At 37.8% G+C, this 72,089-nt stretch overlaps 1 protein-coding gene and 1 pseudogene across 1 annotated transcript; both read right to left on the bottom strand.

Annotated features, from left to right (window-relative positions):
- Positions 1-16,544: 16,544 nt before the first annotated feature.
- LOC149160412 (L-type lectin-domain containing receptor kinase IV.2 pseudogene) lies at positions 16,545-45,112 on the bottom strand (annotated as a pseudogene).
- Positions 45,113-52,583: 7,471 nt separating this feature from the next.
- LOC149160411 (uncharacterized) lies at positions 52,584-53,273 on the bottom strand. Its single transcript, XM_089434611.1, has one exon. The coding sequence runs from the start codon at positions 53,271-53,273 to the stop codon at positions 52,584-52,586; it is 690 nt and encodes a 229-aa protein (XP_089290737.1).
- Between the last annotated feature and the right edge of the window lie 18,816 nt (positions 53,274-72,089).

The raw sequence follows: 72,089 nt of genomic DNA, 5'->3' as shown, positions 1-72,089 counted from the left end.
AGGATATACTCCAGGAACAAACCCTAGATAAAGAAGAAATGAATCCAACCATATCTTGTAATGCATTGGCTAGAATTACCACTCCTCAAATTTCAAGACAGAAAGACATATCAAGAAGAAAAAGGTAATAATGTTGATTGACTCAAGAAGTACCCACAATTTTATTCATTGTAAGATAGCTAAAGAATTGAATTGCTTCCTATATCCAGCACCAGAGTGTCAAGTGATAGTTGCAAGTGGAGGAACCATAAATTGCTCTGGAAAGTGCCATAATATCAAGCTATCCATGGGAGAATATGTATTGAATAGCCAAATTCTTTCCATTCCAATGGGTGGTGTTGATGTTGTACTAGGAGTCCAATGGCTACAATCCTTGGGTACAATAGCTTTTAATTTTCAATAACTTTTCATGAAATTTTCTGTGGAAGGAAAGGAAGTTGAATTAAGGGGTATTGTAGGGAAATTGGGAAAGATAATCAGCTCTAATGGTATGACAAAGCTTCTAAAGAAGGAACAACGAGGTGTAATTGCACAATTATGTTCACTAGATGTTTCCACAGTGAAATCATCTATTTCTCCAGACCTCCAAAAAGTCTTGGACAATCATTCCAAGGTATTTGAGACTCCCAAAGGTCTCCCACTTATTCGTGATCATGATCACACTATTCATTTGATTCCAGGAAGTGTTCCTCCAAACATCAGGCCGTACAGATATCCCTATGCCCAAAAGAGTGAAATTGAACGTATGGTTGCAGAAATGCTAGAGGCTGGTATAATGTTAGGGTCCCACCCCAACCCCCTTATTTATGTCATGGGATCACGTCATAGTCAAGAGTCAATAAAGCCCATATTAATATCTGTAAGTGGTTAACCCGCAATTAATGACAGGACCACAGTTAGTTGCAAATGGGCCGTAGTATTAGATAGATGGTATTAATAAAACCCACGGTATTGGCCCGTGGTATTGCATGTATGAGTCATATATAAAGGATAGAGACTCCCTGCGAGGAGTATCGTGTCTTTTTTGTAATCGAGCTCTGCTCTATTGGAGGTTTCCCCCTCGAAGAGGCAAGTGAACATTACTCTATGAATAATAAAATCATTGCTATTCTGTGTTCTGGGTATCTTTTCTTCGCATATTCTGTATTGGGTATCATTTTGCAAGTTAAGAGCATAACAAGTGGTATTAGAGCACTTTCCAGGGCCGGTGGGATCTCCAATTCTTAGCAATTTTTTTTTGGCTAGAGACGTGTTCCGGCGTCTTTAAACCACGGGATCTGTCGTTGAGCGCATAAACTTGCGGATTTGGGGAGGCATGCACGCAGGAAATACAAGAGGTGGTCACATCTGTTGGACTCCCTTGTAACCCCTGTGGGTACCCCTTCGAGTAGTAGCACATTAGATAGAACCGCGCACGGACTGTCTTCCACGTACCCTCTGGGTATATCGGAAGCCCCCCACTCAACTCCTAAAGAAAAATTCCTTCTTCTGGAATGAGGAAGCACAACAGGCATTTACCGCTCTCAAAAACACCATGTGTTCCACTCTAGTCTTAGCACTACCTGACTTTACCAAATCCTTTGTCATTGAATGTGATGGTTCGGGGACCAGTATTGGGGCGGTCTTAATGCAGGAAGGGCGCCCTTTGGCCTTCACAAGCCAACAACTAAGTGGGAGGAATCTGGGCCAATCTACCTACGAAAAAGAAATGATGGCCATCTTACATGCCGTCGAGACCTGGCGACCTTACTTATTGGGGCGACGTTTCCAAATCCGCACAGATCATCACAGTCTTAAACATTTTTTGGAGCAACGCCTATCCTCCCCACAACAAAATAAATGGCTCGCCAAAATGCTGGGATATGATTATGAGATCATTTACAAGAAAGGGAAAGACAATAGTGTAGCAGATGCATTATCTCGCCAATTTGAGGAAGAAAGTACTCTGCTAGCAATTTCCCTCCCCATTCCAGAATGGATTGAAGAGGCTCGCAAGGAATGGTTTTCACACCCCGGGCTATCCCAACTCATTTCTCAATTGCAGGTAGATCCAAATTCCACCAAGGGCTACTCGTGGCAGGATGATATTCTTCGCTACAAGGACAGAGTCGTAATATCCCCAACATCCACCCTCAAAGGTCGCATTTTGGCAGAATTGCACTCATCGCCCATTGCAAGACATTCAGGCTTTCAAAAGACGTATGCTCGCACCAGAAGATCATTTTTTTGGACAGGCATGAAAAAGGACATCCTTACTTTTGTAGCAGAATGCGATGTCTGTCAACGCCACAAAGGGGAAACCGTCAACACACCAGGCACATTACAACCATTGCCCATTCCGACATCAATTTGGACGGAAGTTTCTATGGATTTCATTAATGGTCTTCCAAAGTTCGGGAACAAGTCAGTCATCATGGTGGTGGTGGACCGACTATCGAAGTATGCTCATTTCTATGCCCTACCCCACCCATTTACACCAACTTTGGTCGCTCAATATTTCATGGATCAGATTTTCAAATTGCATGGCATGCCCACTTCTATTGTGTCCGATCGCGACCCGATCTTCACCAGTAATTTTTGGCAGGAACTCTTCAGGATATAAGGCACTCAACTAAAACTCAGTACTTCCTATCATCCGCAAACGGATGGTCAAATTGAAGCCATCAACAAATGTCTAGAAACCTACCTTAGGTGTTTCACTTCAGAAAAGCAACACCTTTGGGTACAGTGGTTACCTCTGGTTGAATGGTGGTATAACACCAACTATCATGCCACCACCAAAATGACTCCCTATGAAGCAGTATATGGTCAACTTCTACCTTCCCCTACCTCTTATCTCAAGGGGTGCTCCAAAGTACAAGTAGTGGATCAACTCCTACAACACCGTGCAACCATGCTCGCCCATCTTAGAGAGAATCTTCATCAAGCTCAGAACCGCATGAAGCAACAGGTAGACCAGCATCACTCAGAGCGCCAATTTCAAGAAGGGGATCAGGTCTTTTTGAGGCTGCAACCATATAAGCAAACATCACTCAAAGACAAGGGTTGTCAGAAGCTATCTACAAAATTCTACGGACCATACCAAGTACTTCAACGCATTGGAGAAGTGGCTTACAAGTTGGCTTTGCCACCTATTGCAAAAATCCATCCAGTTTTCCATGTATCGTGCCTCAAGAAAGTGATCGGGAACAATTGCCGAGTTCAAACTAGTCTACCTGAATTGGATGAAGAAGGGTCAATCTGGCTTCAACCCGAACAGGTTCTAGACACAAGAGACAAACACCTGTGCGGCCGCATGATTAAGGAAGTCCTCGTCAAATGGAAAGACACCTCTCCGGAAGATGCAACTTGGGAACCAGCCACTATTCTTCAGCAGTTTCCGCAGCTTCAGCCTTGAGGACAAGGCTAGTCTTAAGGGGGAGGGCATGTTAGGGTCCCACCCTAACTCCCTTATTTATGTCATGGGATCACGTCATAGTCAAGAGTCAATAAAGCCCATATTAATATTTGTAAGTGGTTAACCCGCAATTAATGACGGGACCACAGTTAGTTGCAAATGGGTCGTAGTATTAGATAGATGGTATTAATAAAACCCGCGGTATTGGCCCGTGGTATTGCATGTATGAGTCATATATAAAGGATAGAGACTCCCTGCGAGGAGTATAATGTCTTATTTTGTAATCGAGCTCTGCTCTATTGGAGGTTGCCCCCTCGAAGAGGCAAGTGAACATTACTCTCTGAATAATAAAATCATTGCTATTCTGTGTTCTGGGTATCTTTTCTTCGCATATTCTGTATTGGGTATCATTTTGCAGGTTAAGAGCATAACATATAATTCAACCTAGTCAATGTTCTTTCTCTACTCCAGTAGTATTCGTGCACAAGAAGAATGGATCTTGGCACATGTGTCGAGATTATAGGGAACCCAACAAACTCAATATTGTATATAAATTTATCATTCCTGTCATTGATGAATTATTGGATGAATTGCATGGATCAATTTACTTCACCAAGTTGGATCTTCGTTCAGGATATCATCAAATCAGAATGAAGACTGAAGACATTCTGAAAACAACATTTAGAACTCATGAGGATCATTATGAATTTTTGGTCATGCCTTTTGGCCTTACCAATGCACCTTCTACATTTCAAGGTTTGATGAATTCCATTTTCAAACCCTTCCTTAGAAAATTTGTGTTAGTATTTTTTTATGATATACTAATCTACAACAAGTCTTGGAAGGATCATGTTGAACATGTTAACAGCGTGCTCAAACTATTGAAGGAGAAACAATTATATGCAAAAAGCTCCAAATGTTTCTTTGGATTACAAGAGGTGGAATATCTGGGTCATATTGTATCTCATGAAGGTGTTAAGGTAGACCCTAGCAAAATTAAAGCCATTAAGGAATGGAAAATCCCCACATCCATAAAGCATCTGCGAGGGTTTCTCAGGTTGACATGGCATTATCGCAAGTTTGTTAAGAGTTATGGGAGAATAGCAGCACCTTTAACAACATTACTGAAGAAATATGCATTTTCATGGACTCCAAAAGAAACAAAGGCCTTCGAACATCTTAAAGAGGCAATGTGCCAAGCAACGGTCTTAGCTACACCAGACTTCAAAAAAACCTTTATTGTGGAATGTGATGCTTCAGGAAATGGAATTGGTGCTGTTTTAATGTAAGATGAAAGACCAATTGCTTTCGAAAGTCATCCAATCAAGGGAAAGTATTTACACAAAGCTATTTATGAGAAGGAAATGTTGGCAATACTACATGCACTTAAGAAATGGCAACCCTACCTAATGGGAAGACACTTCAAGGTAAAAATGGATCATGATAGTCTTAAACACTTTTTAGAACAAAGATTATCCTATGAAGAGCAACAAAAATGGGTCACAAAGATGTTGGGTTATGACTTTGAGATCATCTACAAAAAAGGGAAGCAAAATGTTGTGGAAGATGCACTCTCAAGAAAGGATGAGGATGTGGAAGCATTATTGTGCGCTATTTCTATTATCCAACCAGATTGGATAAACGAAGCAAGGGAGAAATCGAATAATGATGAATAAGTGTAGGCACTTATTCGAAAGTTACAACAAGATTCCAGTACATCTGATACATTTCATTGGAAAAATGATTCATTATGGTACAAAGATTGCTTATACCTCTGTAAGAATTCCCAGCTCAAACAAAACATTCTTATGGAATTGCACACTTCTCCCTTAGGAGGGAACTTAGGATTTTTAAAAACTTACCACAGGGTTAAGAAGGAATTTTTTTGGGATGGCCTTAAATCGGATATTCAAAAGTTTGTGGCAGAATGTTTGGTTTTCCAACAAAATGAAGTTGCAACAATTAAGACCCCAGGTCTATTACAACCTTTATCCATTCCAAGCCAATGTTGGGAGGAGGTTTCAATGGATTTTATCACAGGTTTACCCAAGTCTGAAGGAAAGAGTGTCATCATGGTGGTAGTTGACAGACTTACCAAGTATGCACAGTTTTGTGTGTTATAACATCCATTTAAAGCCAATACAGTTTCTACTACATTTATGGAAACAATTCAAAAGCTACATGGAAACCCAAAGATTATTGTAAGTGACAGAGATCCCATTTTCACTGGAAATTTTTGGATATAATTATTTTCTTGTCTTGGTACTCAGTTAGCTCATAGCTCATCTTATCATCCTCAATCTGATGGGTAAACTGAGATAGTAAACAAATGTTTGGAAGGATATCTTTGTTGCTTTGTATCTGATAAATAGACACAATGGGTCAAATGGTTGCCTCTGGCTAAATGGTGGTATAACAATTCCTTCCATACTGGAGCAAAAATGACCCCATTTATGGTACTTTATGGATATCAACCACCATCCATCACATCATATTTAAGAGAAAGGTTGAAGCAGTGGAACATCACATCGAGCATCAACAACAAGTTCCCCAACTCTTAAAGGATAACCTCACGTTGGCACAGAATAGAATGAAACAATAGGCAGATCAACATTGTAGTGAAAGAAGTTTTGATGTAGGTGACTGGGTATTCCTACGGTTACAACCATATAAACAAATGTTCCTCAAGCAAGCTAAGAAGGATAATAAATTATCACCAAAGTATTATGGACCATACAATGTGTTGCAAAGGATTGGTACTATGGCATACAAATTGGAGCTTCCTGCAGCTTCTCGAGTGCACCCAGTTTTCCATGTTTCATGTTTAAAGAAGGTTATAGGCGATAAGCTCCCATTTCAAACAATATTGCCGCAACTTGACAAGGTAGGAAAAATTATATTAGAACCGAAAGCAGTCACAGAAACAAGAACTCAACAACTACAAAATCGATCAATTTCATAGTATCTCATAAAGTGGAAGAACTTATCTGTTGAAGATTCCACATGGGAGGATGAGAATTTTACACAGAAGCATCTAGAACTACTCAAGCGTTGAGTACAACACTTTTTTGAAGGAGAGGGGGAATGTTAGGTCCCAATAATACTAGTGATTCCCCCATTACTATTGTCGTTGTATACCTTATTAATATTGTTGTGCCCCTATTGTCCCCATATTGTTATTATTGTGCCCCATAGAATCCCTCTATTGTTATTTTTGTGCCTTTATATTATTATTGTTAGGTTGGCTTGGTTATATTGTGACCCCTTAGATTCCTATATATATAAAGGATGTTTTTTCATTTGAATCATCCAAGAATTGTTCATTTGTGTAATGTAAAGGCACTTGCCCCCTTGAAGAGGCTGAATTATAACGCGTTGATCTATATTTTCTATCTTTTTGTGAGCTAGTTTCATAACAGCGCATAGCGCGAAGATTGTAAATGAGTCATAGGGTTGTCCGCCCTCATTTTTGTAATGTAATGTCGGCTTTAGAAATCTACCCATGGTCCGCGGACCATGGGATTGAATAAATACAACAAGGCTCTAAGTTGTAAATAAGTAAGAGAAGTGTAAGCAATAGAGATGAATAATTGAATCTTATCGAAGTGTAGGGTCGAGTCTTGGGTAATAGAGTAGGAGAAGGCTCAACAGCTGAGTGCGTAGAGGCCTAGTAGTCCACAGCTGATTGCACGGTCCCCTGCAGTTGAGTGCGCAGGGCGAGTCGAGTCTGTAACCTTTGGAGAAGTAATAAAGAGAAGTTTCATATCATTTTTGTGTATCTTTTCCTGTTTTATGCATTCAGTATATTGGGTATGAATTGCATTTGTACTGTTTATATGCGCAAACTTATATGATTATGTTAACTAAGAGAATATAAGACAAAGTATTTGTTTACGTGAATTTAACTAACAAGTATAAGAAGATAAGTAAGATCCATTGTGTAACTTGGGGAATTAGCACAAATCGCTGCATTAGCAGCGCAAAAGCATCCCAGTCCCTAGTTATCGCTGCACGAAGGTGATTATAACAGATCGTGAAGGCCTTGCAGGCCAAGGCAGTGTGCAAAGTAACCTGCGTGAAGGTATTCACAGTTGGACTAAACCGACTCCTCAGACATCTCAAGGGTGCGAAAACTTGGTTCCAGCATCCCTCGATACTGCTTCGGGTGAGACCTCAGTCCGCGCTCTACGGGATGTTTCCGAAAGGGCTAGTAGTACAGGGATTCGTTTGGCTAATTAACTCCGAACCTGGGTCAAGCCTCCTCAAGCCAACATAGAAATTTTGGAGAGGTTTAAGATGCAGAACAGCAAGCCCGCACCTTGGTTGTCATTTACATTCATTGTGGATCCTTTTACCAATGGAATGGATATAAGTATGTAGGTATCTATGCTAATGAAATTCTAAATTTAACAAATTTTCATCCATTCAAGATTTTTGAAATACGAAAACATTGCCAAATATATTAGATTAAATAGTTTTTGTGTATCCACATGATTGTTAAATACGCATAGTTAACTTAGCATATTAGAAGTTAGCTACAAAAGAATTATTGTTATATGTACAAAATATTAAAAGATGATTCTTCATTGGTTAGATTTGGAGTTTTGAATGATTTGATATACATTAATGAAATCACATCAAAGCATGAAGAAGAATCTATGAAACTTTTTATTTCCCAAAAATTGTTAGAAAATTTTCCGGGGCAAAGGAGTGAATTCTAGATCAAAATTCAGTTGTCTTATGTTGCGGCAAAGAAATTGCAAGTACACAGAGGCTTAATAAAACACAAAACACAGAATTCATTCACCGCAAAATAGAGTAAAACAAAAAAGGTTGTGGTAAATCTACTTGTGAAAGATTAATACCATAGTGCAACAAGCCACACTTTAGATTATATGTTAAAACAAAAGAAAATACATTCACGTGATAAATGGAGGCTGCAGCTCCAAGTAAAAAAAACACAAAAGACTTACTGCCATTTATGCATCACTGGGGTTGCGGAGTAACCCCAGTGAGGAAATGTCTGCCCACCAATATTTCCTCCACGATTTTCTCCTCACTACCTCACAGACTTTCACCCTCTCTCGCTCTCTAACTTGCCCAATGTTACAAATGACTTTTACATCCATATTTATCTCAACATACAAATTTGACATTAATACATGATAGAGAAAATAATTAATACCCAACATGGGCAATTTTACATAGTAAATGGTTTTCTGAACTTGCAGGTGTTGTGGAGTGTGGACAACAGTTGCGGAGTGAATGTTTGCCCATATTTATTTACCAACTTTATTAAGTGCCTTAACTTGTTTGCTATGTTGTGGAATGGTCAGCGCTGTACTTTTGTCTGACTTCAGTCCTTTTAGGTGCAAACAAAATTGAAACCGTGTAGTAGCTGACCGGGAAAGCATTGTGTTTGTTAGTGTGTTTAATATAGTGGTCGGGATTATTATTTCCAACACTCCCCCTTAATCACAACTATCACCATTAACAATTCCCAAACAGTCTCTAAGATAAAAAAAACTTTCACATGCCAATGACTTTGTGAAAATATCAACAAATTGTTCCTGTGACCTGTAGTGCAGCAACACAATTTCATCATTGTTAATCAATTCTATGATAACATGATATTTAGCATCAATATGCTTGGTCCTCTTGGGAAAAACAGAATTCTTTGATAATGCAATTGCTAAGGTGTTGTCACAGAAAATAGTTGTTGTTCCCCCTTAGTCGTGACGAAGATCCCTCAACATTCTTCTCATCCAAACTGCTTGACTTGTTGCTGCTATTGCGGCGACATATTCAGCTTCTTCTGTTGACAGTGACACTATTGGCTGCTTCTTGGAAGCCCATGAAATGGCTCTGGAACCCAAATGAAAAACATATCCTGATGTTCTCTTTCTGTCATCGACACTTCCAGCCCAATCATTGTCAGTATAACCAACCAACCTAAAATCATCTATTGCGACATACTGAGTACCATACTGCTTTGTCCCATTGACAAACCTTAGAATCCTCTTCGCTGCTTCCCAATGTGTTTCCTTGGGTGTCTCCATGAACCTTGACACCAAACTCATTACAAGAGGTGGAATATCTAGGTCATATCGTATCTCATGAAGGTGTTAAGGTAGACCCTAGCAAAATTAAAGCCATTAAGGAATGGAAAATCCCCACATCCATAAAGCATCTGCGAGGATTTCTCAGGCTGACAGGGCATTATCGCAAGTTTGTTAAGAATTATGGGAGAATAGCAGCACCTCTAACAACATTATTAAAGAAAGATGCATTTTCATGGACTCCAGAAGCAACAAAGGCCTTCGAAAATCTCAAAGAGGCAATGTGCCAAGCACCGGTCTTAGCTACACTAGACTTCACAAAATCCTTTATTGTGGAATGTGATGCTTCAAGAAATGGAATTGGTGTTGTTTTAATACAAGATGAAAGACCCATTGCATTTGAAAGTCGTCCAATCAAGGGAAAGTATTTACACAAAGCTATTTATGAGAAGGAAATGTTGGCAATACTACATGCACTTAAGAAATGGCAACCCTACCTAATGGGAAGACACTTCAAGGTAAAAATGGATCATGATAGTCTTAAACACTTTTTAGAACAAATATTATCCTCTGAAGAGCAACAAAAATGGGTCACAAAGATGTTGGGTTATGACTTTGAAATCATCTACAAAAAAGGGAAGCAAAATGTTGTGGCGGATGCACTCTCAAGAAAGGATGAGGATGTGGAAGCATTATTGTGCACTATTTCTATTATCCAACCAGAATGGATAAACGAAGCAAGGGAGGAATGGAATAATGACAAAGAAGTGTGGGCACTTATTCGAAAGTTACAACAAGATTCTAGTACATCTCAAACATTTAGCTGGAAAAATGATTCGTTATGGTACAAAGATTGCTTATACCTCTGTAAGAATTCCCAACTCAAACAAAATATTCTTATGGAATTGCACACTTCTCCCTTAGGAGGGCACTCAGGATTTTTAAAAACTTACCACAGGGTTAAGAAGGAATTTTTTTGGGATGGCCTTAAATCGGATATTCAAAAGTTTGTGGCAGAATGTTTGGTTTTCCAACAAAATGAAGTTGAAACGATTAAGACCCCAGCTCTATTACAACCTTTATCCATTCCAAGCCAACATTGGGAGGAGGTTTCAATGGATTTTATCATAGGCTTACCCAAGTCTGAAGGAAAGAGTGTCATCATGGTGGTAGTTGACAGACTTACCAAGTATGCACACTTTTGTGCATTATCACATCCATTTAAAGCCAGTACAACTTCTACTGCATTTATAGAAACAATTCAAAAGCTACATGGAAACCCAAAGATTATTGTAAGTGACAGAGATCCCATTTTCACTGGAATTTTTGGACTGAATTATTTTCTTATCTTGGTACTCAGTTAGCTCATAGCTCATCTTATCATCTTCAATCTGATGGGCAAACTAAGATAGTAAACAAATATTTGGAAGGATATCTTTGTTGCTTTGTATTTGATAAACAAAGACAATGGGTCAAATGGTTGCCTCTGGCTGAATGGTGGTATAACACTTCCTTCCATACTTGAGCAAAAATGACCCCATTTATGGCACTTTATGGATATCAGCCACCATCCATCACATCATATTTAAGAGAAAATTCTAAGGTTCAAGCAGTGGAACATCACATTGAGCATCAACAACAAGTTCTCAAACTCTTAAAGGATAACCTCACATTGGCACAGAATAGAATGAAACAACAGGCAGATCAACATCGTAGCAAAAGAAGTTTTGATGTAGGTGATTGGGTATTCCTACGGTTACAACCATATAAACAAATGTCCCTCAAGAAAGCTAAGAAGGATAATAAATTATCACCAAAGTATTATGGTCCATACAAGGTGTTACAAAAGATTGGTCCTATGGCATACAAATTGGAGCTTCCTGCAGCTTCTCGAGTGCACCCAGTTTTCCATGTTTCATGTTTAAAGAAGGTTATAGGCGACAAGCTCCCAGTTCAAACAATATTGCCACAACTTGACGAGGAAGGAAAAATTATATTGGAGCTGGAAGCAGTCACAGAAACAAGAACTTGACAGCTACGAAATCGATCAATTTCAGAGTATCTCATAAAGTGGGAGAACTTATCTGTCGAAGATTCCACATGGGAGGATGAGAATTTTATACAGAAGCATCCAGAACTACTCAAGCGTTGAGTATAACACTTTTTTGAAGGAGAGAGGGAATGTTAGGTCCCTATAATACTAGCGATTCCCCCATTACTATTGTCATTGTATCCCTTATTAATATTTTTGCGCCCTATTGTTATTATTGTGCCCCACAGAATCCCTCTTTTGTTATTTTTGTGCCTTTATATTATTATTGTTAGGCCAGCTTGGTTATATTGTGACCCCTTAGGCTCCTATATATATAAAGGAGGTTTTGTCATTTCAATCATCCAAGAATTGTTCATTTGCGTAATGAAAAGGAGGTTGCCCCCTCGAAGAGGCTGAATTATAACGCATTGATCTATCTTTTCTATTTTTTTGTGAGATAGTTTCATAACAGCGCATAGCGCGAAGATTGTAAATGAGTCATAGGGTTTTCCACCCTCATTTTTGTAATGTAATGTCGGCTTTAGAAATCTACCCATGGTCCGCAGACCATGGGATTGTATAAATACAACGAGGCTCTAAGTTGTAAATAAGTAAGAGAAGTGTAAGAAATAGAGATGAATAATTGAATCTTATCGAAGTATAGGGTCGAGTGTTATGTCATAGAGTACGAGAAGGCTCAGCAGTTGAGTGCGTAGAAGCCTAGTAGTCCGTAGCTGATTGCACGGTCCCTAACAGTTGAGTTCGTAGGGCGAGTTGAGTTTGTAACCTTTGGAGAAGTAATAAAGAGAAGTGTCGTATCATTTATGTGTATCTTTTCCTGTTTTATGCATTGAGTCTATTGGGTATGAATTACACTTGTACTGTTTATATGTGCAAACTTATATGATTATGTTAACTAAGATAATATAAGACAAATGGTCTGTTACGCGAATTTAACTAACAAGTATAAGAAGATAAGTAAGATCTGTTGTGTAACTTGGGGAATTAGTGCATATCACTACCTTAGCAGCGTGAAAGCATCCCAGTCCCTAGTTAGGGCTACACCAAGGTGATTATAATAGATTGTGAAGGCCTTGCAAGCCAAGGCAGTGCGCGAAGTAACCTACGTGAAGGTATTCACAGTTGGACTAAACCAACCCCTCAGACATCTCAAGGGTGCGAAAACTTGGTTCCATCATCCCCCCGATACTGCGTCAGGTGAGACCTTAGTCCGTGCTCTGTGGGATGTTGCCGAAAGGGTCAGTAGTACAGGGATTCGTTTGGCTAATTAACTCCGAACCTGGGTCAGGCATCCTCAAGCCAATACAAAAATTTTGGAGATGTTTAAGATGCAAAACAGCAATCCCACACCAACTCCAATTGTCATGGGGTTGAGGTTGAGCAAAGAATATTGCAGCAGCAATGTCAATCCAACATTGTACAAAAGCATGATAGGCAGCTTGATGTATTTGATGCCAATAAGCCAGATATAATGTATGCAATGAGTTTGGTGTCAAGGTTCATGGAGACACCCAAGGAAGCACATTGGTAAGCAGCGAAGAGGATTCTAAGGTTTATCAATGGGACAAAGGAGTATGGTATTCAGTATGTCGCAACAGATGATTTCAGGTTGGTTGGTTACACTGACAGTGATTTGGTTGGAAGTGTCGATGATAGAAAGAGCACATCGGGATATGTTTTTCATTTGGGTTCCGGAACCATTTCATGGGCTTCCAAGAAGCAGCCAATAGTGTCACTGTCAACAGCAGAAGCTGAATATGTCGCCGCAACAACAGCAACAAGTCAAGCAGTTTGGATGAGAAGAATGTTGAGGGATCTTCATCACAACTAAGGGGGAACAACAACTGTTTTCTGCGACAACACCTTAGCGATTACATTATCAAAGAATTATGTTTTTCACAAGAGGACCAAGCATATTGATGCTAAATATCATGTTATCAGAGAATTGATTAACGATGATGAAATTGTGTTACTGCAGTACAGGTCACAGGAGCATTTTGCAGATATTTTCACAAAGTCATTAGCACGTGAAAGTATTTTTTTATCTCAGAGACTGTTTGGGAATTGTTAATGGTGATAGTTGTGATTAAGGGGGAGTGTTGGAAATAATAATCCCGGCCACTGTATTAAACACACTAATAAGCACAATGCTTTCCCGGTCAGCTACTACACGGTTGCAATTTTGTTTGCACCCGAAAGGACTGAAGTCAGACAGAAGTCAAGTGCTGAACATTCCACAACAAAGCAAATAAGTTAAGGCACTTAATGAAGTTGGTAAATAAATATGGGCAAACATTCACAAGTTGGTAAATAAATATGGGCAAACATTCACTCCGCAATTGTTGCCCACGCTCCACAACACCTGCAAGTTCAGAAAACCATTTACTATGTAAAATCACCCATGTTGGGTATTAATTATTTTTTCTATCATGTATTAATGTCAAATTTGTATGTTGAGATAAATATCGATGTAAAAGTTATTTGTAACGTTGGGTAAGTTAGAGGGCGAGAGAGGGTGAAAGTCTGCCAGGTAGTGAGGAGAAGATTGTGGAGCAAAATTGTGGAGGAAATATTGCTGGGCGTGTGAAAACTGTTTTACGGAGTTTTACAGACATTTACTCACTGGGGTTACTCCGCAACCCCAGTGATGTGTAAATGGCAGTAAGTTTTACTTGGAGTTGCAGCCTCTATTTATCATGTGAATGTATTTTCTTGTGTTGTAACATATAATATAAAGTGTGGCTTGTTGCATTATGGTACTAATCTTTCACAAGTAGATTTACCACAACCTTTTTTGTTTTACTTTGGTACTTGCGATTTCTTTGTCGCAACATAAGACAACCGAATTTTGAGCTAGACTCCACTCCTTTGCCCCACAAAATTTTCTAACAATTTTTGGAAAATAAAAAGTTTCATTGGGAAATAAAAAGTTTCATAGATTCTTCTTCATGCTTTGATGTGATTTCATTAATGGATATCAAATCATTCGAAACTCAAAATATAACCAATGAAGAAGCATCTTTTAATATTTTGTACATATAACAATAATTCTTTTGTAGCTAACTTCTAATATGCTAAGTTAACTATGAGTATTTAACAATCATGTGGATACACAAAAACTATTTAATCGGCAATGTTTTCGTATTTCAAAAATCTTGAATGGATGAAAATTTGTTAAATTTAGAATTTCATTACCATAGATACCTACATACATATATCCATTCCATATGTAAAAAGATCCACAATGAATCTAAATGACAACCAAGCCAATTTTTCTTCTCTTTGAAATGTTCTAAAGTCTTGTTTTAAATTACTCAATTATTATTATAAAATGAATATATTAATTCAAGATATTATTATATTTATATATATATATTTATATATATATATATATATTCAAAAAAACCCTAGTCCAAGCTCACTCTTTTCTCGCACAAAGAAAGACAAAGAATACATGTAATATGAACCCTATAATTAATTTGTAATAATGTAACATCATAAATACCTAAGTTTATGATTCCTAGGTGTGAGGAGCTCCAATAGAACATGTCATAACACCCATTGCATCAACGCTGGGAGAAGAACAATTTTATTACATGAAGTGAGGTAGGTCATCTCTCAAGAGCCATACATGCCCAGAAAAAAAGAAACGAGACAACTATAAATACTTTAAAATTATGTTTATTGGATATTTTTCAAAATAAAATTTAATAAATGAGAAAATGAAAATATAAAAAATATGGTGTACTGCTCTTTTCCAAGAAACTATTTCAAAGAAGATTCTTTGTTAGGCCATTATAAATATCTTTGCAATAACTTGCATCAATGTGAAACAATTTCACTGGAACCAAATGGATAGCCTTACTGGAAGGCCCTACGTATACATAGTGGAACTGTATAATAAATTGGACTACATGTCATGGATGATATAATCCTATCTTCGAGCTAAGGTGGCTTAAGAGTCAAGGGGTTTAAATTTAAATAATTAACTGGGAGTTGGTGAACCTATTAATGCCAATTGGCAATTACTCAATCTTGATAAGAGCTATGACCTACCCCAAGAATTCTCCATCGTCAAAATAATTGACATGGAAATAAAAAATGAACTTAACCCATAATTTCCAAAAGGGAACCTCCTAATTGTGGCAAGGACGTTTACCAAATAACATAAAGCATTGATCCATCTAGTTGTTTCTTCATGTTGGGAGTGTCCCCTAGTCCACAGAAACTATACTTTTTCCTCGAATCAGGGGATTGGTTGGCTCGAAAGTCAATGAATAGCTCAACAATATTCTCTTTACCAATATTAGTTTTTTCACCTTTCTTACTAATGTTAGTTTAGTAGTACTCCCTCATCCTAGCCATAATTGAAGATGGGCATGGCTAACAAAAACAATGATGATGTCAAATGAAGTGGTTAATGGAATATAAAATGACTCTCTTGTGTCCTAAAGTCCCCAATTAAATTTTAAAATTCATTTAAACATTAATTAATTAATTTCTATAAGTTTTGAATAGAGTTAAGATTTAAATTTTCACAAATATTTTATTTTATAATAACAAGTAAATAATAACAACGTTTTAACCAAATGTACACATTTATAAAATTAAATAATAACAACGTTTTAACAAAATATACATAGAAATAATATTTAAAATCAAATATACATGAAAATGAAAATGAAAAATTCTAAGTGATAATGATGATGTCATCTAGCATTTATGTGATTATGATGATGTTGTCGAGGCATTACTTTTATTGTAGAATTTTTGGGATATATGATAAGAAAAAATCATGAATTTTGAATTTAATTGATAAGCATGTACATATTAATAGAGGAGAAATCACCATAAATCAATGGAGGAATGAAAGGGAAAAAAGTTAATAATTTTTCAATATGCATGTTTTTAAAGTAATTAAATGTTTATGTTATAATGAAAAAGGAAACCTTGAAACAATCTTTAAACGCCCAAATCACCATAAATCAATGGAGGAATGAAAGGGAAAAAAGTTAATAATTTTTCAATATGCATGTTTTTAAAGTAATTAAATGTTTATGTTATAATGAAAAAGGAAACCTTGAAACAATCTTTAAACGCCCACTCTACTATACACTGTATTCTGCAGATTGTCCCAACATTTATAGTAATAAACGTAAAACAATAATATATCCCACGCCTTTCTCTGAAATTGTGTAGAATAATTCTGTAGACCGCAGAATATAGTATTCAACCTTCGGAACATTTTGCAATTTGAATTAGCGGAGGCAGGATCGAGCCCATTCTTTTTGACCGCCTTTATTTCTTAGTAATATAACGGTGAAAGACCAGCTGTGGGTTAAGAACCCATAAAACTGACGTTTAACGAAGATATGCAGATGTCCGGAAGAGGAGCTTCGCCTTCCAGTATTTGGCAGGCATGGCGCATGCGCAGCCTTTTATCCGGCTCTGGGTGACAGCACAACAACCCCAATTTTAGCACCTTCTCCATCTCGCCCACATCATATCCGTCCTTCCCCAGCTTTGGATCCGATGCCTCCAGCAGCCTGTCCTCGCTGTACAGCTCCCATGCCCACTCCACTAAAATCGTTTGCTCGGCGTCCTTCGACAGATCCACGGGCCTCCTTCCGCATGCCACTTCCAACAGCAGAACCCCAAAACTGAATACATCCGAGCTGGGAGTGGCCTTCCCCGTGTATATGAGTTCCGGCGCTATGTACCCCAATGTTCCGACCACATGAGTCGTCCGAGGATTCTCGCTCTGATCATGCAGTCGAGCGAGGCCAAAATCTCCTAGCCGCCCGTTGAGCTCGGAATCCAGAAGTACGTTGCTTGCCTTGATGTCTCTGTGGATGACCGTTTTCTCCCATCCCTCGTGCAGATACAGCAGTCCCGCCGCCACGCCTTTCAGGATCGCGTATCGCCGAGACCACGGCAGGACTAGGGTTGGGTTTCCGAATATCAGATTATCCAAGCTGCCGTTAGGCATATAGTCGTAAACTATGAATAAGTGTTTTTCCCTCCGGCACCAGCCCCGGAGATGGACCAGATTCCGGTGCTGTAGACGCCCCATGCTCGAGATCTCTGCGACGAACCCTTTCATTCCCTCCGTGAACTCCTTCGTTATGCACTTCACTGCGACCTCTTGGCCGCTGCTCGGGAGGACGCCCTTGTAAACTTTGCCAAAACCCCCTTGTCCCAAAATGTTATCACCACGGAATCTGCTGGTGGCCATGCTGAGCTCCTTGTAAGGGAATCTATGGGGCCAGTACTCTTCCTCCCATTCTTCGATCGTTTCCCTGTTTTTCGCTCTTTTGAGAAACCAGACCGCCCAAATCCCAAGCGTGAAGAGAACCAAGGTGGCCACGGTGACGCCGGCTATGAATCCCGGGTCCAGATGTTTGGAATACATGTTAGCAAGTGAAGGGAGACGCGACACATTGACGGGCGGCGCCGTCCCTTCGTTGGTGAAGCTCCACGCCATAACGTAATGGTCTTCCACTAACATCCCTGTGGATGCTGAAAATCCAACAAACATCTTCTCTTTCAGAACACTGTGCAGATCAATTTTCATAGATATCAATGGCCTGTGCGGTCTCGGCAAGCCGGCTAACGTGATGGTAATGTTGAGGCGGCGTTGAGGATGATTGTAATCGATCCAGGCCTGTATGTTCTGTCCACTCTTGAGGCTCAGTCCATGGAAGCTGTCCACCCCATCCCAATAACCGGCACGCACGGTCTGCTCCGAGATGAGGCTGTTGACGTCTACACCCACGTGGTTGTCGTCGGGATCATTGAATTCCGGATTCTTGGTCGTATCGAACTCCACTGCAAATAAGTGATTGTATGGCCGCCCGTTGCTGGTGAGGTCTAACAAGCCCAAATACTGGGACGCAATAGCGCGAATGGGGTAACTGTGGGGCATCATGATGAACGCTAGTCCATGTCCTCCGTCGTTAGAGGGAGGATGCACAATGGAAAAAACGAAGGTAGTGCTAAAGGAGAAACAAGTCTCGTTGCTTTTCATCTGCACGGGAATTGAATAGAGCGCGCGGCCGATCATATAATGCGATTGCTTTGTGAGAGCAAGCACGGATTTGGAGCCGATGACAGAAGCCTCCTCTTCCAAGATCAGGTGGGTTCCGTTAAATCCGTCGAAGATGAAAGTGGTGGGTGGATGATCCGCATCGACCTGTACAGGAATAAGTGGTAAGAAGAGAGAGGTGCAGGCTATCAGGAGGATTCTGCGCCATGGTATTATCATCATTAGTCGTTTCTTTGGGCGGAGCGAAATTCCCCAAAATTCCTTCCGGGAAGAATAAATAGATATGGATATTAATACTTTTTTTATAAAGAAAAACACTGATATTCAATACATTGAAAACCAGTACATGGTCTAATATAGTCCATAATTGTTACCATCAGCCATAAGCTGTATCTACAGACTTAATGAACTAACATCACAGATATAACCATAGCCATTCTAAAGTCCACGGTAGATAGTTGCATCCCAATACAATGACCTGACCTCTCAACCAACATAAACGGTTGCTACAGAAAACTATCAATAGAAATATTAGCCAAATGGTATGGAGCCATCCTCCATCCTGGTACCATTTCCAAAGAACTGGAAATGCAAGAGCCCAGAAATGATGGATATTAATATATACTCAAATGATGGATATTAATACATACTCAAGTGATCTATAGCCACAAAACATATATCAAATAAATGAAACAGAATGAAGTGTTGGGTGCAGTTATCTTCCAAAGATTTGCTAGCCCTAAAAGCACCCTTCGAAAATCCTGGCAAGAGCATTGAAGGACTACGTTTCTTATTGTAAAAAATTTATAACTTATGACCACGAACGAAAGAGGAATAACAGGGAAATTACCGACGAGATAAGAATAACAGGGAAATGACTGACGAGATAAGACGTCGTATTGAGAAAGGAGGGAGGAATAAGACAGGAATAACACAGGAATGAGGAATAATGCCGAATTTTTGGAACCGTTAAAATAGCCGCTTCATAATTACAAACACAGGAGAGAAATTGCAATTAATAAATGTGAGAGTGACATTAACATCTTAGTTGTAATTTGGATTACTTCTCATCTCAAAATTATGGCATCTTCCGACCCGTGATTTCATCCATGTTACTGGAGTGACGCTAGATAAACTCGGTGGTAAATAACGTGTTCAAAGAATTCTGGCTTCATTAAAAATGAGTTGGCAACTAATTGACTAGAGAAGTGAGATGAATTTATTTTTTATTTTTTTTCCGAAGGTGGCAAAATCTATCAAACTCAGGTGTCAAACCAACAGTGAGGACAGTCATCTCTGGCTGCTATCCGTGAATGTCGGTTTGACTCATCACTGTTATCAAGGAAAACCATGCCACCTGTAATAACCCACTGGTGGTCCGTAAGGGAGCAGGCTTTCACTCCTGCCAGATGCCTCTGGGTCTTGGGCCGTTAACCTGTTTCCTTACGTCCGAGGAAGACGAGCTCTTAGCCAAACAGAAGCAGTTTTACGGCATACTCCAGGCCGAGATATGAATTTATTCTACACCGGTAAAAAAATAAAATTATAATTTTATTTTAAAATTTTAATATAAAAATATAACATATAAATAATATATATATATACATATATATATATACATAATATGAATTATAAAGATTTATTTTCAATTTATTAGATTTGGCCAGTAGAATATATTTAAAATTACTTTTATAATTAAAGATGAAGATGGGAATTATCAAATGTGGTTAACGTTTTTTATATTTTATTATCAACTTGAATATATTTATTATGTTTTTCTTTGGATTTAGTGACTATTATAGATTCATTTCCTTGATTTTGGTTTCTTGTGTTCTCTCCCCTTAGCTTTATTCATTTCTTTGTGTTTCTCTTTTCCTTTTTATATTTTATATATTATATTTTTATGGATTTTAATTTATTTTATAATCTTTTTTTAATTTAGGAATTAATAATTTAGTAAATCTTCTTATTTATTAATCTTTGTAATAAGAATAAGTTTCCCTTATTTTGATAATAATTCTTAGACTCAATTTATTCCATCCCTATATATATAAATTAATTTCTACTAATTTTTAGTCAAGTAAAAAGTTAGTTTGGAATGTAGGATTTTAATTTATATATATTTAATTATTTAAATTATAATTAAAAGATTAATTTTTTAGTTAAGTTAAAAAAAAATCAAATTTTATGTAAGGAAAAGAAAAGATAATATTAATATTTATTTATATACATTTCACTTAATTATTTAAATTATGATCAAATTATTTTTTCACCTATTTTTTACCCAATCAAAAGTAAGTGTTTCTTTATAGCCAAAGGATCTCTTTCTTTGTGATTCTTCATCTTACGATAAACACGTCGACAAATATTCCTTGATGTGATGTGATTATTACCTATTTTTTTCTTTTGTAAATATTGATCACACAAACCTAAACTCGATTAGAAATATATTATTTTATAAATAATAAAAATATGTAATTAATATCTTTTTGTCTTTACTATCAACTTATTATTTTATAACTAATAGAAATATAAGACAATATAGACTCATTAATAAAATATTTGTTTTTCAAGAAAATATACTTAAATACTACAATTATTCTATTCTCTTGTAGGGAAGCCTAGGGATGGATAGTCTCTCCAGCAGCAGGAAATACTACAAACAATCTATATATAAAATAGAAATATATATGTTTTATTTTTTATTATTTTTTTAAATATCTAATTCTTATTTTCTATAATACAATAAATATAAATATAGTTTTGAAGTTGTATTATTTTTTATTTTTAATAAAAATTAATTTTTTTGTTTTTTAGTAATCATAATATAATAGAATTTTTATCAATAATAATTTTAAGAAAATTCTTATTGAGTTTGTGTTTTTTGTCAGTCAAAAATATTTTATTATTTGTTTAAAAAATTACATTTAATTTGTTATTTCTTTCTTGTGCTCCTTGTTTCATTATGATCGGAACGTGAAAACAAAAAACCAAAGTGTCATACACTACATCCAGAACTCAAGTCATAAACATAGATACACCAGAAAAATTCGGGAATACAAACAAAACAAATCATCATCAGAAATTTCCTGGAGGTGTCAGGCCTTGCCCGACATTTGGAGGGTCTAGGGGTCAAATTCCATCATGAGCATGGTGTTCCAAGCGATCGATGCTTTCGTCAATTTGGTCCAACTGCTCCATCGTGCGTCATTGGTTGCGCCAGATAGAATCCATCCTATCCATCATCACCCATTGGTTGTATTAGATGTCATTCAAAAATGTGATCAACTCATTTCTATCTTCGTGTCATTGTTGCCTCATCTCTCCCAAGTATACCATGACCAGCTAGAGCTAACTAGTTATTGATTCCAAGGAGGGCGAGGCGGTTGCTAGCCCAAGCACTGGTCCAAATTCTTGGGCCATTTCTCCATCAAACGCACCACTGTATCCACCCCTACCATGCTCAACCACTACTCTACCAACCTGGGACGACATATCACACCGAGGAGCTCTGCCACGCCTACCCTAAGCCCTTTGGTGAATCATTTTACATTCTTGATTAAACCAAGTAAACACCCACCAATTCCCACAGTGTCTCCTTTTCCTAGCCCTTGTCCACTTCATGCAAGAACAAATAGCAAAGATCGGTGTGCGGAGACGCCCCACCAAATGGAGCGAGACTAAGAAAAACTAGAAAATTCCACAAGGTACCAAGTTGCAACATTCAAACAATGCAGAATTAAAAATCCACCCACTACCAACTCTCCTAGTATCCACCAAAACCAAAGTACCCCTCTTGGCCAAAATCCTACACCTTGCAAGAAAGTTGAACACAAAATCTCCTCCAGGCTAGAACTCCCCAAAATTCACTAAGAGAAACCAACCAAGCTATATATATACACTACCGAACTGATTAGAGACCGTTGCAGGCCAAAGAAGGCGAATTGAAGGGACAAATATTACCATCTCGTCAGGAAATTTGCTTCAAGCATCGAGGCCTCCCTCAACTAAGTAGCATTCTAATTACACCTCCATACCCTGCGACTGTTGACTGTGTGAAAATTGGTTGGGTTTCCCAAGCCCTAAACCCAACAATTCACACTCTCACTCTCAACCAGACCTCTGACCCTTGCACTAGGACTAACTTCACTGCAAAACAACCATGAAGTAAGGGGCATGCACAATCAACTAGCCTATGCATACTCCTCAACATTATCACCACCCTCCTCAGCTCCCATAACTACTATGAAACTCTGGCTCCAACTGCTTACATACATCCTTATTGTAATGCCCCTAATAATAATAAATAAAATAAATAATAAATAAGAAAGAAAGGATAATAATATTAAATAAATAATAAATAATGAAAAAATATAATAATAGTAAATAAATAAAATAATAAATAATGAAAGTTGTAAATAGATATATATAAATGTAAATTATAAAAATAATAAAACTTAGCAAGGTTAACAATGAGCCTAGATCCATCCTAACATCGGATCTATAAAATCTCTCGAGGTGCAAACCTATTTTTTGAGTGCACCTCGAGACATTTGATCCCTCTCAGCACTTGATAGATCCGGTGTTAAGATGGATCTAGGCTAGTTTCAGTGGTGTGTGGTCATACAAAATTTGCTAAACATCTAATTATTTTGATAATTTTAAATGTGCTAAATATGTCTAAGATTAATTTGGTCAATTTAATTTAAAATTTTCTTGGTTACCTCAACAAAGTGATATGTCTAAGATTAAATGGTCAATTTAGTTTAAAATTTTCTTAGTTACCTCAGTTTGTTGAGATGAGAGAAACTGTTAGTAACTTAATGATGAAAAATGATGAAATACAAATTTTGAGTGCATAGCGTCAATGTAACAATTTTGATAGATAGAAAATGTGAATGCTAAGAATATAGTCAATTACAAACAATCTTCATTGCAATCAATCTGAAACTATTTTTTCCCATTTTCCCATATCGATCATATGAAAAGAGTAGATGGAATCATAGACCATCCAAATATTTAACTTGAGCTACTGTAGTAAACAACATACCTTTTCTCTGTTATTAATAGTAGTTTTCTCCAAAGTCAATCATTATGACTTATGGAGTGTTAAACCCCAAATAATTTTCAATGGTAGTTATTTTCTATTACCGTGTTTGAATGCAAAGTAATTAACAATGTTGAATGATGGAAAATATGAATAATAAGAATGTACCCAATTATAAATTCAAGTAAGAAAACATTTTATTTAGGATGAAAATTCAAGTATTGTATGTATGGTTGAGCAGTTTTTATGTGCTTACACTGAGACAGAGTGTGTATGTCTTGGGGGTGAGAAGGAGAGACAAGGGGAGATAGAGATATAGATGGGGGGAGAGGTAAGAAGAGAGAGGCAAAGATAGGGAGGGAGGAAGAGATGGATAAGCAGAGAGAAATGTTAGAGACCGAGAGAGGGGAAGAGAGAGAGGGAGGGGAAAGTGAGGGACGGAGGGAGAGAGAGATAGATATATATGGAGAGAGAGTTTATATGTTTAGGGTTTGAGATAGAGAGATAGAGAAATCAATGCACACTATTAATCTAATTACTTTGAAATTAATGTACACCATACATCTTGTTGCATCAAATCAAAAATCAACATCTACACTAAAATCAATGCATCTAGTGCAAACAATCAAATAGGATTAGAAATCAACATCTAAACTGAAATAAATGCATCTAGTGCAAGAAATCAAATATGATTACAAATCAATATCTACACTAAAGTCAATGCATATAATGCAAGCAGTCAAGTATGAGTAGAAATCAACATCTACGTTGAAATCAATGCATCTAGTGTAAGGTATTAAATATGATTAGAAATCAACATCTACACTGAAATCAATGCATCTAGTGAAAGTAGTCAAATAGGATTAGAAATCAATATCTACACTGAAACCAATGCATCATGTGCAAGCAATCAAATAGGAGTAGAAATCAACATCGGTACTAAAATCAATGCATCTAGTGTAATGATCCAGGTGGATATTGGTGGCCACTTGCCAAATCCACTTGGACCCCAACCATTGTTTCTTTCAGCTTTTTAGTTTCCTGAATTGTAGCCCAGTTTACTATTTTTAGCAGTTTTTTGGGTCCTGAACTTTCGGAGCCATTTTGAGGCCCTAAACGACGTTTTTTGGGATAGATCTTTCTAACAAGATATTGTGCGCATCAAATGGAGATCGTATGCCAAAGTTACAACCCCAGGAAGTTGATGTACCAATTTGCCCAAACAGGGCCCACAATTTGGCGTTTCATCTTCTAGGGTTAGGTTTTGGAATGCTAAGGGATTTCCATTGTTTCTCAACAATAAATAGGCCTTCGAGCCTCATTGTAACATAGTTCAGAGGCATGTAACCACTGCATCTATTCTCAGAGATAAGCTACCATCACCCTAGCTGGTTTACTTCCAACTCTATTTGTAAGCATATTTCAGTATTTTAAATTAATGAAATGAAGAATTATTTCTGCTGCATCTCTATGTTTATGGTTATCTCTGTAATTTGTTGTGTTCCTGTTTAAATCCGGATTAGTGGTATCGGAGCGGTCTGCTTTTTCTCTGTTTTTCTTTGCATGTCCCCAACTAGGTCGGGATATAAGGAGTTAGGGCTTGAACTGGTCGAACCTTTGCAAGACCAGCCTCGTAAATCTCGATGGCCTCCCATGGTAGATGAAAATAAAGACGAGGGGGTAGGAGATCCTATCAAAATCTTGCTCGAAGAAGCCCTTTAGCGACAAAGGAACGCGATGATGGATAACTTCGCCTAGATCCTTCAACGGCTACATAGGGGCAATGCATCGGCTTCCAACAGTGACTCTGGAAACGCCACACCATTTAAGGTACAAGTTAATTTTGAAATCCCCATATTTGAGGGTCAAATAGACACAAATGCCATCGATAAATGGTTAAATCTGCTAGAGGGTTATTTTTCTGTTCATGATTTTTCCAGTCGAGAAAAGATTATTTTCACTCTTCTCAAAGTAGCCCCCCACATCAAGGACTAGTGGGAAACTTACTGTGAGCAGAAGGATGAAAGTACAAGCTCACTATTTTTAGCCGCACCCACTTGGGATTCCTTCCAAGAGGCCATCAAGGGGCAGTACTACCCTATCGGAAACTATGAGGATCAATACATAAAATGGACCACGCTGCGACAGGGAAGGGACCAAGACGTGCCGGAGTTTACCAATATTTTCCATACCCTTCGTCCAAATTTGGGTATCAAGGATTTGGAGCAGCATTTGATACTTAAATACCACGGTTGCTTGCACAAGTACATCCAGGAAGAAATAGAATTCCTGAACATCCCCTCGCTCAGCACGGCATACCGATATGCCCTCAAGGTCGAACAAAATTTTAAACAGAAGAAGCGAGACTTTGGATCTATGAATCCGAAGCAATGGAAAGGTGCCCCCAAACCGTAGAACAAAGGACAAAGCCAAGTCGGGGCAGCCCAAGAAAACCTGCCAAAGCTACAAGCAAAGAACAGTGCCGTGAAGCCGAAAAAGGACACAGGAAAGTGGTGTGAGTTCCACAAGAGCTCTTCTCACAACACAAGTGAGTGTCAGGCCAAACAGTCACTGGTGGCCGAGCTAAAGGTTTCAGAATCAGATGCATGTTTTGACTCTGAGTCAGAACCCGACAAGGGGAATGACAAAGGGAAGAAGATTATCGATGCGGAGCCCAACGCCACGTTGCCACCATGAAGATCCAGAAGGAGGAACCTGAAGATCCAGAGGAGGAGGAGCGTCTCTTCCACTCCCAGATGTGGGTAAAGGGCTCCCCCCTACAGTTTATTGTCGACAGTGGGAGCCAAAAGAACCTCATTTCGGTAGAGGTCATGAAGCGGCTGGGCTTACCAACCACAGCACATCCACAACCGTACACCATCGGGTGGCTTCATCGAGGATGGGATCTTCACGTGAGCTGGCAGTGTCACCTTCGATACAACATCAATCCCTTCACGGATGAGGTATTGTGTGACATTTCTCCCCTTGAAGTTTGTGATGTATTATTAGGACAACCTTACTTGTGGAAGCAACATGCTATGTATGAATCAAGGCCTCGTGTTGTTATTGTTACTTTTGGAATAGGATACCAGAGGTAGCACTGCCTACCACCATCTCTTTGATTACTGCAAAACAATGCAGTAAGCTTGTTTCCAAAACTGGGAAATTTGTTTTCCTGATGATACGCCCTCAAGGAATGAAGAAGAGGGTGGCCACAACCTCCATACGGTGTCCCTCCGCATGACAACTGTAGATGGAAAGGGTCGTGGAGGAGTATGAGGATATCTTCACCTCCCTCGTAGGGGTTCCTCTACACTGTCAGGTCAAGCACTCCATCGATCTAACCCTAGGTGCGCTGCTGCCCAATGGACCAATCTATCAGTACTCTGTTTTGGAGAATGATGAAATCAAGAGGCAGATTCAGGAGCTGCTACAGAAAGGTCACATCCGTCCAAGTTCATCACCTTGTGGGAGCCCGATTGTGTTGGTATAGAAGAAGGATGGGACTTGGAGACTCTGTATTGACTATCGGGCGCTGAACAAGATCACTGTCCGTAATAGGTACCCGATCCCACATATTGATGACCTCTTGGACCAACTAAAGGGGGAAAAATATTTCAGCAAGATCGATTTGAAGTCAGAATATCACCGGGTACCAATCGAACCCTCTAATGTGTGGAAGACTGCCTTCAAAGCCAAGGAGGGCCTTTTCAAATCATTGGTTATGCCTTTCGGATTGAAAAATGCTCCTGCATCCTTCATGAGGCTAATGGATGACATCTTATGGCCATTCGCCAACTCATTTGTAGTGGTATACTTGGATGACATCCGGATCTTCAGCCATAGTTAGGAAGAACACCTCCACCACATCCGATAGGTTCTCCAGACATTGCGGAAACACAAGTTATGTGCCAATTTGGAGAAATGCACTTTTGGCATGACCTAGGTTCGGTATCTAGGATACATTATTGATGAACAGGGGGTACATGTGGATCCATCCAAGATCCAAGTCATTCAAGATTGGCCATCTCCAACCACTCTGATAGAGCTTCGCAGCTTTTTAGGTCTTGCCAACTTCTACCGTAGGTTCGTGTTGGGATTTTCTCATATCACTTGGACCTTGAGTCAAGTCACCAAGGGAGGAGCGAAAGCAAAATTCTTTTGGTCTGAATCTCAACAGAAGGCATTCACAAAGTTGAAAGATCGCCTCTACACGGCACCAGTGCTCGCATTACCAGACTTGCAACAACCATTTGAGGTTGATATAGATGCCTCTGACTATGCTATTAGGGCAGTCCTCACTCAACACGGGCATCCAGTGGCATATCACAGTGAGACACTTTCAGACACAGTCCGGAAGTATCCCACTTATGACAAAGAGATGTATTCCATTGTGCAGGGCTATCGACAATGGAAGCATTACATTTTGGAGAAGGAAACGGTCATCCACATAGAACACCAACCCCTGTAGTTCATATAGACCCAAGGGAAATTGTAGAATGATCGCCATCAGAAGTGGCCCACATACCTGCAACAATTCCATTTGAATATCAAGTATAAGAAGGGTAGCACCAATAATGTTGCAGATTGCCTCAGTCAACCACCGATCATGGCGTTAACCACTGTGCTCAACTCTTGTGGGCACGAGACTTCTGATTGGCCACTTCTCTATAAAAGCAACCCAGAATTCGGCCACACATACCAGACACTCTTAGAGGGTTAGCATGTTCCAGATTTTCACCTCCAAGATGCCCTGTTATGCCACCTGGGTCACCTTTGTGTTCCTTCAAGCGAGCGTGCCAAGATGATTTGGGAAGCACACTACAGTCGGGCTGCTAGACATTTTGGGGTCGAGAAAACAGTGGAAGTACTGCAGAAGTATTTCTATTGGCCAAATCTTTGACAGGACGTCGGGAAGTACATCAGATCATGCACTGCCTATACCATTGCCAAACCGACCATCAAGAAGCAAGGCCTCTATACCCCGCTGCCTACCCCTAGTCGACCTTGGGAATCCATCTCCATGGATTACATGTCAGGCCTTCCTTCCACTAAGCATGGAAACGACTGTTTTTGTAGTCATCAACAGGTTCTCGAAGATGGCCATTATGGCTACCCGCAAGAAGAATATCACAGCAGAAGCCACTACTAAACTCTTCTTTCAACGAGTGTGGGTACACTTTGGGATCCCATAGTCTATCACCTCAGATCGGGACAACAGGTTTCTCAGTACATTTTGGTCTAGTCTCTAGTCAATACTCGACACCAAACTCACTAAGTCCACGGCCTTCCATCCTCAAACTGATGGCCAGACAGAGGTCGTCAACAGGATGCCCTATGTTCAACACAGCTACAATCGGGCTCTCCACAGCTCGACTGGCCACAACCCTTTTCAAGTGGGCTTGGGATTCCAGCCACTATGTCCCATTGATGTGGCCATGCCATTTATAGCTACTCACGCAGATTCAACTCATGTCCAGTCCGAAACAGATAAGGCAAACAGCTTCATTGAGCACATCCAACATATTCGCCAGCAAGTCCATGACATTCTGGAGAAATCAAATGCCAAGTACAAGTGGCGACATGATCAACATCGGATGCCACATAAGTTTCAGGTGGGTGACAAAGTCTGGTTGTATTTGCAAAAGGAACGCCTTACCGGAGCCTATCGGAAACTCAGACCACTCCGATATGGTCCTTACACCATTACCAAGGCTGTGAGAGACAATGCATTTGAGCTGAGCATTCCCCCATTCCTTGGCCTGCACCCAGTGTTCAATGTGGACCACCTTCAGCCATACTTTCCACCATTACTAGACACATCCGACTTTGCAGAATAGCTCACACCCACAGAGTTAAATCCATATTGCATGAAAAAAGTTGTAGCTGATCAGATCATGGACACACAGATCAAGAACACTTGCTAGCAGAATATCCAATTGTATCGAGTTGTCAAAGCAAGCCAGTGGCTCACCAGGGACCAAGTTCAACAGAAGTTTCCTCATCTCATGGAGGCACTCAATGCAATGGGGACCATTGCTTCCTAAGGGGGGAGGAATGATCCAGGTGGATATTGGTGGCCACCTGCCAAATCCACTTGGACCCCCACCATTGTTTCTTTCAGATTTTCAATTTCCTTAATTGTAGCCCAGTTTACTATTTCTAGCAATTTTTCGGGTCCTAAACTTCCGGAGCCGTTTTGAGGCCCTAAACAACGTTTTTTGGGAAAATTGGGAGCAACATGGGTCCATGGACCGATGTTTCTCTTCCCAATGTTGTAGTTCTCGGATAGATCTTTCTAACGAGATATTGTGCACGTCAAATAAAGATCGTATGCCAAAGTTATGACCCCGGGAAGTTGATGTACCAATTTACCCAAACGGGGCCCACAGTTTGGTGTTTCATCTTCTAGGGTTAGGTTTTGGAATGTTAAGGGCTTTCCATTCTTTCTCAACAATAAATAGGCCTTCGAGCCTCATTGTAACACAGTTCAGAGGCATGTAGCCGCTACATCTCTTCTCAAAGATAAGCTACCATTGCCCTAGATGGTTTACTTCCAACTCTGTTTGTAAGCATATTTCAGTATTTTACATTAATGAAATGAAGTATTATTTCCGCTGCATCTCTATGTTTATGATTATCTCTATAATTTGTTGCATTCCTATTTAAATACGGATTATGTAAGGTAATAAATAGAATTATAAATTGACATCTACACTAAAATCAATGCATATAGTGCATGTGATCAAATAGGATTATAAATCAAGAACTACATTGAAATCAATACATCCATTTTAGTGAAAATCTAAAATAATCATGACTTTCTAGATCTAACTTCTATGTCTATATTTGTCACTGTGAGACTCTTTCTTCCTCCCTCTCTCTCCACCTTCCATTTTGTGTCTATCTCCCTCCTCCTCTCCTTCTCTCTCTTCCCCTTCCTCTCTCCCCCACCTCACTCTATCTGCCTCTCCCTAACTTTCTCTATCTTTCTCTTCTTTCCTCTCTCCCCTTGTCATCTATATTTATACCTCCCTCTATCTCTCCTTATTTGTCTCTCTATCTCAACCCCCTAAACATATGCCACGCTCTCTCTCCCCTCCCCCATATCTATTTATATCTCCCTCTTCCTTTCCCTCTCTATCTCTTCCCCTTCTCTCTCTCTCTCTCTCTCTCTCTCTCTCTCTCTCTCTCTCTCTCTCTCTCTCTCTCTCTCACATTGACTCTCCATCTATCCCTTGCCACTCCCTCTCCACCTTTCTCTCTCTATGTATTTCTTCCCCTTCCAACTCCATCTTTCTCTCCCCCTCTCTCTCCTCTCTCTCAAGTCATCTTTCTTTTTCCTTCCTCTCTCTCCCCTTCTCTCCCACCTCCATCTATCTCTGCCCCCATCATACACACACTCTCTCTCCACCCTCCAACTCTGTCACTATCTCCCTCCCTCTCTCCTTATCTCTCTCCCCCCTCCATATATATGTCCCCCTATCTCTCTCTTCCCCTTCTTTCCCTATCTTTATCCTCTCCTTTTCTCTCTCTTCCCTCGTCTCCTCTCTCCCTCATTCCATCGTCATCTATCCCTTGTCACTCCCTCTCTTTCCCCCTCCAAATCCATCTCTCTCCCTCCCTCTCTCCCCCTCCTCTCTCTCTTCATTTCTCTCTCTCACTGTGTCTCTCACCTCTATGTCTCTCTCCCACACTCTATTCCCCCTTCCATATCACTCTCTTTCTTAAATCTGATACCATTGTATTGTATTTAAGAAAGTATTTAAATAATAAGAAAACATAATTGGTTGTAAAATATTAAACCTATATTTTGGATCAATCATGTTAAAGAAAATACAATAATAAAAATATTAAAAGAATCACCCACTATATTTCCTCTATCATTGTTAATCACTTTTCTTTCTCACTTCACTTGGATCCTTGGTTAAGATGCATCCATCCTAGTTCTTTATAATATTATTTATATTATATAAATTTCACATATGTATATATAAAAGTATTCTCATTTTTTAATTTATTAAAACCTCCATTTAATCTCTATGAAAATATTGTTAGTAGTCGTGAGGATGGAGGGTTTAGATATACCTCAGAAGAAATTATAACATTTTTTCTCTTAGAGTTAATTAAAAAATGTTATAAAATTAAATTAGAATAAAATATTTGTAAAATATTTTTATTTTGAAATAAGTTATTGTTTTTGGGCATGTAGTATTGATAAGCCATGGTCTTGGCCCATGGTATTTTAACAATTAAAAGGCTAGATCTATGGTAAATATTCATGATTAAAAATCTTGTAATATGGTAAATATTAAGTTTTTATCCGCTTATTAATTAAATTTATAGATGGAACACATTTATATTAAGTGTTACAAATATATTGATTACATAAAATCTAATATTACAATATTATATGTTACCCAATATTTATAACCACCCCCACCTAATAAATAGTGGCCAGAGGTGGGGAGAAATACTAATTAAAATGTAATATTATTAAATTTTACCTAATATTTAAGGTCAGGGCCCACCCTAAATATTACATTCTACTCAATATTTCCCCTCACTCCTAATTTTATTGACCACCTTCCTACTATCGAAAACCCTCAATGCAACGAAATATAAATTTACCTGATTTTTATTAAACAGAAATCACATAACTGATATAAATTTACTGGGTTATTATTATTACAGAAACCACACAACGGAAAACCTAAATGCCAGGAAATTTACCTTTTTATTATTACAAGATATGCCCAATTGAATCCTTTGCTTCCTTTATCTAATTTTCTTTGTTATTCAATGAATAAGCTTATCACACAACTGAAAACTTGAACGCCACGAAATATAAATTTACTAGGTTTTTATTATTACAGAAACCACACAACGGAAAACCTAAAGGAAATTTACCTTGTTATTATTACAGGATATGCCCAATTGAATCCTCCGCTTCCTTTATCTAATTTTCTTGGTTATTCAATGAATAAGCTAATCGATATCTTTTCAAATTGTATATATATCGGTTTCAAAGTTGAGTTTGTTAATATTAGTCGACACATTTTTTTGTTTTAATTTCTTTTTTTTAAGTAACGTTACACATATCTTCAGCATATATCTATATATGTATATGTATATGTATATATATATATATATATATATATATATATATATATATATATATATATATATATATATATATATATATATATATATATATATATATTGTTGTTTTTAATGTAAAGTTATGTTACGTGACAACATCTCCCTCATATTTTTTAATATAACGTTACATAACGTGACAACATCTTCCTCATATATTGCGTTGTAGAGTGCCTCTCGGCGCAAAAAGTGAAAATGAATCAAATAAGAAAGAGTTAAATTAACAAAAATAATGAATTAAGTAAAACTTAAAACAAAGAAATAAAAATTGCATGTTGACACATGGATTGTGTGCATGCAGATCCCTTTCCAATTCCCTTTTCATTTTTGGAACAATTGGTTCTATTTAATGGACGAAGAGGGGAATGAGATGATCATTCTTCGAGAGAAGAGTGTTGAGAGGGAAATAAAACCTTGGTAGTAGTACATTGACTAAGGGCTCAGGGGTGACTAGTTGTTAGGTAGCGGATCCCCCCATAGCAGGTTTTTGGCGCTTGAAGCCCGAATTTTGGTCAAGTGTAATGAAAAGACCCCGCAAAATGCGAGCGCGGAGCGCGAGAGTCTAGGGTTGTCTGCCCTAAAATAATATAATTTAATGTAAAGTGTGTCAGCCTACCCATGGTCTGCGGACCATGGGATTGTATAAATAGAGCAAGGCTCTAAGTGTAAAGTCAGTTTTAGATCTGGAAAAAAGTAACATGTTCTTTTGGATGATGAATTAGCCCTGAGTCTGTAAGTCTGAGTCTTGGGTTGTAGTAGTAGGAAAAGGCTCTGCAGTTGTGTGTGCAGAGGCCTGGTAGAGTCCGCAGCTATGTGCGCAGACCCCTGCAGCTGAGTGCACAGGGCGGAGTTGGGATTGCACTTGAACAAAGGATTAATAAAAGATAAGTTGATTTTGAAATACTGTGTGTTTATGCTTTTGTTGTATTTATGCATCTCTTTACAGTTTTATGATTGCACGCACTTGTTATGAATGTTGAATGGTTAACGAGAAAATTGCGTACACACAATTAAGTCAAGATCTATAATAATAGCATAGTAAGGATAAAGGATCTGGATAGCACCTCTTCACGCTCTTTACAGAGCTACACGGAAGCAGTTGCACAAGTTGCGAAGGACAGACAGCTGCACGGAGCAGTGCAAGTGCACAGGTTTGGTTCGCGAACTTCCTAAACTTCATCAAGACATCCCTAGGGTGCGCAAACATGCTTCCAACACCCTCCCATACTACCTTAGGTGAGACCTCAGTCCGTGCACCATGGACTGTTGCCGAAAGGGCCAGTAGTTTTGGGATTTGTTTGGCTAAATCACTTCTGAACCTAGGTCAGGCCCCAACAAGCCAACAAATGGTTCCATTGTCAGGACCCGGATCTGCCTAAGGGATGTCTGATGTCGTGCCATTGGAACCCAACAAAGAAGGAAATTGAAGAGTGGTTGAATAAGAAGCTTCACGAGTTCGTGACATAGGAAAATAGAACTTCACGGATATCCAAGAAAAAGTGGCTGGATTGCTACGTATATACTTAAATCCATGAGATCTTCTTCGTATCCTTTCCTTCTGAACTGTATGAGTGGATCACGAGGTTAGATGACAACTAGGGAAGGTCTAAGCTCGACCAACTGATAGTGTGGACTCCGGAATTAGTGCGTAGACTAGAGGCATCATAAGATAAGATCACACGAGTAGTGGACCATTGTCTCGACCAGATAATAGGGGGGTTTAACACTGAATTTACAATAGACACGACCGTGAGCTACAACGAAGCAAAAAGATGGTTTCTCAAAGGATCGCGAGGTAAGTACATTAAATCTCTAAATACCTGGATTAAGATGTTGCTATGTGAAAAGCGAGTTATACGAATACATTAATGTTTGGAACGACGCAGAGCGGAAATATCTACAAAGGTAGCGGGGAAGTAGGAAACAGTCCCTTGATTTCACCTTTATGAGAAAGAGAGGAAGAGCTCGCTTGAGTCTCTCCAAGAAGTGCGGTCAGTTTGATAAGGCAGTGCATTCCACAGTTACCACCTCCACTTACGCCATCACCCGCTTCACCCCCTTCACCTCCATCGTCACCCACTCCACCTCCACCAAACCCGTAGTTCAGCATGGTGAGTGCGATCAAGATACCCGTATTCAAAGGAGTAGGGAATGAGGATCCGGAGTTTCTGGTAAGGGCAGTGTGGGAAGAACAAGGGGTTACAGATGACAACATTAAGAAGGCTACATTGGTGAGCGCGCTGCAGGTTCATGCATTGACATGGTATATCAAGAACTCTAATGATCACCCAAATGCAGCAATAGCGGAGATCCAGAATGCGCTGAACAGAGAGTTTAGCCGGTCGAATTCAGAGACACAGTCAATCATTGAATTTAAACAGATCGCGATGCTTCCAGGTGAGACCCCCTGGGATTTGGATCAGCGGCTAAAGAGTATGATCCGTGAGGCTAATATGACATTAACAGATGCGCAGCACCGTGCATGGTTTGTGGCATCTTTGACACCACACCTGAGGACGATGCTGTCACAATAGAAGCTTTCAACCCAGGCCGAAGTGTTGGAAATGGCGATGAGGTTGCATGAAACATCAATACAAGATCTAGGGTTGGGAGTTCAACAAATCCACGTGAAACTACAGAATCTCTGCCTGGAAATGCAGAGCTTGAAACAAGATAGGGCACCGTGGGCAGAGGCGTGCGAGGAAGTGTGTTGCATAAAATACAAAAGCTAGGGCCACGATAAGGATCATTGTCCGGTATTCGCGAACTACTTGGTAGGAGGGGGACCAATGCCATTGAGACCAGAGGCATAGGGAGGGCCGAGTGTGACACCCACGCTATGGTGTGCGATCTGTCAGATAGGAGGAAAACACACAATGGATAACTCTCATTTGTTGCAGAAGTATACATAGACTCCCCAATAGTTGTTTTGTAATTCCTATAGGTCAGTGGGACACGATGAGCAGACTTGTCACAGCTACAGATTAAGGATGTATTGGACACCAGCCTATAGAATGTAGACAGAAACGTGAGGCCTCGACCTAGCCGCAGGGATGGCGCACGCTAGATTTCACAGGCGAGGTCAGGGATGAGGAGGAATGGGGCTAGGAAGGGGTCATGGACCGTTAATTTATTACAATTGCAGAGGACCAAGGCACTATGCTCGTGATTGTACCAACCCAACGAGAGTATCCTGTTCATATTGTGCTCAATTTGATCATGAAATGGTAGATTGCTCTATGTTGATCACACAGATGTGCAAGAAAGGGGTACTCCAGCCTACTCCGACTCAGAATATCCAAATGATGAGGTCTGAACCATGCAAAGAAGACCCAAATGTGAACATGATGCTAAAAAGCAACGCGACCACAGGGGAAGATAAGGGGAAGCAGCCCGAGGAGGATACATGGGTTTGCAAGGCTCCTACAAAGGAACTTGAGTTTGACCTAGAACGTGCAAATGAGACATTTATTGAAGCTAAGAAGAGCTTCACGAAGGCCTCTACTTCAGGTAGTAAGGATTAACCAAAGCCAAGAATGGATCCTTCTGTGCTTACTACCTTTTTAGAGACATGCATGAAACTATTGCGTGACAATAAGGAAGTTAAGGGACTACAGGAGTTGATCACCAGGTGCACGGGGTAAGGGGAACCGTAGGTAGTCTTGAAATTGGGGAAGCATGCATTGTGCACTAAGAGGGAAATGAGACTAACAGTGCAGATTGGCAAATATGAAATGGATCAGGTAATCCTAGACTTGGGTTCGGACGCGAATGTATTACCGAAGCAAACATGGGAACGCATGGGTAGGCCTGTGTTGCAGTGGTCCCCTATTCAATTACGAATGGTGAACCAACAGAAGATTTTTCCCATGGGGAGGTTGCAAGGGGTAACAGTTGATATCGAAGGTGCAAACACACAGATGGACTTTGAAGTAATAGAGATTGTTGATGACAACAATCCTTATCCCGCATTGCTAGGAATAGACTAGGCCTCTGACATGAACGAAGTCATCAACTTGAAGAAGCGGAAGATGATATTTGAGAAAAAGTCCCTATGCATAGTGGTTCTGCTAGACCCAGCTGAAGGAGCGCGCCACACCGAACTAGTGCGCGATGATGGAAGTGACGATGAGCTAGATTGTATCTACAAGATAACTGCACGAGATCAGGATTGGGTGAATCCGACTATAGATGGAAGGATCTCATGGGAGCATGCAAGTTCCTGCACCACAGAATTAGATGAAGAAGACAAACGCTGGCACAATCGGTTGAACGAAGTGACAACCCTAAATTGCAACATGATGATTAGATGACTGCATTGCGTAACAACCCAGGCCCGAGATCTACTAACATATGATGGATTGACAGTGGTGGATGAATTCTTCAGCAAGTTTGAAAGCACGGTACCGGAACAACAGTGGTTCAATGTGTTGAAGTGGCACTGCACGCGACACCTATGTGCTAGTGGGGAACACATCAAGGAAACTTTGAAAACTGGCGCGAATGTAGAAGGATGATGTGCCTATGATTTGGGAAACCACAACTATGGATAGAAGATAAATATGATGGGTAAGATGACCCATGAACGCACCACGCGAAATGGACCAAGACCTATGGGGAAGAACCTCAGCCTGAATGGGTACACTTATTCTACCATACCCTGGATGTCATACCAATGAATTGGTATACTAAGACAGAACTCCGACATGGTATGAGCGAATGGGATATCTTGTGCGAGGGATTTTTGTTAAAATTCACATTTGAGGACTGATGGTTGGGACCTGTTGACGACGCACTGCAATCCGTAAAAGCCGACATCTTCAAAATACCACAAGAACCATAGTAAGTAGTTCAACCAACATGGGCAGGCCAGTTAAGTAGTGCTCTAGAATGTTATAACATACAGGTAGAGGAGGATGATGACGACTCCCAGACTATTAATATTCCAGAAACTGAAGGGTGTCATGAAGTTTGAGGACCATCAATTGAGGATCCTGACATCATTGCGCCACTAAAAAAAAAGCAGGTAAACATTGGCATAGACGCAAAGCCGAAGTACGCGACGCTTGGGGACTATTGGGACGATCCTACAGTAGATAAGGTTGCCAAGTTACTCCACGAATATCAAGATTTGTTCTCAACAAAAATCACAGACTTAAAGGGGATCATTGGCGACTTAGGGATGATGAAGATCACTCTAAAACTAGATGTGAAGCTCGTTAAGCAGCGACCTTACCATTTGAATTTGAAGTATAAAGAAAAGATCTGCGAAGAACTAGACAAAATGCTTGCAGCCTGAATTATTGAACCAATGCAAGAATCCGACTAGGTGAGTCCTATGGTAGTACAGGAGAAAAAACAGAAGGGTGCAATTAGAATATGCGTGGATATCCGGAAGCTTAACGACACCTGTGTTCACGATCCATTCCCGACACCGTTTACAGATGAAGTATTGTAGAATGTTGGTAGTCAGGAAGCTTACTCATTCACGGATGGCTTCTCAGGGTACCATCAGATCAAGATTGCGTCGGAAGATAGGAGCAAGAAAACCTTCATAACCAAATGGGGTTGTTTTCAATACACCATTATGCCCTTTGGACTAAAGAACGCGCTAGCAATATTTTCGCGCATAGTAGTGACCACGTTCAAGGAATACATCCACAAGTTCTTGGAGGTCTATCTGGACAATTGGACTATATTTGGGTTAGTTAAACACCACATAGCAAGCTTACGGTTGATGTTGGATACTTGTTGGCGACACCAGATTGCGTTGAATCTTAAAAAGTGCACCTTCCTCGTCCCCTTTGGAAACCTTCTTGGCCATGTGGTCTGCAAACAAGGTCTGATGGTGGATCCTGTGAAGATTGCTATTATTCTCAATTTGGAAGCGTCGCGAAGTGTCAAACAACTACGCGCTACGTTGGGGCACACTGGTTACTATAGAAATTTTATCAAGAACTATGCATAAATAACAACGCCAATGGAAAAAATATTGAAAAAAGACACTACATATTGTTGGAATGATGATTGTAGGAAAATTCTGGATGTTCTCAAGGAGAAAATGGCATCCGCTCCCATCCTGGTATTCTCAAAATGGGATGCAGAATTTCATGTACATGTTGATGCATTGTGTATTGCACTAGGAGCTATACTTACGTAGGAAGGCGTGGAAGGCGTGGATCACCCGATTGAGTTCGCGAGTCAGCGGCTATCCAAAGCCAAAAAGAACTACTCTACTATTGAGCGCGAAGGGTTGGCAATGGTATACGCACTCTAGAAATATCGACACTATTTACTTAGTGGGCACTTCAAGATGTATACCGATCATTCCACGTTGAAATGCCTGGTGAACAAGCCTATGTTAGGGGGGTGCATATGCAAATGGCTGTTACTATTTCAAGAATATGACTTTGAGGTCATTGTAAAGCCAAGACGCCTAAATGTAGGACCGTATCACTTATCACGAATTGAGACAGGTGAGGAGCCAACAAATTTGGAAGAAGGACTACCTGATGCACAACTCTTTGCAGTGCACATCACGGACAGCCACTTCGAAGATATAATCCAATTTTTAACCACAAGGACTATGCCAAAGGAATATTCAGTTCAGCAGAAGAAGGAATTGGTGGTGTGCGCGACAAACTTTTCTATCATCGCAGACCACCTCTACAAAATGGGAAATGATGAGATATTGCGAAGATATGTACCTGAATTTGAACGAGGTCAGATCCTCATGGAAGCACATGGAGGGGCTGCAGGAGGACACTATGCAGGATGTGTGACAGCACAGAAGATTCTTCGCTCTGGGCTATGGTGGCCAGCCCTACATTAAGATTCGAAAGCACAGTGTCGGGCCTATGATGTATGTCAAAGGATTGGGAAACCATCATGAAGGGATGAGATGCCACTCAATCCACAGATGACACTGCAACCATTCGAAAAATGGGCAATCGACTTTGTGGGACCAATCAAACCTTAGGGGAAGACAGGTGCGTGCTACATCATCATCACGACAGAATACCTGACTCGATGGGCTGAAGCATAGCCGGTTAAGGACTGCACGACTGCTACAACTGCAAAACTTTTGTTCGACAACATATTGAAACGGTTTGGTTGCCCGGAAATTTTAATGAGTGACCGCGGGACGCACTTCCTGAATGAAACCATCAGTACACTCACCGAGGAATTCTAGGTGTATCATCAACAAAGTACACTGTACCATCCGCAAGCTAATGGGACAGTAGAAGCATTCAACAAAATTTTGGAGACTACGCTGACCAAAGTATGTAACGCGCAAATGAAACGAATGGGACCTACGCACACCTGTCGTATTATGGGCATACAGAACCACGTGCAAGAAATTGACAGGTCAGACACCTTTCAGGTTAGTCTATGGCACTGAAGCAGTCATGCCAATGGAATACCGAGTTTGCGAATAACAACAATTACAGGCATGTTGGACTGCAAAGCCTTGGAAGAGAGACTCGCACAATTAGAAGAACTCGAGGAAGAACGGTTTCTGGCGGGATTCCATCAGTAGGTACAGAAACAGTGCGAGAAAGCCTAGCACGATCACCATATCAAGATACACACATTCAAGGTAAACAATTTAGTGTTTTTGTATGATAGCAAGTTCGAAAAATTTCCGGGGAAACTCAGAATGCATTGGTTAGGACCATATGTAGTAAAAGAAGTCACAGACGGACGCACTGTCAAGCTAGTCAAACTGAACGAAGAACCCTTCAAGTACTCGAAGCCGGCATCATAGTATAGAATCAAGTCAGACACAGATGATTCAGAAGTAGAAATGGAGTAGATCCAGACGATGGCAGCACGGTGTGTTGCAGACCTTCGCGCAGCATAGGCATAGTTGGATGGACTTCGCACAAAGATCGCTACACCAGTAGAGTGACTTGAGGATGAGTCACAATGATTATGTTGGGGGCCTGTTGGGTAGCGGATCCCCCCATGGTGTGTTTTTGGGGCTTGAAGCCCGAATTTTGGTCAAGTGTAATGAAAATACCCCGCGAAATGTGGGCGCGGAGTGCAAGAGTCTAGGGTTGTCTGCACTAAAATAATATAATTTAATGTAAAGTGTGTCGGCCTACCCATGGTCCACGGACCATGGGACTGTATAAATAGAGCAAGGCTCTAAGTGTAAAGTCAGTTTTAGATCTGGAAAAAATAATATGTTCTTTTGGATGACGAATTAGCTCTGAGTCTGTAAGTCCGAGCCTTGGGTTATAGTAGTAGGAAAAGGCTCTACAGCTGTGTGCGTAGAGGCCTGGTAGAGTCTGCAGCTGTGTGTGCGGACCCCTGCAGCTGAGTGCACAGGGCGGAGTTGGGATTGCACTTGAACAGAGGATTAATAAAAGATAAGTTGATTTTGAAATACTATGTGTTTTTTCTTTTGTTTTATTTATGCATCTCTTTACAGTTTTATGATTGCACGCACTTGTTATGAATGTTGAATGGTTAATAAGAAAATTGGGTACACACAATTAAGTAAAGATCTATAATAGTAGCACAGTAAGGATAAAGGATCTGGATAGCACCTCTTCACGCTCTTTACAGAGCTACACGGAAGTAGTTGCACAAGTTGTGAAGGACAGACAGCTGCGCGGAGCAGTGCAACCACACAAGTTCGGTTCGCGAACTTCCTAAACTTCATCAAGACATCCCTAGGGTGCGGAAACATGGTTCCAACACCCTCCCATACTACCTTAGGTGAGACCTCAGTCCGCACACCACGGATTGTTTCCGAAAGGGCCAGTAGTTTTGGGATTTGTTTGGCTAAATCACTTCTCAACTTGGGTCAGGCCCCAACAAGCCAACACTAGTTATAGAAAGATTATGTGCAGCTGAGCCTACGGTTGGGTGGAGAGTCATCCCCAAAACTTTGTTGCAGTTAGCGAGATTCAAATAGTGTTCAAATTCAAAATCACAATTAAGGAATATCATCACTATAAGTAAGTTGTCTCTGCTCACGTTTTTCGAAATTATATGTTAATTAGTTGAATAGTTGTGTGTTGATTATATATCACATAATGAATCTAATTAGTTGTATATTTAAATTATGAGTTGTTATATATGGTATCAGAGGGAGTTCCAACTCTGTGTGACCTCTAAATATATATTTGAAAAAGTTACTTTATTAGATTTATCAATATATTTTTGAAATACAATATACTAATTTTTAACAATATATCAAATTATATATATGTTTTCTAAAATTAAATACTATTATATAAATTATTAAATAAATACCATATCATTTGCTTTAGCAAAGTAAATAAACTTTTTATTTCAATCATTAAATATAAACTTTAGATTTTTCTTATGTGTACGTTTACATACTCTACAATATACTAACATTCATACTCTAAATACGTTATTATAATTTTTTTTAAGTAAAAAAAGCACAATCCCATATTATCCATCCATGACCGCTATTGAATTGCAATTTCCATCGCTATTTCCAACACCATTCCTATTGACTCGTTGCTATTTCCAACCAACATCAACATCGTTCATCGCCAATCAACATGAACATCGAACTTGACATGCATCATGTAACCTAACCGTAAAAGCATTCGGCGTTACCACAGAATAACATTCTATTTCCACTAAATTTCCCTAATCATGTTTGTTGTCAGCGCCATGACAAGTCACACCATTCTTATGCTTTCGATATTGAATAAAAAAAAACTATATGTTACGCTTTTTTAAGGCCATCGGTCAGCTTCCATAACTCAAGTCTTCATTAAAACTGAAAGAACATAAATACAGAGGAGATCAGGAAATACACAGAGAACCACAACTTTAGTTGCTCAATTACACCAACAATAAAAAATCAGGAGTGGATGATCTCCGCCTCTCCGTGATCCTTCTATTTATAGCATATTTTTATGTCAGTTACATCAATTAAAAATACACATTTTTAGGTGGTGCTTCCCTTTTGTTTCTGTAGGTGGTGAGGCAATGGTAACTTCTAGAAGCTTGAAGAGCCAAGGCGGTGGCTATGACGTTGATGACAGATGTGAAATAATTATTCTTACATTCTCCCCCTTAATTATTTCACAAAAAGAACAAAACTTTGCTATTACATCAAAATGTCATTACATCATACATACCCCTATGTTTTCTGTGTGAGTTTGAAACAATTCTTTTCCCAACAGTTTTGTAAATATGTCTGCAAAGTGGTCTTCCAATCTCCATAACTCCATACATATTTCATTATTTCTTACTAATTCTCGAATGAAATGATACCTTGTATCAATATGGTTACTCTTCTTATGGAAAACATGATTTCTTGATAGTGCAATAACATATTTGTTGTATGAGAAAATATGAGGGGGTTATTTCTGTTCATGAAACAAGTCTTTCAAAATTATTCTCATCCACACAATTTGACATGTCGTTGTTTTGGATGCAACATACTCTGCTTCAGTTGATGATAAAGTCACAATGGATTTCTTCATTGATGCCCATGAAACTGCACCTGAACCAAAACTGAACACATACCCAGATGTACTCCTCCTGTCATCAATATTGCCTGCAAAATCACTATCTGTATATCTAGTTAGTTTAAAATCTAAATCCGATGCATACAGGATACCATAATTTCTTGTTCCAACAACATATCTTAAAATCCATTTTCCAACTAGCCAGTGGGTACTCTTTAGAGACTCCATGAATCTGGAAATTTATATTACACCAAACATTATATTGGGCCTTGTTGCAGTCAAATACATAAGACTTCCAACCAATTTTTTAAACAAGGTTGGATCAATATCTGAGCCATGATCATCCTTACTGAGTTTTGTACCAATTGCAATTTGGGTTACAACTGGATTATAGTTTCCCATCTTGAACCTTTTCAATATATCCTTTGCATACATAGATTGACAAATGAAAATACCATCTTCAGATTGAGTTACTTCAATACCAAGAAAATATTTCATTAGGCCTAAATTAGTCATATCAAATTCTCTTTTCATGCTGGTCTTAAAATCATCTATTGAGAGATCTCTAGTGAAAATTAAATCATCAACATACAAGCACACAATCAAAATTTTACCATCCTCGATTACTTTTATATACAATGTTGGCTCACTTGGACTCCTAATGAATCCATTGTTATTCAGATATTCATTAATTTCACTATACCATACTCGGGGTGCTTGTTTCATTCCATATAATGCTTTCTTTAATTTGTAAACTTTATCTTCTTGAACATCAATTTCATATCCAAGAGGTTGTTTCACATAAACCTCTTCTTCCAGAAAACCATTTAAAAATGCAGACTTAACATCCATCTGATATATTTTCCATTTATTTTGTGCAGCAATAGCTAATACCATTCTTAATGTGTCAAGTCTAGCTACATGTGCAAAAGTTTCATTATAATCAATACCAGGTTGTTGACTGAACCCCTGAGCTACAAGTCTTGCTTTATGCTTTTCAATTTTTCCTTTAGCATTCACTTTCGTTTTGTAAATCCATTTAACACCTATACTATTTTTACCTTCAAGCAAATTTACAAGTTCCCAGGTATTATTTCTTTCTATATCATCAATTTCCTCATTCATGGCTTTTATCCAAACTTTTTCTTTCACGGCTTCATCAACATTTACTAGATCATATGCAAGTAATGCAAAATTTGAAACTTGATCTATTTCATCATTCTGCTCATACAATTCCTTTAAGATTCTAGTCTTCTGACCTTTAATTCTATTCTTCAACGTAGCTATTGTAGGATTATAATCATTACTTACCTCTGATCCTTTTGTTTGCTGCCCACCATAACCTGATGGTTCACCATGTTCGTGAATTATCAGTGTTCATAATTGTAATGGACTAACTCTTGATGATTGGCTTGCTAAGGTGCTTGTAGCAGGTGTATATGGAATTGGTTGTCCACCTTGTGCTTCTTTCTAATCTTCATTATCATTTCCATGAGATAATATAGTTGTCTCTGCAACAGATTTATCTATGCTTCCATTCCAAGCTTCTTCTTCCTTGAACTAAACATCTCTATTGATAAGATATTTCTTGGTGATGGGATTATAAAGTATATATGCTTTAGACTTGTCACTATATCCAATAAAAATACATATCTCACTTCTATCATATAAATTCTTTCTCAATTATTTAGGAACATGTGCATAGGCAACACAACCAAAGTTCTTAAATGAGATATATGACAACTCTTACCATTCCAGGCTTCTTCGGGAACTCGATCCTTCAAGCTCTTAATTGGACTTCTATTAAGAATATAAAAAACGAAAGCTACATCTTCCCCCCAATATTCATTTGGTAGATGCTTTTCTTTCAAAATACTTCGAGCCATATTCATAATTGCTCAATTCTTCCTTTCAACTATTCCATTTTGTTGTGGAGTATAACGTGCAGTAAACTGCCTCTTGATTCCATGTAATTGGAAAAACTCAATGTAATATGTTAGCATATCTTCACCACCTCTATCTGATCTCAAAATTTTAATATGATTTCCGATTTCCTTTTCGACCATAGCTTTAAATCTTTTAAATACAGAAAATGTTTCAGATTTCTGTTTCAGAAGATAAACCCATGTTTTTTTACTGTAGTCATCAATAAAAGTCAAAAAGTAAACATTACCCAGTCAAAAGTAAGTGTTTCTTTATAGCCGAAGAATATCTCTATCTATCTGATTCTTCATCTTGTCCTAACAATGAACCACACTGAACATTGGTTAGTTCTAAACGCGTCAACAAATATTACGTGATGTGATTATTACCGATTTTTTTTATTTTGTAGATATGAATCACAGGAGCCTAAACTCGATTAGAAATATATTATTTTATAACTAATAAAAATATGTAACTGATATATTTTTAGTCTTTACTATCAACTTATTATTTTATAACTAATAGAAATATAAGACAATATAGGCTCATTAATAAAATATTTGTTTTTCAAGAAAAGATACTTAAATACTACAAATATTCTATTGGATGGATATTTTGGCTAGCAGCAGGAAATACTACAAATAATCTATATATATAATAAAAATATTTATGTTTTATTTTTTATTATTTTTTTAAATATCTAATTTTTATTTTCTATAATACAATAAATATATAGTTTTGAAGCTGTATTATTTTTTTATTTTTTTTCTTAATAATTCTTTATTTAGTAATTAGAATATAATAGATTTTTTATCAATAATAATTTTAAGAAAATTCTTATTAAGTTTGTGTTTTTTAATCGGCAAAAAAGATTTTATTATTTGTTCAAAAATTTACATTTAATTTGCTATTTTTGTCTTGCACTCCTTGTTGCATTCTGACCAGATTTATTAGCTAGGAGAGTTATGTGAAAACAAAAACCAAAATGTCATACATTACATCCAAAACTCAAGTCATAAACATGGATACACCAAAAAACTTGGGAATACAATCAAAACAAATCAAAATTTCTTGGAGGTGTCAGACCTTGCCCGACATCTAGGGGGTCCAGGGGTGAAATTCCATCATGAGCATGGTATTCCAAGCAATCAATGCTTTCGTCAATTTGGTCCAACCGCTCCACCGTGCGTCATTGGCTATGCTAGATAGAATCCATCCTATCCATCATCATCGATTGGTTGTATTAGATGTCATTCAAAAATGTGATCAACTCATTTCTATCTTCATGTCGTTGTTGCCTCATCTCTCCCAAGTCTGCCATGACCAGTTGGTGCTAACTAGCTATTGATTCCAAGGAGGGCAAGGCAGTTGCTAGCCCAAGCACTGGTCCAAATTATTGGGCCATTTCTCCATGAGATGCACCATTGTCTCCACCCCTACCATGCTCAGCCACTACTCTACAAACTCGAGACGACATATCACACCAAGGAGCTCTGCCACGCATGCCCAAACCCCTTTGGCGAATCATTTTACACTCTTTATTAAACCAAGTAAACACACACCAAGTCCCATAGTGTATCCTTTTCCTAGCCCCTGCCCACTTCATGCAAGAACAACTAGCAAAGACTGGTGTGTGGAGACTCCCCACCGAAGGGAGTGAGACTAAGAAAAACTAGAAAATTCCACAAACTACCAAGTTGCAACATTCAAACAATGCAGAATTAACACACCACCCACTATGAACTCTCCTAGTTGCCACCAAAACCGGAGTAGCCCTCTCAGCCAAATTTCTACTCCCTGCAAGATAGTTGAACACAAAAGCCCTCCAGGGCAGAATTCCCCAAAATTCAGTAGGAGCAACCAACCAAGCTAGATATATACACTATCGAATTGATTAAAGACTGCTCCACGCCAAAGAAGGTGAATTGAAGGCAAAAATGTTACCAGCTCATCAGGAAAGTTGCTTCAAGCTTCGAGGCCTCCCTCAACTAAGTAACATTCCAATTGCGCATCCATACCATGCAACTGCTAACTGCATGAAAACTAGTCGGGTTTCCTGGGCCCTAAACCCAACAATTCACACCCTTACTCTCAACTAGACCTCTGACCCTGTCACTGGGACTAACTTCACTATGAAACAACCACGAAGTAAGGGGCATGCATAATCAACTAGCCTATGCATACTCCTCAACATTATCACCACCCTCCTCAACTCCCATAACTACTATGAAACTCTATCTCCAACTACTTACATACATCCTTATTGTAATGCCCCTAATAATAATATAAATAATAAATAATAAATAATGAAGAAAATATAATAATAGTAAATAAATAAACTAATAAATAATGAAAGTTGTAAATAAATATATAGAAATGTAAATTATGAAAATAATAAAAATTAGTAAGGTTAACAAAAAGTGAAAATGAATCAAATAAGAAAGAGTTAGATTAAAAGAAATATTGAATTAAGTAAAACTGAAAACAAAGAAATAAAAATTGCATGTTGACACATGGATTGTGTGCATGCAAATCATTTTCCAATTCCCTTTCATTTTTGGAACAACTGGTTCTATTTAATGGACAAAGAGGGGAATGAGATGATCATTCTTCGGGAGAAGAGTGTTGAGAGGCAAATGAAACCTTGGTAGTAGTACATTGACTGAGGACTCAGGGGTGACTAGCTATAGAAAGATTATGTGTAGCTGAGCCTATGGTTGGGTGGAGAGTAATCCCAAAACATTGTTGTGGTTATCGATATTCAAGTAGTGTTCAATTGCGAAATCACAAGTAACGAATGTCATCGCTACAAGTAAGTTGTCTATGCTCATGTTTTTCGAAATTCTATGTCAATTAGTTGAATAGTTGTGCATTGATTATAAAAGACATAATGAATCTAATTAGTTGTATATTTAAATTATGAGTTGTTACATATGGTATCAGAGGGAGTTCAAACTCTGTGTGACCTCTAAATATATATTTGAAAAAAATACTTTATTAGATTTATCAATATATTTTTGAAATACAATATACTATTTTTTAACCATATATAAAATTATATATATGTTTTCTAAAATTAAATATTATTATATAAATTATTAAATAAATACCATATCATTTCCTTTAAGAAAGTAAATAAACTTTTTATTTCAATCATTAAATATAAACTTTAGATTTTTCTTATGTGTATGTTTGCATACTCTACAATATACTAACGTACAAATAACTCTACAATATACTGACATTCATACTCTAAATATGTTATTATAATTTTTTTTGAAGTAAAAAAAAGCACAAACCTATCTTATCCATCCATGACCACTATTGAATCACTATTGCCAACGCCATTACTATTGACTCATTGCTATTGCCAACCAACATCAACATCGTTCATCCCTAATCAACATCAACATCGAACTCGACATGAATCATGTAACCTAACTGTAAAAGCCTCAGGTGTTACCACATAATAACATTCTATTTCCACTAAATTTGGCTAATCATGTTTGTTGTCAGCACCATGAAAGGCCACACCATTCTTATGCATTCGATATTTGAATAAAATAAAACAACTATATGTTACATTTTTGTTTAAGGCCATCGGTCAACTTCGATAACTTGGGTCTTCACTAAAACTGAAAGAACAGAAATATAGAGGAGATTAGGAAAAACACAAAGAACCACAACTACAGCTACGCAATTACACCAACAATAAAAAACTGGGAGTGGATGATCTTTGCCGCTCTATGATCCTTCTATTTATAGAATGTTTTTATGTCCGTTACATCAATTAAAATATATATTTTTAGGTGGTGCTTCCCTTTCCTTTCTGGAGGTAATGAGGCGGTGAGGTAGTGGTGACCTCTGGAAGATTCAAGAGCCAAGGTGGTAGCAGTGATGGTGACAGTAGATGTGAAATAATTATTCTTACATTTTTCCCCTTAATTATTTCACAAAAAGAACAAAACTTTTCTATTACATCAAAATGTTGTTACACCATGCATACCCCAATGTTTTCCCTATGAGTTTGAAACAATTATTTTCCCAATGGTTTTGTAAATATGTCTGCAAACTGGTCTTTTGATTTGTAGAACTCCATACATAATTCATTATTGCTTACTAATTCTAAAATAAAATGATACCTCGTATCAATATGTTTACTCTTCTTATGGAAAACATGATTTATTGATAATGCAATAGCAAATTTGTTGTCACAGAAAATATGAGTGGTTTCTTTATGTTCATGCAACAACTCTTTCAAAATTCTTCTCATCCACACAGTTTGACATGTTCTTGTGGTGGCTGCAACATACTCTGCTTCAACTGATGATAGAGTCGCAATGGATTGCTTCACTGATGCCCATGAAACTGCACCTGAACAAAAAATGAACACATACAGAGATGTGCTCCTCCTGTCATCAATATTTCCTGCAAAATCACTATCTATATATCCAGTTAGTTTAAAATCTAAGTCAGATGCACACATGATACCATAATTCCTTGTTACAGCAACATATCTTAAAATCCTTTTTCCAACTAGCCAATGGGTACTCTTCAAAGACTCCATGAATATGGAAATTAAACTTACACCAAACATTATATCAGGCCTTGTTGCAGTCAAATACATAAGACTTCCAACCAATTGTTTAAACAAGGTTAGATCAATATCTGAACCATGATCATCCTTATTGACTTTTGTACCAATTGCAATTGGGGTTACAACTCGCTTACAGTTTCCCATCTTGAACCTTTTCAATATATCCTTTGCATACTTAGATTGACAAATGAAAATACCATCTTCACATTGAGTTACTTCAATACCAAGAAAACATTTCATTAGGACTAAATCAGTGATATAAAATTCTCTTTTCATGATTGTCTTAAAATCATCTATTGAGATATATAAAGTGAAAATCAAATCATCAACATACAAGCACACAATCAATTTTTTTCCATCCTCGTTTAATTTTGTACACAAAGTTGGCTCACTTGGACTCTTGATGAATCCATTGTTATTCAGATATTCATCAATTCTATTATACCATAATCGGGGTTCTTGTTTCAATCTATATAATTTTTTCTTTAATTTGTAAACTTTATCTTCATGACCATCAATTTCATATCCAAGAGGTTGTTTCCCATAAACTTCTTCTTCCAGAAAACCATTTAAAAATGCAGCCTTAACATCCATCTAATATATTTTCCATTTATTTTGTGCAACAATAGCTAATACCATTCTTATTGTGTCAAGTCTAGCTACAGGTGAAAAAGTTTCATTATAATCAATACCAGGTTGTTGACTGAACCCCTGTACTACAAGTCTTTCTTTATACTTTTCAATTTCACCTTCAGCATTCACTTTAGTTTTGTAAATCCATTTAACACCTATAGTATTTTTACCTTCAGGCAAATTTACAAGTTCCCAAGTATTATTTCTTTCTATAGCATCAATTTCTTCATCCATGGCTTTTATCCAAACTTTTTGTTTCACAACTTCATCAAAATTTACTGGATCATATGCAAGTAATGCAAAATTTGAAACTTGATCTATTTCATCATTCTGTTCATACAATTCCTTTAAGCTTCTAGTCTTCTAACTATTAATTCTATTCTTCAATGTAGCTATTGTAGGATTAGAATCATTACTTACCTCTGATCCTATTGTTTGTTGTCAACCATAACTTGATGGTTCGCCATGTTCATGATTTATCGATGCTCTGAATTGTAATGGACTGAATTGTAATTGTAATGTGATTCTTTCTCATCTTCATTATCATCTCCATGAGATAATATAGTTGTCTCCATAACAAATTTATCTATGCTTCCATCCCAAGATTCTTCTTCCTTGAACTCAACATCTCTACTGATAATATATTTCTCAGTGATGAGATTATAAATTCTATTTTCTTTAGACTCATCATTATATTCAATAAAAATGAATTTCTCACTTCTATCATCTAACTTATTTCTCAATTCTTTAGGAACATGTGCATAGGCAACGCAACCAAAAATTCTTAAATGAGATATATGAAAACTCTTACCATTCCAGGCTTCTTCGGGAACTCGATCCTTCATTCTCTTAGTCGGACTTCTGTTAAGAATATAAACAACACAAGCTACAACTTCTCCCCAATATTCATTTGGTAGATGCTTTTCTTTCAACATACTTAGAGCCATATTCATAATAGTTCGATTCTTCCTTTCAGCTATTCCATTTTTCTGTGGAGTATAACATGTAGTAAACTGCCTCTTCATTCCATGCAATTGACAAAACTCAATGAAATCTGTTAGCATATATTCACCACCTCTATCTGATCTCAAAATTTTAATATGATTTCCACTTTCCTTTTCAACCATAGCTTTAAATATTTTAAATACAGAAAATGCTTCATATTTCTGTTTTAGAAGATCAACCCATGTTTTTCAACCGTAGTCATCAATAAAAGTCAAAAAGTAAACATTACTCGCCAAAGAAGGTGTTTACATTGGTGCACATAAATCTGTGTGAACAATCTCCAATGGAGCTCTTGCCCTATACGAAACTCCAGATACAAATTTCTATCTATGATGTTTTGCAAGTATACAACTTTCACATGAGCTCATTGGTTGTTGAATACTGGGTAACCCTTTCACCATCTATTTCTTCTGCAACAAATCTAGATCACCAAAATATAAATGACCATATCTTAAATGCCATAACCACGACTCGTCGAAATTCTTAGTTTTGTAATAATTCAAGGAGGGAGTCAATTCATTTCTCATTACAAGTGGAAACATCCTATTCTTTGTCATTTATACTCTTGCCATCAGCTGCTTACTTGGATATTTTTCAATGATAGTACACACATTATTATTGAAGAACACTCTATACTTTTTCTCTATCAATTGTCTAATGCTCAATAAATTGCATTTCAAGCTAGGTACATAATAACCATCATCAATTGTTCTTCTATCACCATCTCTAGTATAAAAAACAATCATTCCTTTCCCTTTAACACATACCTTAATATCATTACCCAACTTGACTTTAGACTGAATACTGGTGTCTATATTGGAAAACAAATCCTTGTTTCCAGTCATGTGATTTTTTCAACCGCTATCTAAAAACCAAATATCATTCGAACATTCTTGAGTTACGTTACAAGTCATAAACATTGGCTTCTGACTATCTTCAAATTATTTTGAGATGTGTGTAGATTGCTTACCAACATCTGCCTGCCTCTCCAAACACTTATTGGCAAAATGGCCATATCTTCTACAATAATAACATTGAAATTTAGACATATCATACCTTTGATTTCCTCGATGCTAGGTTCTATTGTAACTCCCCCTTAAATTAGGAGGACGTTGCTGATATTTCTCTTCATGATAATAATTATCTCGCGGACGTCTTTGATCAGCTACTCTACCGCCTCATCCTCTATTACTCGATCTTCATCTGCCTCTTCCTGTAAGAAATTGAAGCTGAGTTTTGAAGGCATTCTCCAATGTGCTATCATCATATCTTGACATCCTGGATTCATGTGCAATCAACGAACCAGTCAACTCTTCAATTTGCATTTGACTTGTGTCCTTGAACTCTTCTATGGATACAACAATCGCTTCAAATTTCTTTGGCAAACTTCGAAGGACTTTCTCGATCACCCTCTTGTTTGAGAGGTCTTCTCCATATTGTCGCAATTGATTAACAACACTCATGGCTTGAGTCATAAAAGCATCCATAGTTTCACTGTCCTTCATTTTTAGATTCTCAAAATCTCTTCTCAAATTCTGCAACTTGACATTCTTTACCTTCGCTAGACCCTGATAACAAGATTCAAGAATGTCCCATTCCTTCTTCCAAGATTTTGCATTTGATACTTTTGAAAGTATCATGTCATCTAAACCTTGTTGAATAATACCAAGAGCTTTATTGTCCTTCTTTTTGTTTTCTCTCAACAACGTTTGTTCAACATTTGTAAGAGCCATCTCTACTACCTCATTAGAAGGCTCAGGATACCCATGAGTAACAAATCTCCAAATATCATGAGAATGCAACAATGTTCTCATTTGAATAAACCAAGAATCATAACTTTTCTCAGTTAAAATAGGAATTGACTGAGTAGTATTGGTATTTGAAGCCATTTTAAATTAGTTTACAAAGTACTTTAATTTCTCCAAAAAAAAATTCTTCCTTGACTCAATCCACAATGGTAAAAAAACTTTAACTAAGCTAAGTAGAGCCACACACAGCGAGACAAAAAAACTCAAATGGAAAAATAAATATATCCAATGCCAAAGCAAGTAGAGGTTTAATGTAAATTCCTTCCTTTAATGTGTAGATAAAATTGCTGGAAACTTTATAACATAAATGTCCCCATCTACTCAACAATTGAAAATTCTATGAATTTCAAAAAACATTCTATGAAGTCCTTCAAACATGGAATTTGAAAAATAATTGTACTTATAAAATCTGCCAATAAAAAATTGGCACTATCATGACAGAATAGCTTACAACATTTGTAGTTGCGACTTATGGTAGATTTATCTCTTCTTCTGACTCCTTCAAACTTCATGATGCCCCCTCCAAACATTGCACACTGGCCTCACAAATCTTCAGCGGAATATTGCAGCGCTATTCGACCATGCTCAACAATGGATCCTCACAAAATAAATTCTACTTCACTCTCAGATTCTAGCACTGCACAACAATTACGGTTTCAGTGTAACATTAAACAACGCCAACTATTTCAGTCACAAGTGCTCTACACAATAGTTCTGTTCATCCTCATGCAACAATCAATTTTAGGGACACAACAATTGCTTCTCATAGAATCTCAAGGATCAAAGAATTCCAACAAACTCCAAACTGGCTCTGATACTAGATGAAAGAACATCAAGGAATAAAGACTTCCAATGAACTCCAAATTGGCTCTGATACCATTTGAAAGAACAAAAATACACAGGAGATCAGGAAAAACACAGAGAACCGCAACTACCGCTGCTCAATTACACCAACAATAAAAAACTGGGAGTGGATGATCTCTGCCTCTCCGTGATCCTTCTATTTATAGCAAATTTTTAAGTTGGTTACATCAATTAAAAAAAAAAATTTTAGGCTATGGTTCCCTTTTGTTTCTACAAGTGGCGAGGTGGTGTTTCTATAGGCGGTGAGTTGGTAGTCACCTCTGGAAGCTTGAAGAGCCAAAGCGGTGGCAATGACGGCATACGTGAAATAATTATTCTTACAAAAACTACCAAATTATGCATGCATCCACGTTGATCTAGAAGTTTTTAATACACAATGATTAATAATTTTAATAAGAAATAATTAATAACTTTACTTTCGATGATGTAGAAAAGAGAATTATTAAAAAAACAAACACAATCGTATAATTTTTAGCATATCCTTCTATTTATAGCAGATTTTTATGTGGGTTATATCAACTAAAAAATATATATTTTTAGGCAGTGCTGCCCTTTCGTTTCTGCAGGCGGTGAGGTGGTGGTGACTTCTGGAAGCTTGAAGAGCCAAGGCAGTGGTAGTGACGGTAGATGTGAAATAATTAGTCTTAAAAAACTACCAAATTATGCATGCATCCACGTTGATCTAAGAAATTTTTAATACACAATGATTAATAATTTTAATACAAGATAATTAATAATTTTACTTTTGATGATATGGAAAACAAGAATTATTAAAAAAATAAACACAATCATATAATTTTTTAACAAAATTTAAAGTGATATACACATTTTAAAATCAAATAATTATTACATTAATTACTAAATAAATATCATTATTTATTTAACTTTTTTTTTTAGTATGAAAAAAGCTTGATATATATTATATTGATAATAGATATACATGTGGCATATTTATCAGATGCCATTTTGGGCAAAAAAAAACAATATATAGAGCCCATGATTTTCAATAGTTTACTGTGACCCTAAAAAAAAGTCGAAAGTCATGTACATCAAGTCAATATAGATAACATAATATGCATGATATAGTTCTCTGATGATAATGACATCAAAGAGCATATATCAGTAGCAAAAGTCTATGAAGTAGATAAAAACATCAGTTGTAGCTGTCTTGTTGACTTGCATTCATATTGTAATAGATAGTCCCCCCTCTGGAGAAACTTGTAGCAATGGAAGGACCTGTAACATTTGAAACCAATCCAGCGGAGAAAAAGTTGTATCAATATAAACACAACTTGGTCAACAGAGTGATGAAAAAACTTTTGTTTTGTAATGACACCATCTAACGAGGAGGCTCAAGAAAGTCCCTCGTAGAGGACACTGTTTTTTCCCAGTGGCCAGGCAGTCAACTTCAAAATTTTCAAAAAAGAGCATTTATGCATCCATGCAAAAACTAACACAACAATTATAATAACAGTTGATCAGCCTTTTTAGGAAACTTGCTGAGTGTTGATTCTCCCAAAGAGAAGTCATGGGAAAATTATACATTATAAACCTATATAACAAAAATTTACACAAAATAAAGACTTTGAGAGGCTTGCATAGAGAAGGTTAACCCAGGTTTGGAAGGTTCTCCATGTCATATATGATCTGCTCCCATGTAATCTCTAGATACCATTGGTCAATGCTTCCCTATAATCCTTTTTTTGATAGTCTGTCTGCATCCTTGTTAAAGCATCTTCCAATGTGTTGGATTGTGTATCTGTCTTGAGATTTCCATAAAAGTTCGATTCTTTCCATCCATCCTTGTAGTCTAGGATTGTTGATGGATGCCCTCCCCAAAACTTGGTCGATTGTGATTCTTGAATCACCAAATATATGTAGCATGAGGTTGCCAAGGAAACCGTTGAACCATAGGAGTCCCCAAAGAGCTATAGCTTCAACTTTAGTATTAGTGCCAATCTTGCAATTTTAGTGCATCCTGTATGTCAAGTCAACATTCATTGCAATCAAAAAGCCACAGGCATAGTTGTTTCCTTGCACGACCCCATAAAAGAAACCCATAGGATAAGAGAATTGTAACTCATTCCTCATTTTAGATTCCTCTTTAGAGCATAATGGTTGTGTAGAATAAAAAGAAAGATTTGTGATAATTTTTTCAATTATTATAGAGAAATCGTCTCTATTGTTTTGGAAGATGCTTCTATTCCTCCACTTCCAGATTTACCAAAAAAGGAAAAGAGGCATAATTCGCCAGGCAGGTTTCTGAGTGCTCCACCATTCCAAAGAATATCTAATACAAGTGTGATGAATATAAGGGAAGCTAATGAGGGAAGAAATTTTTTTCCAAACCCAAGTAGTGAGGAGGCATTGTAAAAAAATGTGGTCATTTTCTTCTGAGTGGTTTTTGCATATGCAGCATATGCCCGACCCATACCAATTCCTTTTTTGCAAGTTTTCCCAAACAAGGTTTCTATTATGGTAAACAAGCCAACTGAAGATTATAACTTTGTTTGGAGCTTTTGTTTTCTAGAATGCATAAAGGGTATGGTTCTCTTCTTTCCTCGCAACTTTTTTTGTTAATATCTGGTAGGCGTCTGCTACAACTATGTTGTCAGAAAGCATTTTTCCTGACCATATAATTTTATCCTGGGTCCCTGATCGACATATGCCTAGTTGTTTCATAGTTGGGATGATCTGAATCCATTCTTCTTGCAAGTGACCGGTTAATCCTAGTTCATAAGAATTTTTCCAGACGGGGAGATTGCCCTGCCAGCCATTTATGACTTGGCCCCAGAAAAAGAAACCATGATCATTTAGGAGCTGCGTGATATTGTTTGAGATGGAGAGGTTCGGTTCAACACCCAGAATTGGGTCAAAACCAATCAGGATATTATTTCCAGTCTAGAATTTCCATGTCAGTAGTTGAATGAAGCATTTCTCAATTTTTAGGAAACTTGACCAGATCGCTGAACCTTGTTTTTTCCCAATTGAACCATAATGATACCAAAAAATGAAATCTTTGTTTTCTAGATATTTGTGTTGTATAATCTTACTCCAATTACTTGCTCCTAATAAACCCCTCCAGAGTGACTTCATGAGTAAAGCCTCACCGAAAAGATGAAGGTCTAAAATTCCCCATCCACCCATGTCTTTTGGAAGAGTTATATTTGACAGCTTGGTCAGATGGAATTTTTTCCGACTATGTGCACCCACCCAGATGAAATTTGCTATGAGACAGTTTATATCATTTATAATGGAGGAAGGAATATGAAAAAGATGTGCCCAATATACACCTAGCTGTGTTTGAACGGTTTGTGACAGAATGGCCCTACCCCCTATGGATGGACATCTAAATTCCCATTCAAAAATTCTTTTATAGAACTTTTCAGTGAGCCATTTCCAATCAGATATTCTATAACATGATGGTTTAAGTCTATACCCTAAATACTTCAAACCATTTTGCATAGGTTTGGCTACCATTCCAAATAAGTCTTTTATATATGTTATAGTTATCATATCAGATTAACTATAATAAAGAATTGATTTGTTGGAATTCATGTACATTCCCAAAGCATTTGCAAATTTGCTAAAAATATTAAAAATATAGTACCAAGAGAAATGGCATAACTTGCCCATTATCAAGATGTCATCGACAAAGAGATTATGTGAGATGTTTATATTGTTGCCCAGCTTCAGTGATTTGAAATGCCCCTCTATCACCACTCTTTTGATACGCAGACTCAGACAATTAAATTACCAATATGAATAATAACGGAGATAAAGAGCATCCTTGACGAAGTCCTCTTTCAGATCGAAAGAATCTTGTTGGAAGACCGTTGATGATGATACCATAATTTACATTTTCCACACATGCCATAATCCAGTTTATACACCTTGGCTGTAAACCGATCTTGCTGAGGATTAGTCTAAGGAATCCCCAATCCAAACAGTCATAAGCTTTACAGAGATCTACCTGTAGAATAGCCGCATCCATGTTCTTTGTGTGGATAGAGTCCATACTTTCCTGTGCATTTGCCACCACATCGTGCATGATTCTCCCTAGAAGGAAACCGTGTTATTCAGGGGATATGAAAAGAGAAAGGGTATTGCGCAATCTCCCCGCAATAGTCTTTGATATGATTTTATATATGACGTTGCACAATGAGATGGGTTTGTAGTTCGAGAACTTCTCAATAGATTTGTTTTTCGGAATCAGAGTGATGTATGTTGAGGAGATCTTTTGTTGAATATAGCCCATATTTCTTGATTCTTTGATCATACCCAGCAGATCCATCTTGATAATCTCAAAGAAGTGTGAAAACAGTTCAATAGTCCATCCATCAGGCCCAAGACTTTTGTCACATTTAAAAGACTTGAGAACCCCCAGCAACTCTTCCTTGGAGACTTCCTTAAAAAAATCCTCATTTTTCTCCAGATCAAACATGTTGGAATAAGGTTCAATACCCCAAATCATTTCTTCCATAGAGGCATCTTCATTCCTTCTATACGCATTTTGAAAGTGGTTTACATCAGCATTTTGAAAGTGGAAGAAATTAGTGTTTTGGTCTCCCTCATTTAACCATAGATCTCTGCTATTTAGTCTCCATGTAGCTTCTTCCATCATTAGAGTTTCCTTCTTTTTGTGTTCCAGTTTTTGAATGTTGGCTCAAATATGATCTAGAAGGAAATGTGCGGACATGGAAACCTGAAGATAGTCCAGTTGTTCTTGGATTTTTACAAGTTCTTTTTTGTTGTCTCTAATTTTCTTTTTCTGCCATAATTTTACTAATCCCTGGAGGGAATCAAGTTTCTCCAGGATACTGATCATAGGAGAAGAACCCGTAATATTAATATTTCCCCAAGTGTCATGTACCATATTATTGAAATCAGGGTCCTGTAGTAATGTTCTATTGAATTTGAAAGGGAGCCTCGAGCGGGGCACTCTTTCTCTCCATTGTAGAGTGATAGGTCTATGATCTGATATAAAGTTGCTGATGGTATTTACTCGAACATCTCCCAAACAATCTAGTAATTGTTCTTGTATGTTGAAGTGATCCAGTCTTTTGGCCACATATGTAGAGCCTAAGTGACCATTGTCCCATGTCGGAGAGATTTTGTAGGGACATATATCCACAAAATTGTTCATGATGATGGCATTTTGGATTTTCCCCACCAGAGGGTCAGTTTTCCTGAAACAACCCCAAGTTTCATCCAAGCTGATAGTGCAGTTTAGATCCCCTGCGATAATGAGGGTTTGTAGTTCCATTATGCCAGATGATATGAATCTGTCCCAGAATTCCCCTCTTTCTCTGTATGGGGCATATATATTTAAGATATGAACATAACCCGGCATGCCACAGATATTTCCTTCTAGGAGAATACCAGCGAAGCATTTGAAAGCTTTAATGTTAATCCATCTCGGATCCCATAAGGCCACCAGACCTCCCGAGAGACCCATAGCAGCTGTTGCGGATATATGCCAGGTTGGAAACATTTTTCGGAAGTATTGAATAGCATCAGGAACATTGTGCATCATTTCTTGAATGAGGATAATGAACGGATGTAGAGATAACAACAGGTTTTTGAGGGCTAGATATTTAGGGGTAGTCCCCAGACCCTGAATATTAAGAGAGATGATGCACATCATCGTAGGTCTTTTTCAGGCATTCGTGCTCTAAGGGCCTGTGAGGGGGAGATGTCAGCTATGGGGATGTCAACAAGAAACCTGTCCATAGGAGAAGAAAAAGGATTTTTATTGGGACGACCCTGAAAGTGGCGACTGCCACGGTTTTGTTTCCTGCGCACTGTGATGTTCCCCGCCGAGTTTGGGCTGATATGGGGGGATGAACTATCCACCGGTTTATGGATGGTGAGAGTACAGAGATCAAGGGTCTTCTTTTGTAGAAGGAGGTCAAGGTCACTCCCCACCAAATTTGTCAGCGAAACAGTTGGGGAATTTGGTGGAGTAACACTGAGGCAAGGTCCTTTATCTTTTGATTGACGGCGTGGCAGAGCTAGAGGAGAAACATATGCTATTTGTGAGGTGGATGGAATATCTGGGTAAGGATGTGGAGTTGTCAAGGGGATAGGAATGTCCTGGAAGTTTACAGGCTCTGGAGGTGGATGAGACATAAAGGCTGGTGGGCTGTCAGATGACGGAAAATCTGATTTGGCCGAATTTATCAGAGATGAGGGAATAGTAATGGGTGAAGAGACAATTGATCCAAAAGCATGTGGAAGGTGAGAGTTTTGGTGAGAGTGTGTACCTGATTGTTGTAGTGGAAACTTATGTGTCATGTTCTCTTTCCCTTTTTGAATCTGATGACCTTTTCGACCCGTTTCCAAGAGAGGTCCTGAGGTTCCATTATAGCATCTTCTGCCATGGAAGTGACCGCTCGGCCAGAAAGGGCACTGTTGTCGCATGTGACTAGTTTTGTGGTAGAAAGAGCATCTGAATGGAACCCCCCAAAATCTTTGTTGGAGAAAGATGTCACCCCAATGCAGCTCAATGTGATCAGGGAAGCCCCCTCTGTAATCCTTTTCAATAAGGATCCAGGTGACCCTTTTGTCCTGTGCACCTAGGTAGCGTGGGTCCACGTATATAAATTTTCCAATGGCATTTTTGATGTCAGTAAGAGCCTGTTTTGTCCATAATTCCAGAGGGAGTCCTAGTAATTTTACCCATACCAACTTGTTGGAGGGGGTGTTACAAAGGGGATTGTACCCAATGTACCACTTATGGAGAGCCAGAAAACTTTTCCCATGAATCCATGGAATAGCTATAATTTTCTCCAAATCTTCCTGACTAAGGAAGTGAAAACTGTACCATCCCTTCAGAAGCCTAACGACCATAGGCATGTACCCTAACATCGATTTCCACTTCTTCTCAATCCATTTACGTGTATCAGAGTCTTCCATCTCTGAAAAGTACCATCTACCTACTAGGGCTCGTTTTTGTAGACTAGTAATGCGGTCAACCAGAGTATCGTTGTCCAAAGCCAGTGCAGGAGGAGGAGGGGAAGTTTTAATGGAGCAATATTTGGAACGACGATGTTGTTGTACAAGTCCGCCAACCAAAGAATCAAGAGGCCTCTCCGTGACATCTGGCATGATACCATCACCTAATATAGAGCGCCATGCATCAAGTGAACATGGGTTGTTTTGGCTGACATGGATATCAGCATCGATTCGCTTGGATTCAGCCTCTACAGTGGCACGAATGAGTGCAGAGGTGGCAGAGACATCTGATGGGTAATCCGCCATGATAATCAGACTTTTGAGAATAGTATGGTGAGTAAGATGGTGATAATTGACAGCTTATTTAAGTCACATATGGCCTGAAACAATATGGGAAGGATGCAAATCTGACGAGATTAGATGTGCATCCCTATTGGGATTGCTAATTCTGAAAAACCATGCAGTTCAGAAGAGTGCAGGTACCGAGGCTTAAAGGGTATTTTATGTTCAGATGCCATTGTTGACAAACCTAATTTGGATTTATCTATTAATGAAACTCCCCAGAAGACAAACTCAGACAGTAACAGGAAGTAAGAGCATCTTGTTTTCAAATACTTAACCCAAAAAAGAATATAACATTTTAGTTCCATCTGAAAGAAAAAAAAATTGGAAGTTGACACGAAGAATGTTAAACAAAATCTATTTCTCTGGGTTTTTGCTTTCAGTTAGTCTTGAGAGAAAGATACATTTTTATGCAAAACCATGATGTTTTCCTCTATGGTCCATGCAACAATCAGCAACATGCCTTCTTCTTTGCCAAAAACTTGGGTGATAAACAAAAATAGGAAGAAAATTTGCTATGACAGAAACACCATCTACCCAGGAGACATCGAAAATTTAAAACATACCAGTCTGAAACTGTCAATCCTAGAAGAGGACATTGAAAGCCCAGTGGCCAAGTTGTTAACCTGTTACAGGCCAGAAATTCAAGCTAATGGAAAGAAGAACTATGACAGGGGCAATCTAAAGCCTCGTCAAGCTCAGCAAGTAGGTGGTTGTGTGTTTTAGTCCTCCTGTCTTTTTCTGTGTTATGCCTTCCCTCTTGCAGGAACATACCTGTGATGCTAACGCCACTATGTGATTTAGGTCTATTCTCTACAAAATATTAATATAATTATACATGCTACCCCATAAAATATTATTCTTATATTAATTTAAAGTAATTCTATACGAACTCCAAATATATTATCATCATTTTTTATCTAGGATGAACAAAGGAGGGGGCCATTGGGATCGTGGAGAAATAGGCAGAAGCACCGCTAGAGGATAGGATTCTGGTTCCATCTTAGTGGATAGAACCGCTATATGTAAGGTCATTACATATGACCTCCTGGATTCAACCTAAACAAATCATCCGTCAAAGTAACATTCGAAATTTAGGGCCTTTTTCCGTGGCCTCCATGGTGCTTTATGAGAAAAGCAAATCCATATTTGGTGATGTCTTGTCCATAGAGTTTCTTGAATATTATTAGTATTTTAAATTGCCCGTGTTTAGTGAATTTGCGATCGACCGAGGTTCGATTTTCATCCGTCATTACAGATAACTGCAGTGACCATATGGATTTCCACTATCTTTAGCGAGTGAAAGTATATTCATTAAGTAAATAAGGATATGTGGGAATTAAAGTAATTGGCGAAGGCACCTCCTCTTAGTGATAACATATTTGGTAATTTATATTAGTCATACAACCATTGTTTTGTTTTCCAATGTGGAAAGTACCATTTCTTAGGGATACTCAAAGAACCCTGAGTTATTTCTATAAGGATTTAAGTTGAGTCGATTTGGAGATTGAAACATGGAATAGGAAATCCTAATTTGTAGTGTTATTTTAATTTTTGTCCTTTGCCTACATGGATGTATGCATTTTTAATGATTCATGCAATCTTCAGTTATAATTATTCATATATTCATGGGAATTTTAGCTTAAGATCATGTGCCAGCCTTTTTAAAGTTATTGGGATGATTAATAAAAATGATGAATGCTTAAAAGGCATAATATAAACCAAAGTGATAAAAAGAGTTAATAGTCAACACAATTTGTTTGGGGAGAAATATTTAACAGGGTTATATAATAGTGATTTTAACCACCATTTTTAATTTTATATATATATATATATATATATATATATATATATATATATATATATAGATATAGATATATATATATATATATATATTATACGTTGATAAATAAAAGTTTTCAAGTTAACTTGAATTGAAGTGTATCAAGAGGTTAACTTCCTTTTTGACGCTTTCTTTCTTTTAAGTTAGCTTAATAGTTTTTTTAACCATTTTTTGGGAAAGAATTCATCTTGATAAAGTAGTATTAATCATATAAATGATAAATTTGAAATAATAACATTTTAATTTATAAATAAAACTTATTTTTATATCAAGAATAGTTTTCTTTGAACTTTCCTATTAAGTAAGCATAATAATATTTATGTGTGTATTGGAAAGATAATTGTTCCCTCTATAACATAGTTTAGTTTGCATTTATAATTGTCCTGATCTACTCCAAGAGGAAAGGCATTAAGACAACTTTTTTATAATATTTATGTTGCTAATCTTAAGTTTACGTAAACCTTAAATAATATTAAAATTCTTATTTCATAGGTATGTTTAAGTTAATTTTAAGTGGTATTATAATTTATTTATACGTTGGAATGATTAATATAATAAAATATTTTACATTTTAAATGTCAAATTTTCTCTTCACATGGTTTTTTTAATAAGAAGTTATAGTTTCAATTATTTGTTTATGTTAATCTGGAAATGTTGGATGTTTCACAATGTGACGATATCTGATAAATGAGACAAAGTTTCTAATGAAAAGTTAATGATGTCATGCACATGTGGTGTTTATATATTTTGTGATAATGGTGTGTACTTCCATGATGACATGTGAGAGTTAGCATGTGGATTTTTATTTTTTTGATATTATGGTGATATAACTAATGCATTGATTACATGTTGAGAGTTGATGATTGAAAATAATTCCACAAATGAGCCGAGATGGTCAGTTTATTTGATGATCTTGTGGGAGCCCATACCTACGAGGGAGAATAACTAACATCATATGGGGTGGAGACATACTCAATCAACACTACATATGCTAGTGGTTCCTTTGTCTTGTATAGCTCTTGATGGATAGCTCTTGGATGGTTATGGGACCTTCTTGAGGTGGTCGAGTGCCCGATATTAGATTGGGATGCCAAATTCTAGTGGGGGTGTAAGGACTTTGATGCATGGGGTTGTGCACCATAGTGAATGTGGAGGGAGTTGGCCAACCTTTCGATATGCCTGGAGTACTAAGTCGGGTGTCTGCCTTAGGGTAGATGAGGTATGAGCTAGATACGAGCCTTGGGGGCAGCCTTGGGCTATGGTACACAATAATGAAGCTTTATGCCTAGTTCTGAAAGTTGGGAAAAATGACAGAGATTCCTTGGGATTTCCCATGGTGATGTGAAAACTTTCAATGACTACTGGTTATACTAGTTCAGCAGAGGGTGTAGGGTAAACATGAAGTAATAAATAAATAAATAATATAAAATAAAAGTTAAAAAATTCAACTTAACTTCGGGATGAAGTTCTTTAAAGAGAGGTAGTATGTAATGCCCCCTAATAATAATAATAATAATAGTAGTAGTAAATAAATAAAATAATATTAATATATAAGTAAATAAATAATAAATAAGAAAGAAAATATAATAATATTAAATAAATAATAAATAATTAAGACAATATAATAATAGTAAACAAATAAAATAGTAAATAATATGTGATGACGACAGTCCAGTTCAGCCCCACCAACCGAGAGGTAGGGGCCACAAATTAGCCTCACAGCTAATGCATGATGCAACCCAATCCTACCAGACGAGTACCCCATCTCAGGTCTGAAAACTTATCTCAAATTGGGAGAGAAATCTTAACCAACAGGTCAATTAGAATATTGGAGAGACCTAGTCCCCGATCCTGGCCATTCTAGAGGTCATATACCTCTATTCAAACAGACTGCTCATTGTGGCCAAGGCCATAATGAACCCTCCAGCTGGCTCCTTAAGTTTGATCTTGATCTTCAAGAAATCTAGAAGGAATTTCAACTTATTCATTTCCAAATTCAACGGTAGAATGTTTGCCTCAACCGCATTGAAAAACACATTCTATGTCCTCTCTAGTCTGAATTATTGGGTTCAAGTGAAAAATATCCATCTCCAATGGATTCCTTTAATGAATAGTAGTACGCTTGGTTTTACCTGGTTTGAAATTTTCTTTAACTCTATATGGTGAATCTCCCATGAAGGTTACTATGTTTCAGCTACTTAGTTCTTTGAAGGTTTCAAGGCATTCAATCATATAAGGAACTGTTAGACAAACTCAAACTTTTATGTTTCTGGATGGCTTATAATGTTATTCAGTGACCAACATACCTAGTTTCCCTCTGGGCAGGTTGAGGCCACTGAACTCCTTGAATTATGGTTGTAACCTACTTTTTGAAGAATATGAATGAAAAGGTTCTGCCAAGCTTACAAAAAAAGTAAAATAGTAATAATAAAATGGAGTTGTATATATATATATATATATATATATAACTAAACTATAAAAATAGTAAAAATAAGTAAAGTTAACAAAAAGTGAAAAGGAATAAAATAAGAAAGAGTTAAATTAAGAGAAGTATTGAATTAAGTAAAACTTAAAACAAAGAAATAAAAGTTGCATGTTGACACATGGATTGTGTGCATGTAGATCCCTTTCCAATTTCCTTCCATTTTTGGAAAAATTGGTTCTATTTAATGGATGAAGAGGGGAATGAGATGATCATTCTTCGGGAGAAGACTGTTGAGAGGCAAACAAAATCTTGACAGTAGTATGTTGATTCAGGTCTCAAGGGTGGCCAGTTGTAGAAAGATTATGTGCAGCTGAGCCTATGGTTGGGTGGAGAGTCATCACCAAAAATTTGTTGCAGTTAGTGAGATTCAAATAACGTTCAACTCTAAAATCACAAGTGAGGAATATCATCGCTACAAGTAAGTTGTCTCTACTGATATTTTTTGAAATTCTATGCTAATTAGTTGAATAGTTGTGTGTTGATTATAAATCACATAATTGATCTAATTAGTTGTATATTTGAATTGTGGGTTGTTACACTTATAACATTAATGTGAGTGTCGAACATTCCAACGGTTCCCCATCTTGCGCTCCACTTGCCCTCATACTTAGTTGTCATCTAACACTTACGTTCCTAAAGTATTAACACCCCTGTCACCAATACTTGATTTCCTTAGGACCAACACCCCCACCAAGGTTATTAATTTTGTGTTTTTAGAAAAGCTTTATTTATTTATAAAATTAATTAATTTTACATTATACTTCCTTTTAAATTTCAAAAATAGTTCACTATAATCAAATTATATAAATTAAATGGTTCATAAATGGTAATAAACATCAATCCGTCATATGCATCAAAACACTTATTTCATGATATATTTCACATTGGAAAAGATTAAAAAAATCATAATGATTAACTAAATTATAACCTTATTTTAAATTATTGCTAATATTAATTATAGAAAGTATATATATATATATATATATATATATTAAGAAAAGCATGTGACAAGATTCTTAACTATGGAGATTCATGCCTACTTAGCTATGGAGTTCTTACCTTGTCAATAAGCTCTCTAGCAATATCATGGGTTGTCCAAAATAACCCATAACTCATTTCATATGACACTTATTTATATGACATTTTTTTTAATTGATCAAATTAATTAAAGGGGTAGAGAAGGAAAAACTACTTTTGAGATAAATCTCAACCTTACATATGTGACTAATACTAAAAATATTCTAGAATATTCCATGGAAATTAACTCCATACCATCCACCTTATAATTATTGATGATTCAATTAAAGTTCTAGAAACTCTATTATGAAATAAACACACCTATCGACATAATTATATAGTAAAAAACATTTTAACTCCGCATATATATATATATATATATATATATATATATATATATATATATATATATATATATATATATTCTCATCTCCATGATGTAATGCATCCGCCATATTAATCTCGCTGGCTTTAGGGAGGCTCAATTTTCAAAGTTTCCATATCTCAGCAATATTGATAACAGGTGGTAGTGTTCATCATTACGAACCCAATGACGTGAATGATTCCTTAATTGGAGTTGTATGACCATTTTATGACCATCAAAAGTTTGCAAGTCGTAAGGGAATGTGGAACCCACTTCGCTTATGCAGCGATGAAATGACCAATGATCCTTTGATATATGGCACACCAGCATTGGCCTCCTTGTCCTACAGAAAACACAAAACAAAATATTAAAATAATAATAATAATAATATAATAACCAAAACTCAAAATAAAAAGTTATTATATTAAACATAATGGTTATTAAGTTAACAACCACCTAAGCCTAAGTTTGGAGGTCAAATGAAAACCAACGAACATATTTTTGAAATGTTGGTAAGCGATATTAAATGGCATAACAAATTTTTCTTACATGTGGCCATACTCTATATTAACCACATTATACGAATGAAAAAATTAACTTTGGGTTATTATAACGTGTGACCAATGACCATTATACATGGCAAAGCCCAATTGGTGGTCAAAAATTTTGGTTATAATATACCATGTGTATATGGTTCTAACAATGATGGAATTAAACTTTGGCTATACGTTATATTTGTGGTTATAATGACGGGAGGTACATGTAATAAATGGGCTCAACGGGTTTTGAACCCTAATGGACCCACCAACAGAAAATATATAATTTCATGTGTTGACCGATCTGCCAATCGATAATCTCTTGACTTACTCGTTGGTTCTCAAACATATAAAGGATCCTCTTCATCCGACAACACAGGAGAGCCGAGACAAACCACAAGGGAGCCGAGAGCCAGTTGAACAATGGCAGGTGGTGGAACATTGAATAGATGGTGGAACCATGATGTGGTGGAACCTTGAACTTGTGGAACCATGATGAACAGAATCTTGAAGGAATCTTTTATATTTTTTGGAACTGAATTTTGACACAGACAAAATTATGCCAAGTTTATACTCAAACGAACTAGAACTTCACCAAGAGTTTGATAGCATGATTAAATTTATCATCTAAGAAGAAAATATTCAGTCAACTTGCAAAGAGGAATGTTTGTGGAATCACGAGGAATCTAAAAGATTCCCTAAGGGTCAAATTTTGACAGTTTCAGAGCCAGGCCAACTCTATACTCATTTTACTCAGTTTTTCGCAAGGAACACAACGGTGAATTCAGATTTGTCATATGAGAAGTATAATTCCAGTCAACCAGTGAGAAGGGATATTTGAGGAATATTTGATATTCCTGAGGGTCCAGATTTTGACCGAAGTAGAAATAGGTCGAGTTTATAGTCATTTGAAACGATTTGACGCCAAGGATTCAACAGTTCATTCCATTTCTTCAGTAAAGGTTTGAATTTTCAGGTCATCCCTGGAACTTGAGGTATAAGGTGCATTTTGTACATGCATGTAATTTGATTTTTGCTAAAGATTGAATAAAAAAGCCTCCCCACTTTGATTAGATCCTAGAGATGTAGCCCACTTTGGGTGAACTCCGTTATTAACTTGTTGTGTCTTTTCTTCTCATGGTCATCATTTATTTCTACTTCTTTTATGTGTATGCATCTTATGACAACACACATTTTTTAATGAAATTATTTATGCATCTTTAAAGTGAAAAGATCTAGATAAAGTTCTACCTAAAGAAAATGTTGATTGCATTTGGTTATGATCATCTTTGGGTCAGATGGGTAATGGCACTGGTGACCTCCTCCAGTTTTTCTATATTGGTAAATGGCTCCCCCTCAAAGATTTTCAATCCTTCTAGAGGCCTCGGACAGGGGGACCCACTCTCCCCCTTCCTTTTTATTATCATGATGGAAGGGCTGGGGAGAGCTATAAAACAAGCGCGATCTATAGGAAAGATTAAAGGCCTACAGCTAAAGGATAATGGGCAAGCTCTGACTCACCAACAATTTGTTGATGATACCATGCTTCAGGGACTGTCCACAGTCCAAGAAGCTTCAAACTAGAAAAGAATTCTGAATCTTTTTGCCTCGGCTTCAGGTATAGAAGTAAATCTCTCCAAATCAAAAATCTTTTTCTTCAATACCAATATTGCTATTCAGAAAAACATCTCCATAATTCTTGGCTTCCAATGAGATTCTCTTGCTTCAAAATATTTAGGAGTTCCTCTAACTGCAAAACCAATGCACACAAGTATATGGGAACCTTTGATCAACAAGTTGCAGGATAAAGTCAGTAAATGGACCATCAGATCTTTAAACCGTGCTAGCAGACTAGTTCTTACCAAAGCAGTGCTCCAAGCAATCCCCATCTTCATGTTATCAGTCCTCCCAGCTCCAAAAGGGGTACTTTAGCAATTCAGAGATATTCAAAGAAATTTCCTTTGGGGTAGGGAGGAGACTAAGAGAAAATGGCCCTTAGTGTCTTGGGATAAAATTTGCAAGCCCAAAAACCATGGAGGGCTTGGATTGGATGATCAAGAGATTCTTAGTAAGGCTCTAGGAGCCAAACTTTGGTGGCGCTGGGTCCAGCACCCAGAAACCCAATGGGCTAAGATCTGGAAAGAAAAATATGCTAATTCCTGGAAAAACAGTGATCTTATAAGAATGTCGGGAAATATAAAGGGTTCTTATATTTGGAACAAATCCTGGGAAAATAGAAGACTAGTACAAGAGAATAGCTTCTGGGAAATCAGAGACAGAGATCTTGCTCTTTTCTGGGAAGATAAATGGCAACAAGAATCAATTCTGGTAAAAGAAGAGTTTCTAGATCTTAAACAAGAGTTGGAGTCCCAAGGTTTAATAAAGGTTAAGGATTACTGGACACATTCTCATCTCATAGAAAAGTGGAGAGTATGGAGAAATATAGATTACAGTGATAATGATCTCTTGAAAACTAAAGCAGAGGGACAAGACCAACTGAGATGGGGAGAGAACAAAGAGGGCACCTTTAATCTTAAGGAAGCTAAAAACCTTCTCCTTGGGCTGAATAACCTAGTTCCAGACAAAATATAGTAAACCCTTTGGAAACATCTAGGGTGGATGAAAATCAAAATCTTCATGTGGGTTGTTTATCACAGGAAAATTCTGACTTGGGACAACATAAGGAAAAGGGGTGTACAGGGGCCTTCAAGATGCCTGCTATGTGAAGATTAGGAGGAAACCTTGGAACATTTACTCAACAATTGCATTTTTACATCCTGGCTATGGGATTCATTTGCTGCAATCTTCCAACAATCTGATAGGGACAGAAGGAGCATCATCAATACCCTCATCAATTGGAGGAAAAAATTTTCGGACAATGAAATTCTTAACTCAGCGTGGGCTCTTGTACCAAGCTTCATCATATGGAATGTGTGGAAGGAGACGAACAAAAGAATTTTTAAGGGAGAGAAAAAGGCCCCTCACCACATGCTGGAGTTAATCCTGAAACAGCTCAAGGGGACTGTGTGAACCACTGTTCGTAACACCCCCAAAATCCCCCCTCAGATTCAGATTCAAATATTCTCAGGCTGTTGGGGTTGCAGAGGCTCTCCCCCCTGGGCATTGATAGGAGGATCCTTTTGTCGGACTCGGAAAAGGAATTTTGGCATCCCCCTCTGGCAAGCCATTTAAAATACAACATTGATGGGGCTTCTAAGGGGAACCCGGGATCAGCAGGGTATGGAGGTGTTCTCAGGAATTCAGAGGGAAGTATACTTAGTATCTTTCATTACCACCTAGGTACAGCCACCAACAACATGGCCGAGCTTATGGCTATGGAGCAATGCCTAGATTTGCTGAAGCAGGACAACTATCAAAATGTCATGATAGAGGCAGATTCAGAGTTAATTATCAACTCAGTGCAAAAAATTCACAATGGAACCACACTAGATAAAGTCTCTAAACATTGGAAATTAATTCAAGTTTTCCAAAGGATTCAAAGCCATCTTCAGGGCCTGTGCACTATCAGTTTCCACCACGTTCGTAGGAAGGCAAACAAGCTGGCAGATCTTTTGGCTAACCAGGGAGTTAGCTACACAAGGATGGGTTGACAAAGTGGCAGGAGGTGAGGCCTAGTAGACTGAGAGCTCAATGTGATGAGCAGGCGGAAGATCGCAGGGAGGTGTTTAGACTCAATACCTTTGGAAATAGCTCGAATGGATTTTCCCCTGGTTGAGCCTTCCTTTTGGGTAATGTTTGCGACAGAAAGTGATCGTTGTTTGGATTCTTAGACTCAGGGTGTAAGAGTTATGCAGATCTCAGATGTTCCTAGTAAGAATTATGTGGATCTTCATTCAGTGACAAGCCCCTCATCCATTCAGGGTTCCAGGTTCAGGCGAGGGAGATTCACTTGCGCAAGAAGAGCCCTGTTTTTTCCGGAGGCTGGTCTTTTAAGAAATCGGAGTCTCGGCATGGAATACCGCCCCCCAGGCGGTTTCTGGCTATTCACACTGCTTTCAATCAGGAAGCGGTTTTGGAGATTTAGCAGCGATGCCACTCACCCTCCAACACGTGGCAGGGAGAGGGTTCTGAACACTGCTCTTCCCTGCACACTAAAGTCGGCCCTTATTGTCCGAAGCGATATCAGTAGCATCCGATGGATTTAGTAAACGAAGATCTACGGCTGAGTCAAAGCTTGGGGTTTCCGAGCAGTTTTTGCATGCCCCGTGAGTGGGAAGCGATTTCTACTCTTCGCAACGATCACATTCATAGAATGACACGTGGTAGAGGACAGTTTGGAAAACCGCCATGATCGCATGTTAAATGGCGGCATATAGGGTTCAACGATATTCTTTTCCGCTGTTGGATTTGTTGAATGAGATCAACGGTCTTTTTTTATCGGGTATGTTTGTGGGGCCCGTTGGTTTAAATTATAGTTTAGGTTTATAAAGTTCTGTTACGAACAACTGTTTGGTTAGTTTTTTTTTAC

Source organism: Pinus tabuliformis, chromosome 5_2, assembly GCF_031772625.1.
Source record: "Pinus tabuliformis cultivar Carrire ecotype Pingquan chromosome 5_2, CPIR1, whole genome shotgun sequence".
Classification (NCBI taxonomy): Eukaryota; Viridiplantae; Streptophyta; class Pinopsida; order Pinales; family Pinaceae; genus Pinus; species Pinus tabuliformis.
This window is presented reverse-complemented; position numbering and strand designations above follow the sequence as displayed.

What these genes read in the sequence shown, in the direction of transcription:
- LOC149160411 (XM_089434611.1), bottom strand. Translation starts at nt 53,273, where the DNA reads ATGGCTTCAAATACCAATACTACTCAGTCAATTCCTATTTTAACTGAG.